Below are 72,089 nucleotides of genomic sequence, written 5' to 3' on the forward strand. Positions count from 1 at the left end.
CAGTTAGCTAGCCTATAGTTACTACTTCAACTAAAGATAAAGGTGAAGCTCTTAAACTGAAACCTGAGGCCCCAGCACAACTCTCCTCCCCCACCTTTGGCCATATAAAACCCGCTTTTATTGTTATTTTTTTTAAGATTTTATTTATTTATTTGACAGAGAGAGCACACGTAGGCAGAGCAGAGAGGAGAGGAGAGGAGAGGGATAGGGAGAAGCAGGCTCTCTGCTCCATTACAAAGCCCAATTACAAAGGCCGTACACGGACCTCCATCCTAGGACCCTGGGATCAAGACCTGAGCCAAAGGCAGACGCTTAAGGGACTGAGCCATCCAGGTGGCCCTAAAACGTGCTTTTAAAGTCTTCAGGGCCACTTGCAGAAAACATCAGGTACAGTTATGTTAAAACTAAGGAACTAAAAAGTAGCCGCCCTAAATAGAGGACCGCACCTCTCCTATCAATGTGCTAGAGTTTTAAAAGACATTGTTTTATCCTACGCAGAGACAGCAGCTCTCCTATGAATAGCTTTTTATATTCCTTATCCCTTCCTTGGATCTCCCATAGCTCTGGAGAGCACCCAACTCGATGACGTCATGAGGAAGCAAGTTCAGGCCATGCAAAGAGCATCCTATGTGGTAATCCGAAGTCCTCCTTTCTGTTCTTCTCCACTGTGTCCCTGTTCTGTTCAGTCAGCAAACCAGTCACCTCTCCCTGTCTTTTGGGGGGGATTCCCACACTGATCACTGGTATCTGCAATCTTTCTGTCTTCTCTCCATGAAACAAGCTAACCAAAAATACGTTGGGGTGTTGATATCACAGAAACTGTGACCTCTGTCTCCGTTAATCTGTAAATATTTTGAAAGATAATGCTTGACGGATTGCTGCTTAAGCAGAATCCCTTCCCCAGTCATACTCTGACTCTAAGAGAAGGCTTTTCTCAGAGCCTGGCAGCAAGGCAAACAATATGCTGATCTTAATAATTAAAGCACTTCCTGCCAGGATGCATTTTTGGTTGTAGACTGTAAGTGCTCCAGAAAATATAAATTGGTCTAGTCATTACCCTTCCCCCAGCCCCTGGATCAGTGACGAAGCCAGGAACATATTTTTTTGTAGGATAGCATCAAATATTTGATTTCTTGAGACTAATGATTAGATGCTTCTGGCAATAATGCACTGAAAAAAAAAATAAGAAGAAGGCAGTCGTGGGAGTTCTAGATCGAGAAGTACATGAAGAGTTAGACGGATGGTTGCAGGGAATTATTCACTGTGAGGATCTCATAATCACATTTAAACTTTTTTATTTTGTTGAAGATACAGTTGGAAAGCCTTATGAATAGCTCATCTTCAATTGTATTTTATCTCTTCTAAACATGCCAACACAAAACTTTTTTTTCTTTTCTTTTTTTTTTTTTTTGAGGAGGAGGAGGAGGTTTTCAGGAAAAATAAACAGGGCAAATGACCATAAATGGCTCCCTTTAGTATCTTCAGCTCTTCACCCCCTCAGTGACTGGCAGCTGCCCTCATGTGAATGCCACAGAGAAGCCAGAGGTAGTGAGAAGCACTCCAACAAGTCAGGGCCGGGTTCAAATTCTGACCCCAGCCATTACTAGCAGTGAGACCCAGAGTCCGTTACTGGACCACTTCGTGCCTCCATTGACTCCTAGAGCTTTCATGAGAATGAAAGGAAAGAAGATACCTGGTTTTCCTGAAATAGATTTGTAGTAGACCATGCTACCTCCATTCTTGTGTGAAGGTTCTAGAGGACATGAGGAGCTTCTTTGACAATCTCAGTGTAGTGTGAGGTCTTAAGGAGAGGACATAAGTACCGCCATGAAGAGGAGCCCTTGCCATGTCGTGGTGGGCCATATGGAGAACCTACCAGCCCCCACCTCTACTCATTCTCGGGTCCCTTCACCCCGCTGCCAACTGCCACCTACCTGAGTTACTGTCATTCGCCATCTCTTTGCTGTTCCTCCTCCCAGGTGGTCAAAAAGCAGGTGTGGTGGGTGCCACCATATACAGACAGACAAGAATCCTCAACCACGTAGGACAGATGCTAAAGACATTCAAATAATCATGAAGCGGTCTTTAAAAAGAGACTTCATCACCCTTACTTTTTTGACGATTTTTGAGGAGTATTATTACGTGGCACGAGCAAAGCTTTATGTATAGATCTAGTAAAATTTCGCATTTGCCTATTTGCATTTTGCCCTGTTGACCTTCAGGAGCAAGGACTCAGGCCGAACCTGTGGAGAGCCCACCCCGCCCACAGTCACAGCACTTCCTGACCCACCTGTCCCATAGAGTCTTGTCTAGTTGGTGCTCCTCTCCCAAGTTTGTCCTTCTGATGTCGGACCGTGAAGATCACTTAGGATAGTTATATTAGGTGGGAGGAGATATAAGCTCTTACTAGGCATTTCAGGTCCCCTCTCTCTATACCGAGGTCCTCTCTCGTGTTCTCTGAGATGCACTAGAATTAGGGTCTGGAGACTGGTCCTGTTAGGGCTCTGGTTTTTTCCTACCAGTTTATTCTCTTCTACCTTTTTCTCTGTTGTTTCTTTCTTGTTTCTGTTCATCATTTTTTCTTGTCTCCTTTCCCAACACTGGCATTATTTCTTGCCTTTCAACTCCTCATGTCTCAGCTTTTCCATAGAAGGAATAAGCTTCATCATTGCTGACCAAGTCTATTTTTTGTTCTCTGTGGGCTTACGCTGAAACTCCATTCAAAACTGCCCGCATACAATGAGTCCTGATAAAACTATAGAAAGTGGAGAACCTACCCCAAAAATAAATAGTCACTTCCTTCTTGGAAGGGCCTTCAGTAGTGCAACCAATATGTCTTTCACTGAAAGCTGTGGAAGGCAAGCAATTTCCATACCAAATGAGCTGCGTGAAACTAGCCTCCTGGGTGTAATTGACAAGTATTTCTTGAGCCTCAGGAGGGCCGGGCAGTAGGAGAGGTGAGGAGTCCCAGACACTAACTGTTTTGGTATCTGTCCTTGAGAAGGTGAGTAAGCAAAAAGGCCCAACAATGATATCCCTTCTCCCACCTGTCCCATGCCCTTTCCCCTGCATTATTTTTCTCCATATCACTTGTCATCCTCTGACATGTCCTATATTTTCCCATTGTACCATCAGTTTTCCCACAACTAGAAGGGAGCTCCATGACAGAAGGATTTTTGCCTCTTGATTCAGGGCTGAATCCCTAGCACCTGAGCACTGCCTGGCATCTGAAGGTCCCAAACATTGACGCTGAAACAAATGAAATGCAGGTAAGATTAGAAATGTGGATGCGGGTCTATGGAATTATAGGAATCTACCTGAAACTAAGAGTCATCATGTGTGTGTGTGTGTGTGTGTGTGTGTGTGTGTGTGTGTAAAAATGAGATTCAAAAGAGCCCCCCACATGGGCTCCCTACTCAGCAGGGAATCTGTTTCTCCCTCTCCCCCTCCCCCTACTGCTCATGCTCTCCCCACCCCACCCTCCAGCCCCCACTCTCACGCTCTCAAATAAATAAATAAAATATTTTCAAAAAATCAGATTCAAAGACAAATTTGATGCTTTTGGAGCAATGTAAGTAGAAAGTAGACTATCAAAGAGTTCAGAAGAGGCACAGTCATCTGGTGCCAGGTCAAGATCGGCACAGGAGGGGGAAATGTGACCTTTTCTACCCTTAAAGCTTATGAAAGTGTGTGTTCTTTCACTGAGTTGTGTTAGAAATGCCTACATTTTCATTTGGAAAGAGAGGAATGGGAGCATTCTCAGGGCTTCCTTAGAACACAAAAGGCAACCTAGGTCATGGCAGCCACAGACACAGGGAAGGGGCCTAAGAACTCAGCTGCGGGGAGTCCTGGTTTCTTTCCTGTCTCTGCTACATGACCTTGAGCATGTTACTTTTCCTCTCTGAGCCCTGATTCCTCAGCATAGAATAATATAGACCTTGTTGAGGTAGCCTAAGGATTACATGAGATAATGAATGTAGCTTTTAACCCAGCATCTGCCTTTAAGCCCACAATAATAGAAAAGGTAGCTATTCTTATAGTAATTACGGTCACAAGAGCAAAAAACAGAGCTCCTGTGCTTGTGGTGTCCATATCATTGAGGAATGGGGACACCACATTGCTAAGAGGATATATGTAGTTTCAATAAAATCTAAACCAATTTCCCTCCCCACCCCGCTCTTTATTCCTATACGAAGTGACGCTGAATGCAACATAAATATTAATATCCCCTCCCTCCCAAGCTTTCCCAAACCTAGTAAGAAACTGAGAAGAGAGAGATCACGCTCATCTCTTTTTTCCTCCTGCTACGGAGCAGCTAGGATGGTTTTCTTCCTCTCAGAATATGGTTACCTGGGTGACAACATCCTTATCCGGCTCCTCCCCTCACACTCACACCTTTTCCACCCTCCATTACTTCTGCTATAAAAGCTTTCAGCAGAAAAACTTTAACCCACAATTTTACAAGCTGCTATAGCCATCTATTTAAAACATCCTTGTTCTTTTCTGAATGCATGCGAAACATATTTGTAATATAGTGTAGAAAACTCCTCTTGCCTGTGGCGGAAGAAGAGAATTAAAAAAACACACAAGGGAAGAAAAAGAAGGTGCTAAAAAGCAGGAAAGCCAGAGGGTCCTCTGGACCTGGCTAACCTTCCTGGGGGTTGACTTTCTGGGATTGAATGGCTTTATAAATTTGTGTTTGATTTCTGAAAAAAAGGGGGAGTTCTCAGGTCAGGCTTGGCCTCTGAGTCTTCCTTTTCCTGCTTGGACTACTTGGGCACTAGATGAAATTTTGGCCTCATAAGGTAAAGCTCTCTTCTCTCCTGAAAGTTTTAGCCTGAAGTTGTTATCCTCACGCAGAGTTTGTCAGCCTTGGCACTGTTGTTATTTGGAACCAGATAATTTTTGAGGAGCTGTCCTGCTCATGGCTCTAAGATCATTGGCAGAATCCCTACTCTTCACCCATTAGACACCAGCAGCAACTCCCCCTCCAATGCAATTGTCACAACGAAAAATGCTTCCGGACATTACCAAATGTGCCCTGGGGTACAAAATTGCCCCCATTTAAGAAGCACTGCTCTAAAGTTATCATTGAAGAGAGATTAGAAGTAGGCGTAATATTTGCTGGGTTCGGAGATGGTACAAAATTGTATAATGTTTTGAAAATATTTGATTTACAAAAGTCTAATCAACACATATCTTATTTCTCCCCACCACCAAAAAAAGTGCTTAGTTAAGCAAAGTGCACCTATATAAAAACAATCCTTTCTTGGGGAGCCTGGCTGGCTGTCAGTAGAGTGTGACTATTAATCTCTGGGTCCTGAGTTTAAGTTCCACATTTGGTGTAGAGCTTGCTTAAAAAAACAAAACAACACCACAATCCTTTCTTAAAAATAAATGGCACAGGGCTGCCTGGGTGGCTCACTTGGTTCAGTGACAGACTCTTGATTTTGGCTCAGGTCATGATCTCAGGGTTGTGAGACTGAGCCCCACATTCTGGTCTCCACAGGCAGCAGGGAGTCCCCCGGTTGAGATTGTCTCTCTCTGCCCCTCCCCACAATTGTACTCTTGGACTCACTCTCGCTCTCATAAATAAGTACATCCTTTTGTTTTTAAGATGGCCCAATTAATACACACTGTTGCTAGGTTTGAAAAAAAGACACCACCACGACCAACTCAACTTCAACCTTCGGATTTAAATAAAATATTGAGAAGGTGATTTCTCCCATGAGCCTCCCTTTGGAACAGGAGCAGAAGTTAGTCTTACAGTAGAGCAGTCCAAGGAACAAGTCTCCTAGAATATGTCTTTGCGTTTCCTGTTCCCTCTGGCCAGTAGACATTTTCCAAAGAGCCATGTGTCTCGCTTGCTTACTTCGTTTAGGTATCTGTTTAAATATGGCCCTATCGGAAAGGCCTTCCAAGACCAGCCTTTGAAAATGGCACCTTCCCCGTCTGGCACTCCTTTTCTGGGAAGGCGCCTCTCACTAGCAGATAGACTGTCAATTTCATTTCTCCTTGTTGTCTGCCCTCTGCATCCCTAAAATGTCAGTACTAGGTGATCAGGGTTTTTGCTTTCTTCTCTGCTGTCTCCTTGCCCCTGCGAGTAGTGCCTAGCGCTAGAGAGTTCTTAGTAAATATTTGTAATGGAGGTAGTGAGTGGTGGGCAAGGAGATGCCTGTCAGATCCAAGGAAGTATCAAAAGTAGTCCCTGGGCTGGGGCAGGAGGGAGACTTTTCACTGAGTATTATAGGATGCCTTTTGAGTTTTGAATCCTGTAAAAACAGTAGCTACTTAGAACAATTGAAAAGCAAAAGAAAAACATGGTTCAGTTCTTCCTTTCACCAAAGGAGGCCAATCACTCCTGCCCCACCATCTCCACACTACTATGTAGGAGGGTGGTACATCAGAGGTTTTTCCGCCATGTCTCAAATACCCTTGGTGTAAAACTGGCTTGTGTTTATTGTTTGCATAACATAAAATGACAGATTGTGTTAGATCCTGGTTCCTCATTTTGAGAGCCTTTTGGCCTCTTTTAAGTCGTGCATCAGTGTTTCTTCAGTTTTTCAAGTATTTTCAGCCTTATAAAAGCAAAAAAAAAAAAGATAGCAAAACTATCACTATGTGTCATCTACAATGATGAAGAGCAATTATTTCAAGCTTAACTTGATAGCTGCTTTCTGAGAAAAGTGAAGTGCAAATTCAAATTTTGTAAATCAAAGAGTTTAAATGCATCATGGAGACATTCTAAGAGGATCCTGTGGTGAATATTTTTATTTTTCAAAATATGGAACAAAAATTCTTGTATGATGCAAGTAATTATTCCTGGGGTATTGTGATTTATAATATGAAATATATATTTGGTCTTTGTCCCAGGTTTCTACTGCAGAGCTCCTAAAACCCTTGGGATTTCCAAAAACGTGTGAGTGACACACGTGTCTTTTGTTATGTTAATAAAGTGACTTTTGGACCACACCTAGGGATGGGGGCTGGTTGCCAGGGGAACCAACCTAGTGATTAGAGGGTTGGAACTCTCAGTCCCATCCCCCTGACTTCCAGCGAAGGGAAGAGGGGCTGGAGTGGCCAATGATTTACTCAATCAGGCTTATGTCCATTCTGGAAAAATCTAAAAGGACAGGGTTCAGAGAGCACATGGTAAACACGTGGAGGTTTGGGGAGAGTGGCACCCTCCCAGAGGGTGTGGAAGCCCCTGGTCCCTTCCCCATACCCTACCCTACGCATTTCTGTCATCTGGCTGTTCCTGAGTTACCCGCCTTTTATAATTAACTGGTGATCTAGTAAGTAAAGATTTCTTTGAGTTCTGTGAGCCATTCCTGCAAGTTAATTGAAACCTAAGAAGGGTGTCGTGGAACCTCTGATCTACAAGCCATTGGTCAGAAGCACAGGTGATAACCTGGACTTGTGGCTGGAGCCTGAAGATGGGGGCGGGGAGGAGCAGTCTTGTAATAGGGAGCCCTTGACATGTGGAAGCTGATGCTATCTTCAGGTACGCAGTGTCAGAATTCAGTTGAATTGTAGGACACCCAGCTGGTGGCTGAGAACTGCTTGGTGGTGTGAGGGAGAAAGGCCCACAGACATTAGAAGTGGGTGTGGGGGGCGCCTGGGTGGCTCAGTGGATTAAGCCGCTGCCTTCGGCTCAGGTCATGATCTCAGGGTCCTGGGATCGAGCCCCGCGTCGGGCTCTCTGCTCCGCAGGGAGCCTGCTTCCTCCTCTCTCTCTGCCTGCCTCTCTGCCTACTTGTGATCTCTCTCTCTGTCAAATAAAAAAAAAAAAAAAAAAAATCTTTAAAAAAAAAATAATAAAAAAATAAAAAAAAAGAAGTGGGTGTGGAACTGTAATCCCTTATTCTATCCCGGCCCATCCTTATCAGGCCCAAGCTCACACAAACATCACATCTGGCTTCTTGAGGGGCAAGACTGAAAATACAAAGGGCAGGGTAGAATTACAAAGATCCTAAAACTCATCTGCCTGCTCAATGCATTTGAGCTCTGGTGGGCAGGGTACATGGAATGGTCAGGGTGGGGCTGTGCAAAAATGAATAAACATATAAATGAATGAGTGACAAACATAGTAGGACTGCTTTATGGCAAAGCAAAAGCAGAAGTTTATTGCACAAGTCATTGCATCTTTTTGGAACGCAGTGCAAGGGAGCAAAATAATGCGGAAAGTAATTTATGCAGAAAATAATCACTTTAGGCATCTTTTGGGTAGCCTGATAGTTTTTCTGGAGTGCCACAAGTGTGCAGAAGACAGACAAGCCTCACATTCAAAATTTAGAGAAGTGACAGCTCCTGCTGTGGCCAAAATAACCACGGGAGGTGACGAGGCAAGCTGGGTATGCTCAAGGCATACGAATTTGCCCAAACCGAGAACTAAGGGGTAGTACTGAGAACCTCAGGGCCAAGCCACCTTTTCACCTGCTTTTACAAAGAAGAAATAACCATCAGGACTGTCATTCTGAAATTCAAAAACAGACTCTTTAAGGAAGTAACATGCCCAGATCACCTGCGATGATACAAGGATATTGGGTGGCAAAGGATTTGTTGCTTCTTCGGAGCTTCTAAGTCCCTCTGCTCTCTGGGCAGCTCAGTGCAGCAGGAGAGAAGGAGGACAGTAGCTTAGTGTCCTTCAGGATACAGCCTAAGCACCTCCTTCAACTTCTCCTTGCACCCTTAATGTTTGAGCCTTCTAAAATGACAGTGTTGAATTAGTTTGTCCCCATTTAAAATGGACAGTTTCACATCAATAGTCTACATATGGCTGGCTTGGGCTGTGGACCCATCCCCTGGCCAGCCCCATCAGCTACAGCCGAAGAGCATGGTTAGTCACTCAACACAGAAGGCACAAGCCATGACAACTTAAGCAGAAAATGATTACGCTACTTTGAGTAAAAGGCAGCTGTGCTTACACTGGGAAGAGGTTATTTCCCAAGCAAACTGTGTCTATTGATGGTAGGGCTCTCCTAGCCATCAGGGTTATCTGCAACCTCTTGCCTGTATATCTGACCAATCGTCAAGACTTCTCAGGACTTCTCTGTCAGATTATTCCATTCTTCTCCTCTCAGAGCAGACAGATGTGCCTTGCTCAGAGCCCGGTGCAGGAAATGACTTGCTGTCCAGCTGTGGGGAGTATGACTGTCCAATAGCCTCCAGCAGTCGGCTGCTTCAGGCTCTGCCTCAGCTTTTCAGGTCAAAGTACACTCTTCTTGGGAGGCTCCCAAGACAGTAACTGAACAAAATGGTGATGCAAACACCTAGCCATTTCCCCTCAGCGCAAGATTCCTCTAGCAAGCTATTGCTGTGACAGGGCTCCTCATGGGGCTAGCCAACTTGGTCAAATCTGATTGCCTTCTGATTGTCCTGCCTGCTCAGTTCTACTTCCTCCCCTTCTCCTTGGTAGGTCTTTCCTCTCAGTAAACCTTTTGTAGGTGCGTCTCTTTCTCAGCCTCTACTTCCTGGAGAACCAAGGCTGGAACAGCGGCTCTCTTCCCTCAACCCTGAGGCTTTGTCAGATCCCACAGCAGGTTGTGGTGTCATTTGAAAAAGTCTCCCAAGATCCTGCACCCGTCCCAGTGATTCTCCTCTTTCCAGCGGGGAATGGGGGAAGTACTGCTGACTTTTTCCTTGAGAGGAGAGGTGTCAAAAAAAACACAACTGATGTGTTCAAAACTTGAATAATCATCATGTGAAAACAACGAAAACAGGGGTACAAATCACCAGATTTGGGTTCTATGTCAGAATTTTTTTCTTCTTTCTTTTCTTTCTTTCACTTTAAAAAAAATAGCAGAAATATTGAGCAGCAGTCAAACTAGTGGCTGCCTGAGATGGGAAACTCCTAGCACTGAGCTATTCAAAAGGCTGTATTTATTGAGTGAGCGATTGGGCCACATGAATTCTAAAGTCTAGGTTCTATGATTCTAATGAGAATTCAACTTTCTTCACCTGCTGCAGGTGACACAAAAAAGAAAACTGTCCTTGACTCTAATAGTTCACAATCTAATTAGCAGGACCCTGTCTCAAGCAGATCTCATCTAAAGTTACTCTATATAAATCGAACTGTTTACAATACAATCCATTCTATACCGAATCTGTGTACTCCACCAATATGCAAAGTCATAAAAACATACTTTAAAACTAGAATTGAGCCACATACAATCACACACACACATACACATATGAGAAGCAGAGACCCCTTGCTCCTGTAATTTCCTCCCTCTACTACAGGTTTGGAACTTTGACCTTCAGGTCGTGGAATAAGAACCATCTATTTCTTTGAGCTTTTGTCCAGGTAGGAGCCAGACTAAAATGGAAAAGGGGAACCACCAAGAGGTTGTGTTGCAGGGGATTTTAATTTTGAAATAAAATAAAATAATTTTGAAAAAAAAATTGTTCAAAATTAAAATTTTAAGAAGTGCAAAGGTGAAAAAGAAAAGAGTTAAGCAAAAGTTATAATACTCAAACTCGTTTGTTGATTTCAATATGTTAATTAAAAATTAATATTGGTAAATAGCAATATTCATCCTTTACACTAATCCTTGGGAAGTTTTTGATATTTTTTAGTTGAATGGAATATCAATTGGAAGAAATCAGCTTCTAGATCTTAGGCCTATAGGGGAGAAAACGTAGGTATGCTTACCAGATCACATATTGTTCAAGTTTATACATGTGAATTTCCAAAAAAAATGTATAGGATAATATATATGTTGATATCTGCAAACACAGTTGAGGGCAGGTTTAAGGCAAGGTGAGTTCTAGGATGTTCAAGCTTAGAAGTACAAATAAAGATGGGAGGCAGGACACCGTACTGCCTAAAATCCTAGTGCCTAAAAAACCAGTGTCAGAATCTGGCTTTGTTTGGATTCCTGCTCTGCCTCTTCCTAACTGAAGAATCTTGAGGGAGTTACTTTAATTTTGTGTGTCTCTGTTTTCTGTGAAATGAGAATAAAGAAACCTATTTCATTTTAGTTATAAAGCACTTAGCACACAGCTTGGCACATGGTAAGTGACCAATTAATGAAAATAACCTATAAAAAATGCAACATTAAAATAAAAACCTTATCACAATGATCACTTCTAATGTTTAAGTCGTTAACTTAAGCTATAGACTAGGAAGACTGAAATATGAAAATAATAGTTATTACTGATTGACCCTCTACTGTGAGCCAAGCATATTAGCAGATATTTTGTTTACAAAACACTAATTTTTATGTTATTCTGATATGATTATCTCCATTTTATAGATGAAAAAAACCAAGGATCAGAAGTTCAGAGAGGGGGCAAGGTCCTCTACACTCCAATCTCCCTACTATGCCAACTGCCTCTAAGAATTGTGATGCAATCAAATCAATCCATAAATAAAATTATGAAATTTTTAAAAAGATTTTTATTTATTTATTTGACAGACAGAGATCACAAGTAGGCAGGGAGGCAGGCAGAGAGAGAGGGGAAGCAGGCTCCATGCTGAGTGGAGAGCCCGATGCAGGGGTTGATCCCTGGACTCTGAGATCATGACCTGAGCCGAAGGCAGAGGCTTTAACCCACTGAGCCACCCAGGGACCCCAAAATTATGATATTTTAAACAATGTAACTAATTGCAGACTTCCACATCATTCCTGTCAGACGTCACACAACATTTGTGGGAATATTTCCAATGGTAGGAAGCTTACTGTCTTTGAGGTGGCACATTTCGCTACCAAAGGGCTTGATGCCTACAGAATTATCCTTTATTTTAGTGAAATATGCTGTAATGGTTGATTGATAGCGGTGAAAGTAAAGGAATTGACCTCTGCTATAGTCAGTATGTTAACACATTTTGCAGTGTGATTAACTTGTACTCCTGGGATGGCATCATAGATCTTGTAGTGCCTGGTGGACCCTGGTCTCAAGTCTACTGCCAGTTTTTAATCTACTAGATTGAAATGAAAAGCAAGATGGGAGATTCCACTGTCCTCCCTCCCTCTCTAGTGCCTTACCTTCTGGATTTCTGGCACTTATTGCCATTTCTAGAAGAGGCATGCCTCAAGACACATTTTTCGCAAAATAGAGAAGCTTTTCAAAGTTAGAAGAAGGAATGATTACCTTTGGGAGGGGTCGGAAAAATTACTAAGAAGAGTTATTCACTAAAATCCTAAAACACTGGCTTAAATAAGTTAATTCCTTCAACATGTAGTTAGCAGTTTGACCACCAAAATATCATGTTTATTTTAAGTCACCAAAGAATGAGCAGTAAGCACTATATGTTTTTCAGTTATTTGATTATATACCTTTCTTTAAACAACTTAGTACTGTACATGGAAATCCAAATATATATACCAGATAAATTACAATACTTTTCTCTCTCTCTCTCTCTCTTTTAATGAGGGGCAACTTTTTGTTTTCCGAAAGACCTAAGATCTTTTGAACCTGGGAAGAACTACTTCAAGATTCCTTTGAAGGTAAGCTTCCTCAAAACACTTACTTGGTGTTTTTTAGACACATAACCAGTAAGACCAAAAAAAAAAAAAAATTAAAATGAGAAAAAATAAGAAGTTACCCAAATGGCAAGTAAATACAGGAAAAAATGCCCAACATCATTTGTAATTAGGGAAATGCATTTTAAAACCACAAGGAGATAGCACTACACACCCAGTAGAGTATTATCACAGTAGGCTACTATCAGAGACCTATAGTATTAAGTGTTGACAGGATGTAGAACAATTGGAGCTCTTTTATTGCTTGCGGGGATATAAAATAGTACAGCCACTTTGGAAAATAGTATGGCAGTTTCTTTTCTTTTTTTTTTTTAAGGTTTTATTTATTCATTTGACAGACAGAGATCACAAGTAGGCAGAGAGGCGGGCAGAGAGAGAGGAAGGGAAGCAGGCTCCCTTCTGAGCAGAGAGCCTGATGCGGGGCTTGCTCCCAGGACCCTGAGATCATGACCTGAGCCAAAGGCAAAGGCTTTAACCCACTGAGCCACCCAGGCGCCCCAGTATGGTAGTTTCTTATAAGATCAAACATATACTTACCATACAATCCCTCAATTCCACTCCTAGATATTTATCCAAGAGAAAAATAAAAAGCATATGTCCATGTGTTCCCAGCAACTTTATTCATAATAGCCAAAAACAAAAGCAAAAACAAACAAACAAACAAACAAAAAAAAACAGCTGACTGTCCAATATCCGGTGAATGGATAAAGACCTTTAGTATGTCCATACATGGGATACTACTCAGTAATAAAAAGAATGAACTATATAGACCAGCGCTAATAATGCCCAACTGATTTTTGGCAAAATTGCTAAAGAAATTCAATGGAAGAAGGATAGACTTTCCAAAAAACGGTTCTAGATCAATGGGACGTCTATAGCCAAAAAAAGAAGACCTCAACCTTGAGTCATAGTATTCATGACAAGAATACAGAATAGATAACCATTTTAGGGTTATTTATACCATTATTGGTTAGGATTAGGTATGACTTAAATGATATAAACCCCAAATTAACAGGGACTTAATGACATAAGGGTCTAGTCATCAACAACTAAAATGTGGATTAGGGATAATACCCCAATTCCCAAAAGTTGTGAGACCCCCAAGCCACTTGTGCTTTGATGTTCACTTTCCTTAGAATTCCAGCTTGATCCAGGTTGGCTGCCTGAACCATCCCTGGGTTTACATTCTGACCATTAGGAAAGAGAAGGGACAAAGCAGTGGTCATCCTTTTCCTTTATGGACACTTGCCAAGAGTCTCATGTGAAATCTCTCTTACCACTTCTTGGCCATCAATTAATTTACAAGGCCCACCATGGTGAGTGGGCTGTGAGAAATATGATCTTTATTCCAGGTAACACTGCCCAGATGTATATTCGAAATTGCATTGCTATTACTAAGAAAAAAGGAGGAAGGTATATTGGAGAAAACTTTCAGACTCTCCCACAGACTACATTTACCTTTTCTTCTTTAAAGCTTCTCAAGCCTCTATCATCTTGAAAGCTCTGAACAAGGAATACACTTTTTTCTATAAAAATCTAAACCCAACACTTACTAAGTGAAATATCATTCATTCAATAAACAAAACATAGAAATAACACAGAAATACTTTCCTTTTTCAAGAAACTGCTAGTCCAGGACCAACAAAAACTAAGAATTTGTGATCACCCAATCAGCCCTACAAGAAATATTGAAAGGGGTCCTCTAAGCAAAGAGAGAGCCTAAAAGTAACATAGATCAGAAAGGAATGGAGACAATATACAGTAACAGTCACCTTACAGGCAATATAATGGCACTAAATTAATATCTTTCAATAGTTACCCCGAATGTAAATGGGCTAAATGCCCCAATCAAAAGGCAGAGGGTATCATATTGGATAAAAAAACAAGACCCATCCAAAATGAACATTTTGGACCCAAAGTGAGGGGGTGGAAAACTATTTACCATTTTAATGGACATCAAAAGAAAGCTGGGGTGGCAATCCTTATATCAGACCAATTAGATTATAAATAGCATTCTTTCTTGATTAAAACTCTTCACAGTGTAGGCATAAAGGGTACATACCTCAATATCATAAAAGCTATCTAAGAAAACACACAGCAAATATCATTCTCAATGGGGAAAAACCGAGAACTTTTCCCCTAAGGTCAGGAACATGGCAGGGATGTCCACTATCACCACTGCTATTCAACATAGTACTTAAGGTCCTAGCCTCAGCAATCAGACAACAAAAAGAAACAAAAGTCATCCAAATTGGCAAAGAAGTCAAATTCTCACTCTTTGCAGATGATATGATACTTTATGTGGAAAACCAAAAATAATCCACACCAAAACTTCTAGAACTCATATAAGAATTCAGTAAAGTGGCAGGATATAAAATCAATGCACAGAAATTGGTGCATTTCTATACACCAACAACAAGATAGAAGAAAGAGAAATTAAGGAGTCAATCCCATTTACAACTGCACCCAAAACCATAAGATACCTAGCAATAAATATAACCAAAGAGGCAAAAAAATCTGTACCCAGAACACTATAGACTGCTCATGAAAGAAATTGAGGAAGACAAAGAAATGGGAAAACGTTCCATGCTCATGGGTTGGAAGAACAAATACTGTGAAAATATCTATGCTACCTAGAGCAATCTATACATTTAATGCAATCCTTATCAAAATACCACCACCTTTTTTCAAAGAAATGGAACAAATAATCCTAAAATTTATATGGAACCAGAAAAGACCCTGAATAGCCTGAGGAATATTGAAAAACAAAGGTGGAGGCATCACAATTCCAGACTTCAAGCTCTATTACAAAGCTGTAATCATCAAGACAGTATGGTACTGGTATAAAAACAGACACATAGATCAATGGAACAGAAGAGAGCACCCCCCCCAAAAAAGAATAGAGAGCCCAGAAGTGGACCCTCAACTCTATGCTCAACTAGTCTTCAACAAAATAGGAAAGAATGTCCAATGGGAAAAGAATCTCTTCAACAAATGGTGCTGGGGAAAATTGGACAGCCACATGCAGAAGAATGAAACTGGATCATTTCCTTACACCACACACAAAAATAGATGCAAAATGGATGAAAGACCTCAATATGAGATAGGAATCCATCAAAATCCTTGAGGAGAACACAGGCAGCAACCTCTTTGACCTCAGCCGCAGCAACTTCTTCCTAGACACATCACCAAAGGCAAGGGAAGAATGGCAAAAATGAACTTTTGGGACTTCATCAAGATAAAAAGGTTTTGCACAGCAAAGGGAACAGTCCACAAAACCAAAAGACAATGACATAATGGGAGAAGATATTTGCAAACGACATATAAAATAAAGGGCTAGTATCCAAAATCTATAAAGAACTTATCAAACTCAACACCCAAAGAAAAAATAATCCAATCAAGAAATGGGCAGAGGACATGAACAGACATTTTCTGCAAAGAAGACATCCAAATGGCCAAACAGACACATGAAAAAGTGTTCAACATCACTCGGCATCAGGGAAATACAGATCAAAACTTCAATGAGAGGGGCGCCTGGGTGACTCAGCGGGTTAAAGCCTCTGCCTTCGGCTCAGGTCATGATCTCAGAGTTCTGGGATCGAGCCCCGCATCAGGCTCTCTGCTCAGCAGGGAGCCTGCTTCCTCCTCTCTCTCTGCCTGCCTCTCTGCCTACTTGTGATCTCTGTCTGTCAAATAAATAAATAAAATCTTTGAAAAAAAATTAAAAAAAAACAAAAACAAAAACAAAAAAACTTCCATGAGATACCACCTCACACCAGCCAGAATGGCTAAAATTAACAAGTCAGGAAATGACAAATGTTGGCGAGGATGTAGAGAAAGGAGAACCCTCCTACACTGTTGGTTGGAATCCAGACTGGTGCAGCCACTCTGGAAAACAGTATGGAGGTTCCCCATAAAGTTGAAAATAGAGCTACCCTACGACCCAGCAATTGCACTATTTACCCCAAAGATACAAATATAGTGATTGAAAGGGGCACATGCACCCCAATGTTTATAGCAGCAATGTCTACAATAGTCAATAGCCAATAGCCACAATAGCTACTGTGTTTAATCCCTACCCTCTTGTAGCCAAATTATGTAAAGAGCCTAGATGTCCATCAACAGATGTATGGAAAAAGAAGATGTGGTATATGTATACAGTGGAATATTATGCAGTCATCAAAAATGAAATCTTGCCATTTGCAATGATGTGGTTGGAACTAGAGGGTATTATGCTAAGCAAAATAAATCAATCAGAGAAAGATAATTATCATATAATTTCGCTGTTATATGGAATTTGAGAAACAAGGCAGAGGATCATAGGGGAAGAGAGAAAAAAATGAAACAAGATAAAACCAGAGAGGGAGACAAACCATAAGAGACTCTTAATCTCAGGAAACAAATTGAGGGTTGCTGGAGTGCAGGGGGGTGGAAGGGATGGGGTGTCTGGGTGATGGACATTGGGGAGGGTATGTGCTATGGTGAATGCTGTGAAATGTATAAGCCTGATGATTCACAGACCTGGGCCCCTGGGGCAAATAATACATTATGTGTTAATAAATTTTAAAAAAAGATCATTGCTTTGTGACAAAAACAAAACAAATCAAACAAACAAACAAAAAAAAAAAAAAACAATGGAAGAATAAAAAGAATAAATGTGGTCTTTCCAGAACCCAGATCCATTGATAGTGTTCTGTTTTCCCAAAGGTGATTAAAGTGAACAAGTGTACAAGTCATCTTGTACATTTCACTGATATTCCAGAATCCCCTGGTTCCAATAATATTTACTTGCCCTTCTAGAAAGTCCTTTGAGAATTTCAGCAAAGGAGAACAGTAAGGATATCATAATCAAGGCCTCATAATAGAACATGCTCTTCCTTCTGACTATGCAGAAGACATCAGGTGCTTTCCCTGCGTTTAACATTCCCTTTATTCTTGGTCAAGTGCAACACCCACTTCTCCCTGACCTCTGACTCTCAATTTACTCTAATAAAACAATCAAGCCTTGTTTTTTTTTTTGTTTTTTTTTTTTTGTCAGCAGCTCAGGGTTAATTGTTCTTTCTAAAGCTTGACCTTCGTACCGTTTTTAATCCCTATCCTCTTGTAGCCACAGATGCTGCCTAGTTGATATATTTATATATTTTAACTTATTTATGCTGCTCGTATGCATAAGCTCTTGCTACCTGTGCTGCTGTGATAGGAAAAGTCATCAAAGGAAGGTGACCTCTTATAAACTGCTTAGATAGATCTTTTAACAAATGGTGATTTAGAGAAATAGTTGTATGCCTGTGTCCTTTCCTTTCACTGATCTCTTACCAATTCAAATGTGCCTTTAGTTGTTATTTATTCTTTTTTTAATTGTCCAAGCCTGAAGCTTACAACTGTGTATTAGCCTGACTGAAAAAAATCAATGTTTAACAAATAAGTGAGGCATTAACTGTATGAAAGTTAGTCATGTCAAAAACACACATCTGACTCACCCAGAATAACCATCTTACGTCCTACATCAAACCTAGGGGTTTGATGTAAATTTCTTATCAAGTTGCTGAAATATTGAAATATTTCAGGGATTCCTGAGGATTTCATGGCCAAGAGAGTGTGTGAACTCCTAAAAATAATTTCAAGTTTAGAGCAATTGCCCAGAGGAAGACCAGGAAAACTAGAAAACAGAAATTCTGCTCTTAGGTCCAGGAAGAATTTTGTATCAGGGCCTGGGAAAACTGCCAGAAATTCAAATTGCCCTTGATTCCTTTTCCAGATGCCTGTTTTACTAGAGGGGGGATTTTTTTTTTTAAGTGCCTTCTGATATGTATGCATTCTTATTGTATTTTAAATCCTTAATGAATTCCAAATGTTCCCTTTGCCTATTCTTGGGTACTCCAAGACTGAAATACATGCCAGAAAGGAACAAATTCTTTTTCTGACCTCTTACTCCATGATTGCCACTGATCACTTCTGAATTATAAATTATACACTTTTGAAACTGTGTGCTCCCAGCAGCCTTTACCTTCCTCAAGCCATTGGCACCTGGTGACAAGCTCAACTGAACAAGCAGGTATGGTAGTACCTGTATTTTTTTCTTATTTTTTTTTTTTTTGTACATATGAGTACCTCTCATATGAAATGACTCCTGAATTTAGACAAAATTCCTGGTATGTATCATAAACCAGTACCTTCATCTCAGATTACCACTAATCTCAGTGGTGACTTCCAAAAGCTGTTCTAATACTTAACATCAAATTAAAGTCTTTACTTTTGCTTTTACAAAATATAAAACTATGATACCTTAAAAAATTTAACAGGTCAAGAGAATTAGAAGACAAGCCACATACAAGAGAAAATATTTACAAAAGACATATATGATAAAGGACTGTTATCCAAAAATATACAAAGAGCTCTTAAAACTCAACAATGAGAAAACAAAAAACCAGATTGAAAAGTGGACCAAAGACCTCACAGACACCTCACCAAAGAAGACCTACAGATGACAAATAAGCATATAAGATGTTCCATATCATATCTCTTCGGGGAAATGCAAATTCAAACGGTGAGAAAAATAATACCAATAACAACGAGGAGCTACCACTACATACCTATTAGAATGGCCAAAATCCAGAACCCTGACAACACCAAATGCTGACAAGGATGTGGAGCAACAGGAACTCTCATTCACTGCTGGTGGAAATGCAAGATAGCATAGTCTCTGTGGAGGACAGTTTGGCGGTTTCATATGAAACCAAAACATACTTTCATTGTATGATCCAGCAATGGTGTTCCTTAGTATCTCTCCAAAGCAGATGAGCTTTATTTACAATTGGCAAAACCTAGAAACAAATAGGTAAATAAACTGGTAATCCAGACAATGGAACATTATTCAGCACTAAAAAGAAATAAAAAGCTATGAAGGAAAGTTATGAAAAGACATGGAGGAATCTTAAATGCATATTACTAAGTGAAGAAGACAATGAGAAAAGGTTAGATACTCCATGACTGCAACTCTATGACATCCTGGGAAAGACAAAACTATGGAGACAATATAAAGATCAGTGGTTGACATGGATACAAAGGAGAGATAAACAGGTGGAACAGAAGATTTTTGTACGATACTATACGGTATGTGTGTATGTATGTATGAGATGATTTGCATGATACTATAATGGTGGATACATGTCATCATACCTTTGTCCAAACCCATAGAAAGTACAACGCCAAAAGTGAACCTTAATGTAAAATTTGGACTTCAGGTTCATAATGATTTGTGAATTTATTTTGACAAAATAAACCATTCAATTTTAACAAATCAATTCTAGGAATTTTAACAGATATACTACTCTGGTGCAAAATGAAAACAGGGGAGGCTGTGCGTGAGTTGGGCTATGGGTGAGTATATGGGAAATCTCTGTACCTTCCTCTCAATAGTGCTGTGAATGTAAAACTGCAATAAAAAATAAGTTCTACAAAATATATGTTTAAAAAACTATACATATGTTTAGAAACACAATTTAACTGAATAAATTTTAAAGATCCAATTGGCTTTATTCAATAATTCATGAATTGGGTAGCATCCTATCTGGCATATAGAAAGAACCCTACAAAATGAAAGACTTTTATAGGCAGAGGGAGCAGGACAAAACAAAAGGGGGTTAGAAGCAAAGAGTGGGTTGTTTCAAGCAAGGTCACCTTCTTTTTGGGGATGGCAGGGGTCTATCAGGTGGATTACCTCTGGAGTACTGACCAGGAAATTCCAGACTCACTGGTTAAGATTGCATTCCTGAGGGGCGCCTGGGTGGCTCAGTGGATTAAGCCGCTGCCTTCGGCTCAGGTCATGATCTCAGGGACCTGGGATCGAGCCCCGCATCGGGCTCTCTGCTCTGCAGGGAGCCTGCTTCCTCCTCTCTCTGCCTGCCTCTCTGCCTACTTGTGACCTCTCTCTCTGTCAAATAAATTAAAAAAAAAAAAAAAAGATTGCATTCCTGGGAAAAGCTGAAAATTCAATTACATTAGGGATTAAGTCTTGGTTTAGCGACGTGGGCTTAGTATAAGTGACTCCATTTGGGGCTTGTTGTCTCTTTTTAAAATATATATATGTATATATTAAAGTGTGTGTGTGTATACACGTGTATATAGAGCGCACGCACGTGTATACACACTATTGACTGGAGACTTGAGGGTTAAGATAGTAAAAATGGTGTCAAGCTAAATTCATCTTCCCATTAAAATACCATGAAGGAGTTTCTGAAAAATAAGAGTCAACTATTTATAAGAGGAGTTTCCACTTACAGTTTGGAGGAGGCTAAATCTAAAAACTTTATCATGGATAATTTATCCTTTGAAAAAGAAGAGTAAGGGTTCCTGGCTGATTCAGTAGGTAGAGCCTGGGGCGCTTCATCTCAGGGTTGTGAGTTCATGCTCCACATTGGGTGTGAAGCTTACTTAAATTCAAAAGAGTTTTTTGAAAAAAGGAAAGCAAAGTGGTTAGGTAGAAGTTAAGCCTTCAAACTGTTATTCTGTCGGAGTCTACAACCCCCCAAAGGTGGCGCCAAGAAAGGACAGAGGGCTAGGGAGGCGGGGGAGGCAGGTTACAGAATGTGATGTTGCAGTTTTTACATTTATCACAGCTGATTAAAAAAGAACCACATGGGGCGCCTGGGTGGCTCAGTGGATTAAGCCGCTGCCTTCGGCTCAGGTCATGATCTCAGGGTCCTGGGATCGAGCCCCGCATCGGGCTCTCTGCTCCGCAGGGAGCCTGCTTCCTCCTCTCTCTCTGCCTGCCTCTCTGCCCACTTGTGATCTCTCTGTCAAAAGGATAAATAAAGTCTTTAAAAAAAAAAAAAAAAAGAACCACAGAGAGCCTCTGATTCTTGACAATGCAAATGCTCATTGCGGGCAAATGGATGGTGAGTCAGGACAAGATCTTGTCACAGTGGCTGCTCAGCAGGGGTAAATGTAAACGCCTGCTGGATTCCAGAATTTGGCCAAGGGAGCATGTAATAGCACGCTCTTACAGCTTCAGACCCAACAGTTTTCAAGAGGATGGTAAAGAGAAGCAGAGGAAATTTCATCTATCTGTTGGCCAACTCAGACTGGAAGGAACTTCCCTCCTTGACATGTAATAGGAAAACAATCATCACCACAACATAAGAACGACCAAAAATTCTACAGTTCAAGGAAACAGAACGCTATCTGAAGATTCCAATGAAGGGCACATATTTGAAAATGACTTACTGTAGGTAAAGAATACTCTAGAAAATGTCTGTGTCCTTAATAGAATGCGAGGAGCCATGATATCTATCAAATAGTGACCCATCAATTAAGAATGCAAGGAAACTAAAAATTTCACTGGGGAATTAAAAATTTCATTGGAGGCCAGAAAGGAAAATAGACTCTGTTGATAATCAAGTCAGTAATTCATAGGAATTAGTGTGAGTTTTTTCAGGGAATCTTCCTCACCTTTCTATGGACAGTTAGTGCTTACAGCTCAGATTTCCCCACACACACATAGCTGTTACTTCACCGTCCTTCACGGTAATTGCATTTAGTGTCTGTGTCTGTCCAAGAGCTCTTTCAGGAAGGGACCATGGTCTACAAATTCTTATCCCCATTTAGCAACATAACCCCTAACCGGTGGGACCTCTTTAAGTGCTTAATGAATTTATGAAATGAGAGCTCACAGTTGGCTTGGTTTTGCTTACGTCTTTGATTTTTAAATCATTGTGCAAAAAACCCCATCTACGACCAAAGTATCATAGAACATAGGGCCAGAGTCTGGGCTGTGAGGCTAGAATTTAAAAGGTATGGGCTGAAAAAAATACAATTTTTTTTTTAAGAAAAACAAAGCTAAAGTAACAGACAAAGGAAATGAGGATGGCACCAAGAGTAAATTATTTGTTTTAAATTTTATTTTCATTCCAGTATAATTAACATGTGGTATTAAATTAGTTTCAGGTATACAATATAGTGATTGAGCAATTCTATATAGTACTAGTGCTCATTAAGATACTCTTGGGGCACCCAGATGGCTCAGTCAGTAGGGGCACACGACTCTTAATCTCGGGATCATGAGTTTGATTCCCACACTAGGCATAGAGATTACTAAAAAAATTTAATTGTAAAGGTAAAATAAGTGTTACCCCTCAATAAAGTCTAAAGTGATCTATATATTGATCATATATATTATATATATGTGTATATATATATAATATATATATGTTCCCACTCTCCTCTAAAGCCTTGCAATCCTCTCCATTCAGTTGGCAGAAAGAGGTCTATTCAGGGACTGAACAGAGGTTCAAATGGGAAGATTTTATGGGACAGGCTCACAAGTGCAGCGTGTCACTTTGGTCATATGCCATTAGTTAATGCTCACTCACATGGCCACACCAAACAGCAAGAGAGACCCAGGCAATGGAGTCCAGCTGTGGCTCTGAAAGAGCACAGTGGATTTGGTCAAGAGCTGATGAGTCTGTCTCTGGCACAAACTCCAGATTATTCCAACAATAGATAATCATAATCTAGAGCACTATGTGCAGCTCTCTCCTTACTTTCTTACTTAATGCTTGCAATAATCTGATGGAATTGAGTATTAGTATGTGCAGTTTAGTAGCCTAAGGTCACATAGCTCTGAAAGACAAACCAAGATTTGTACCCAATTCTGATTCCAAAGCCCACTGCACTATGCTCCATTTCTCCAACTAAATCATAATGTTAAAATGAGACTATAACCTGACGGGCGATTAAACTTAAAAGATCACCTAACTTTTGCTTCATCAGTAGAGTCCATCTTTTGCGGTTTTTCCAATTTGAATAATGCACCTGTGCAAATTCCCCTGAACTCTTATTTTAATATATAGCTTAGATATGAAGAGGTCATAAGAGTCCCTTGTACATGAGTGGAGCCTATTCACTGTCTCATCCCTTAATTCTCATTAGTGCTAACAAACTAACACAGATTTGTTTCCAGAGGGAACATCCTTATACCTCATTTTTTCTTTTTAAAGATTTTTATTTATTTGAGAGAGAGAGAAAACACAACCAGGAGGGGCAGAGGGAGAGGGAGAGAGAATCTCAAGCAGGCTGAGCAGAGGCCAATATGGGGCTCAGTCTCAGTGCCCTGAAATCACGACACGAGCCAAAACTAAGAATCAGGCGCTTAACTGACAGCACCACCCAAGTGTCCCTAATCTCACTTTTTAAAGACAACTTAAATATATCATTCATTTTATCTTCATAACCTTTTGAACAGTAAAGACATCAGATATGTCCACTTATTAATGAATAATAGTTCTATTACTTTGTGCAACGAATGATGCTAAGCAATATGATTATTACATATTTCTTATAATTATGAAAGACATATATAATAGTTATTATATAAGATAGTTACATCTTATATATATTATATATATATATATAAAACTTCATTTAATCCTCAATACCACTTAATAAGTGTTTTTATTACCAGTATTTTATTGATGTGGCAGTTAAGGCATAGAAAGTTGAATAAATTGACTCAGGCAACAAAGTTGAGCAGTGAAGAAACTAGAACAGGTCAGGCTACATGAAATTCTGCCAGTAATTTTTCCCAAGTTCAAGTTCATAGTTCTTTATTTTTTGTCATTATCCTTGCCATATATATACCTATTCCTCAAAATACTTAACCACTTTAGGCTTTCGTGACTCTCTCTATTCTTGCTTCCCTCCAACTGCATTACACCTTTATTCCATGAGCTCAAATTCCTTGAGTATGTAAACCTAATAATTCCTATTGTTTCACACACATATGCCTTTCTATTTAAAACATGAGGTGAACACCTAATTTAGCTGTTTCCTAAAGTAAATCCATAATTTATTGATGCAGAAAAATCCCTACACTTCCTCTAAAACGAAAGGGAATATATTCTATGTAGACACATAGTTGAGATTAGAGAAACACCGATTTCCATTTTAAGTAAGATTTAACTTATTATCTTTTTTATTTATTTAAGTAATCGGTACACCCCATGTGGGGCTTGAACTCATGACTCCGAGATCAAGAGCTATAGGCTCTTCCAACTGAGCCAGCCCTAACTTAGTATCTTCTGTCAAATTTCTGGTGCCATGCCTAGCACAAAGCCAAAGACAACTTAAAAGGGGGGTGGGGGGGGCGTTGAAGTATTATTTTAAATGAGTCACTTTCGAAAACACTTTACTTGGGAGTCAAAGAATGGTGACTTTAACATCTCAGAAATAAAACCCCAATCAATTAAGTCTAGTATGAATCTGTTCTGATGTGAAGTTGGGAAAAAAATAAAACACTCTGAAACTGAACTGGTCACTGGAAAACTCTCTTCCTGGTTTATACTTCACTATCTAAATGCCAGCTGCAACCTCAGGCAAAACGTAATTTGCAGAATGGTCTGGGGCAGAAATACTGTATCCAACAGAACAGAACATACAGAACAGACAAGGTGCTGGAAGAGTGAGGACGGATTTTAAGTGTCCGCTACTGAGAAATTCAGTCCTCTGCACAACTTGAGGCTGAACTCTACTTTAGTGAGGCTCCTTCCGCAGCTGTGCTTTAGGCAGGCCCCCTAGTAGGTGCTAAATAAAGGTATGTTGGGAGAAATAGACAAAACAAGAAACATACTCTTGACTACAGAGAACAATAAACTGATAGATACCATAGGGGAGGCAGATGGGGAAATGGGGAAATAGGGAATGGGCATTAAAGAGTACACTTACGGAGATAAGGGGAAAATGATTTTTAAAAAGGATTTGTTGGAAAACTCAGGCCAAAATGGCGTTTGCAAAGAGGTAGTAGGAACAGTTGAGTTTTCATTGCTAACTATATAAACTCTAGATGACTTTTGCAACTGATTTTCCAGGTCACTAATCTTTTCGTAGCTCTAACGTTCAAGGGGAGAAGAGGCAGAGGCATTTTACACTGTGCATGTATCTCTCTGAACTTCCTTAAGTTGACTGGGTGGAGGCTCTACCGTTTTAAGCCGGCCCGTTGGTAGGCACCTGCAATTTCCGCTCCTCTTTCCCCCTCTTCCTGGCTCCACTGCCAGCTGGGTCAACGGGGGCCCTGGGAAATACCACACCCCTCAAACCTTGCTTCAGGAGAAAACAGGTAATGATCTTTATGTTTTAAATCACTGCAACATGAACTCTTCCAGTGGATGCTTTATTTGGATAGAAAAATCTTCTACGAGAAACGAGTCGGTACGGTCCAACCTGTTCTTTGCTAAGGCCTCCACCATGCCCGGAGCCCTCCGTCTAAGAAGGCTGCCGTTTCCCCGCGGGAGCTGAAAGCGGCGGCCTCTCCTTCCAGGCCTGACCTCCCACCAGCTCCGCCCCAGCCGACCCACCTCACCCTCACTTCGCGCCCCCATTGTCCCCCTCGCAGCTGTCACTGCGCACGGATCCGGAGTCCCCGATTGGAAAACTTTCCCGTCACTCAGCCCATACTCCGGGGCCAGACTCCTCGTTCTCTATTCCGAGCCTTAAAAGGTCTAAGGCCGCCTTTCTCGAACCAGCAGGTAAAGCCGCCGCGGAAGGGAGGAAGGGAGGGGCCGCGCGCTCAGGTTGGCCCCGCCTGGTGACGGGGTGCGGCGGACTGGGGGTAGCGCGCCACACCACCCCTCCTCCACCGTCTGACCGCGCCCTCCCCCGCCACCCCCCAAATCCTGATCACAATGCCAGAGCGGCGGAGCCACTCGCGTAATGCAGCCCCGGGATGGCCCAGGAGGCAGTTACCACCGCGAAGCACGGAGGGCGGGGCGGGCCAGGGCGCGGGGAGGGGGGGGGGTGGGGGATGTGAAAGGTCCCGGATGTTGCTGAACCGGAGCCCCTTCTAGAGGGAGTGACTGGCGCAGGCGCAGGAGGGCCGCACAGAAAGCTAAGGTGGGGGTGGGGAGGAATTTCCTTGCTGGTTTAGAGGAAGAGTGAGCCTGTAGAGGTTGCGGGGGATTCGAGAAGGCGAGGTAGGAAGGCACTGGTAGGAAGGAGGGGGAAAAAAGGGGAAGGCGCTTCCTGCCCAGGCTCACTCTCCCAAGAGCAGAGAAGTTGGGAGCTGAGCGGGGTGGGGAGGAGCGTTGGTAGCGGGAGAAGTGGTACGCTCCTCCGCTCGCCCTCTAGCGCGGGCGGGCAGGACGCGCGCGCTAGGGAGCGGCGGTTGCACTGGGCCCCCAGAGCTGTGGGCACCAATCAACGGTTGCCATAGCAGCGTTTGACGTCATCGTGCGTGTGGTGCCCCTGCTGTCGGGGCTGGTGATTGGAGGAAACCCCGTGTCTGCGGAGCCGCTGTAGCCTGTGAGCAGCGAGATCTACGGACAGAGTCTCAGCCTCGCCGCTGCCGCCCAGAGACTGCTGAGCCCCCGTCCGTCCGCCGCCACCCACTCGGGACACAGGTAAGGGACCCGGCCGCCGCCGCCTAGTCCCACTCCTTCCTTTCCCAGACCAACCTTCCAAAAGCCTGAGGGCCCTCCCCGCTCCACAGCCCCTCAGCCCCGCTCGCCCGGCGGTAGCGGCGCTGGGCTGAGGCGGAGTCTTCCTCAGGCGGAGACGGGCGGCGGCTTTTCCGCTGGGTTCGGGCGGGCGGCTCGCGGCTGCCTAGGGCTACTTGCTTCCGGACCGATGTCTTGGCCCCGATAAGCGCCAGTTCCCGGTCCCCGTCCCCGGGCTGGAAAGGGTGCCCACACGCGAGATCCCCGGGGACCCGCCCGGTCGCCGGCTCCCGGGGGTGACCGAGGCTCCTCTGGGCGCCATCGGTTCCCACCCGCGCCCCTTCCTCGTCGCCGCCCCTCTCCCGCCCGAGATAATGACTTGGCGACTGCGGGCATTGCAGTGGCGCAGGTGAGGCCGCCCCCTTCCCTCGCGGCCCTCCCCTCCCCCTGCCTCTCCCGCTCGCTGCTCCGCGCAGCCTCCGCGCCCCGCGCTGCGGCGACGGCACCCAGCCCTCCCCCACCCGGGCGGCGGCGCGGCAGCAGGGCCGGGCCTGGGGACCGGGCCGCGAGCCGAGGCCGGCCCGGAGGCGACCGCCAGGTACTCTAAGGCGAGGCCTCGTTTCTGGCACGATGGGGAGCCGGCTCTGGGGTGGGGCTGGCCAGGGACCTGGGGCCGAATTTCCTGGGTTCCTTGGCGGGGTGGGGGATGGGGCTCGGGGTTTTTTTTCTTTCTTTTTTTTTTTTTTCCCCCCCCTCACCTTATGGTGAGTGGAGGGCTCCGACTCCTGGTGGGGAGAAGAGAAGAGAATGGGGGAAGGCGGTGGACCGGCGTCTGGCTCGCCTGCCCGGTGGGCTTGAACGGGAGGGTCGCCGTGCTGGCTTTTTAGACGGTGTCCCCCTCTCGGGGCGGGTGAGGCTGAGAGTAACAGCCGGCGGTGGCCCAGCTCGCCTGGGTGTGGCTCTTGCCCCCTCCCCCACCTGCTGCAGCTGTCGGGTCCTTACAGCCTAAATGAGCACCAGTGGTGTCCGGTGGCGGAGGAGACGCGGGTGGGAGAGTGGGGTGTGTCCGCCGCCCCGCGGGTCGTGGTTCCGCTTCTGCGGGCGGCGCTGGCGTCTCTGCCCCCGGGGCGGGCGAGCGGCTCCCCCCCCCCTTCCCCCGGCTCGGGCGGGGGCGCGCTGCTCCTCCCTCTTGCTCTGGTGGGGGGAATTAACACTCGGCAGTAGGTTGGGCTCCTTGACACAGATCCGCCATGACAAAGAGGGAGAATCGGGGACTTGGGCGGAGCCAAGGAGGGGTGGTTGCGGATAGCGCGCAGGCTAGGATTTGCACTTTAAAAGTCAAGGTCTGTTCGAGTTCGTTTCACCTCAGTCGACGTCTCTCGTCGGTTAAGGGTTAAAATGGGTGCGGCGAGTCCTCTCCGCAATACAGAGGCGAGGCCTTGGAGTACTAGTTACTCTGTGAGAAATGCACTTCCCCTTGTACCCGAAGGGTTGGGGAGAGAAACCTTTGTACTGGTGTTTGATAATTTTTCGTTAGAAGCAGCATTAACCTGAGAGCGTTTTGAGTTCCTAAGGGAAAAATCAGTCATTTCAGGGGTGTGTGGGGGGAAGGGTATGAGATCATAAATTTTAAATGGTTTTGCATTGACACGGTATACCTCACTAGCTAGCTGATTACTTCTTTACCCTGTTCGATTTGGCTTTTAAAAAAGGTGTTGTGGAATTTCCCTAGGAAGGTAGAGGATGTGATACTGGGGAGTCAATTCTTAGACAGTGGCAGTGGCTCTTCTGTTCACCTTTTATTAGAGCACTTCAGACTGTGTATTTACCTTTAAAATCACTTATTCTGTTGGATCAGTGTATGGCTTAGTATCTTTCTGTGCTGTTTTAGCACCATCCAAAAGGGTATCTTTAGGGAAAAGCATGACGTTTAAATTAGAAAGGTCTAGGAATATTAAAAATGAGAGAAAGGATTAGGTGAGAAGTTAACGGTAAAGGCAGCTTGAGTGATAATTAAATTTTGACTACTAGAAACAGTGTAATTCTATATTTAAACTGGAGCAATGACAGAAAACACTGATCACACTAGATGCACTTCATGTATTATACATTTTAGTGTTTATGATGGTAAGTTGTAGGACTCGGGTATGCATTTTTTAAGCATATATGCATATAACAAGATACAGGTAATGAGGCTTTGGGGTCTGTTAGCGATTGTGGGTGCTTGTTTTATATTCAGAATGCCCTAAATCAAGCTATTTGATCTATTCTCCCAGAAAATTGTCATGATCAGCTGGCAAGTGTTGCAGAGATTAGTGGGTTTGGGGTGGGGGTAATACCAATAAAATTTAAACTTAAACGCTTCTGACAAGAATAGCAGGTATTATTAAAGTAAAAATACATGAATCACATTAAACTGACCTGAATCATGATTCTGGAAGTGTAGTGGAGGTTGTAATGTTGTTCCCCGACAGTGCTTTCTCAGTAAAAAACAAAACAAAACAAACTGCTTAATTTTGGATCAACTTAATATCAAGTTATGATATTGGAATTGAGATTTTGGCCAAGTAAGGTAAGGGTTGGATTTTAAGGTAGCCTTGTTACCAAATGTGCCTTGGCTTTATTTGAAACTAGTAGGATCTTCTGAACAAAGATGGTGCAGTGCAATTTTAGTTTTGCTTCTCGTTTGTTTTATATTAATGTATTTAAATTTGTCCTCTGAATGCTGAGTATGCCCTCTCCCTCCCCCTTTTCCCCCCATTCTGGCCATCCTTTTGTGAGGCTGCAGTCAGTTCCTCACGCGAAGACGCTTCCATGGGCATTTAAGTTTGAGATGTTAATATAACTTTATTTACAAAAGGTATAATTTTGAGTCTATTTATTTCGATGGAAAAATCTAAATGCTGCTTTTTTTCCCTGCAGAACATCCAGTCATGGATAAAAATGAGCTGGTGCAGAAGGCCAAACTGGCCGAGCAGGCTGAGCGATATGATGACATGGCAGCCTGCATGAAGTCTGTAACTGAGCAAGGAGCTGAATTATCCAATGAGGAGAGGAATCTTCTCTCAGTTGCTTATAAAAATGTTGTAGGAGCCCGTAGGTCATCTTGGAGGGTCGTCTCGAGTATTGAGCAAAAGACGGAAGGTGCTGAGAAAAAACAGCAGATGGCTCGAGAATACAGAGAGAAAATTGAGACCGAGCTAAGAGATATCTGCAATGATGTACTGGTGAGAATCATTCAGACTAGCTTCATTATAAAATAGGGCTCCTATAATGAATATCAAGTGTTACTTTCAACTTCTTTGTTTTTTTTTTTTCCTTTAAAAAATTGAGTGTTCTAAATTTTGATGTCTTCAGGGTGTCATTACTAAAAGGTATTAAACAGTTCAGTTAAATTGGTGTAAAATAAATGCATTACTGATTATCAGTTCAGGTAGACTAAGAAAAACTGGTAGTGTATTTTGTACTAATTGAAAAACTATTACAGTTTCAGTTGTGGTTAAGGTATTTATAGTAGTTATAGAGCTCATTTTCTTAAGCGTACATTTGTGGATACAGGAATTTTAGGTACCTTGTTTTATGTAAGAAAGATGTAATAGGAGACTCATTATAGACACAATATCCTCCCTGGTTTAGCCACTTAGCTATGCAGAAGACTATGGCTTCAGAGTTCCTTTTTGCCTCTTCCTGCATTAAATGTTAGAAGTTAACTTTGAACACAGGCAAAGATTATGAACAACTCAAACTTGATTTTTCTAGGTTCAATCAGGAAGTATTTTAAGAAGTTAGTACCTACTGCATTGAAGCCCTGCTTCTCTAAAAAGCTTAAAAGAACAGAACATTGCATTTTAGCTAATTGTAATCAACCTTCTTTAAATGATAGCTTTCTTACTTGGAAAAGTTTAAATCTTAGGGTAAATTGGTAGGAGATCCAATCATTTAGCATATAACAGATATATTAATACTTTTCCTTTTTAATGATCCAGGAGTGATTTTACTAAATGATTACAGTAGGACTTCACGTTATACATTGGGTCTCAGTATGGCAGTATTGAGTATCCCATTTTCTCTGGACAGGTTACTGATTCTGGGCTTCGGAATGGAAATCCAGGTGCACACTTACTTGAAACTTGTTCATGGAAGGGCTACTCTAATGAGCAATATAGGTTTATTTCTGATGCAGTTTTAGGTTTAGGGCTTTTGTTTTAAGTTACACTGGTAATAAGATTCCTTTACACAAATTTTTAATTCTCATGGGATAGCTTTAAGTCCTGAATTATCCTTAAATGATATTTTCTTTAAGCTGTATTTTAAAGAAAAATATTTTTTATCTTTATATGGGCTTACAAAGTCTTCTCTTGTAGTGTCTGTCTTAGGTGGGGTCTGTTAGTGGTTTTTTGTTTTTTTTTTTAACATGAGTAGGAGTCATTTCTAAGGTGGGAAAGGATTTTCTATGTTTTTATTAAGGCTAAATAACAAATGTTTATCTTGTGATTTGCTAAGGTACTAAGAATATTTAAAATTCAAAAATATGTCTTTCTATAATAATAAAATGTGTTGGATTTTTCTCTCTTGCTCTCTTTACGGACTAATAACCTGTGTACATGTTACTGAATTTTGTTCACTCTGGTGTTTTTCCTCCAATTATTACACCTGATAGGTCAGATAATTTTTATTTTGGTTTCAAAGAGTTTGTTTTGAGTTACAATATAAGACAAAAGCCAACCTTAGGAATAAAAGGGGATGAGTAACATTTACTCTTTACTAACAAGCTTCTTTGCTATTCCAGGTAGGTATTTGCATGTTTTTCCTATACAAAATACAAAAACTGTAGCAGTTTTTACTTTGCTTCCATTTGATTTCCTTATCTCCCCCCCAAAAAAAATTGCTGCATAAAATGAGTGGATGGTAATAACTAGATAATCTCTAAATAGCTTCTTTGTTGATATGATTATTAATAAGGGGATTTGTTATTGGTGACTTCCCATGTTCTTCAGAATAGTACTGGCCTCTTGCTAAGTCTAAATTTCCACCTTGAGCATATAGATAAATGAAAGTTTAATTCCTTTGCCGTGCCAAAGCTAACCAGATTTTTGCTTCCAGCCTTGGTCTTTTAGTGACCTAAAAGCTGATCTTTTAGCTCTGCGCTGTTAGTGATCTTTGCGTAGTTCATGCTTCCTGACATAAAGTATCTACTCAAGTATTTGCTGAGTAAATGAACAGAAAGTCTTCTTTTGGAAAAGAGGATAGTAGAACTGGGCCAGCAGCACTGCTAATTTTCTAAGGCCTTTTCTGTTTCATCTTGGGAAAATTCGGTATTTACAGATATTGTGGTTCTTCAAGTAGACCTATCTTTTTGCAAACAGGTCATGTTGGCTCTGAAAAATGTCGCGTAAAATCCCTTTTCCCCCTTTGAGTAAAATGGAAGAATAAAATACAGCAGAACTGAAAATTCTCCTAGAGAAAAATCTTTTTGATGTACTTGATGATTAGTGAAAGTCTGCATTAATATTATTTAAAGGTCTTACATGATTAAAAAAAAGAAAGAATGAAAGAAAAATAAAATATTTAGTATAGTTTTTTCCTAAGCTTTGATATCCCCCCGCTGGCCATTTGAGAAAAATAAGCAGGTAGTCCCTTTTCGGAATTAAAGTTACTGATGAGTTGCATCAGTGATGAATCAGACTTATTCTGTTGCGTTTTTGAGCATCTGTATCATACTGGACAAGACCTCTTTCCATAAAAAGGAACTCAGTTTTTCTGAAGAGCTCTTTAGTCTTTTATTTAAGTGGTTACTGCCATTCTAGTTATAAGCATTTATCAAGTGTTTAATTAATATCGTTTACTAAACAGAGAAAGGGTAGTCATGTTCCTTTGTGTAAGAGTTGTAGAACTTGGGGCGCCTGGGTGGCTCAGTGGGTTAAGCCGCTGCCTTCAGCTCAGGTCATGATCTCAGGGTCCTGGGATCAAGCCCCGCGTGGGGCACTCTGCTCCACGGCGAGCCTGCTTCCCTCTCTCTCTCTCTGCCTGCCTCTGTCTACTTGTGGTCTCTCTCTGTCAAGTAAATTAAAAAAAAAAGACTTAAAAAAAAAAAGAGTTGTAGAACATTACTATGGGGAATGGTCATAGACATTCACAACATGGACTTCTCTTTTTGCAGGAGAACTTGGTTCTTCCTTATGTTGTTAATTTGAAGTTTGCCATATGTGAACCAAAAGCTCTCTTGGTAGTAGGGTAGGGATTAAACAGTAGTGATCTCTACTATTTTCTTTGCATAAATAAACAAGCAGTAGCCAAAAACTGGATAGTTTTGTCATAACATGAAATGACAAAATACATACTAGAAAACCCAATTGCAGCTCAAAGAAGAATGTAGTGGTGTAAAAACACCACTTCTGAGTCAGACCGTCTTTTACTATCTAATAATTGCAAGGCTTAAGGAAATCATTCAGTTCTTTGAGAAAACTGAGTTCAATTAAATGACAGTAACGTCTACCCCATAGGATTGTTAAGGAGAATGAAAATGAGTAGTCTCTTAACTCGAGTCCAGGAATGGGATTTAAAAGATCTAGGAAGCCTTGAAAACTATTTTTGTGGGGCAGAGGGTCCATACTGATCAGTGAATTTTCCAAAGTGTTGTTAAAAAACTTGAAAGCCAGTGGTATAAGGCAAAAAAACAGCTTACAAGAGGTGAAGCAGTAAAATCTTGTATCTAGCATCTAACAGTTGGCAGCAGTAGTTGAGTAATAATAGTAATACTTAGTTAACCTGAGTCCCATTTTATATGCTTCTCTACATTTTTATTTGCCCAAGGCAGTTTTAAGGTGTGGTTGCTGGGCACTCATTTTTATCTGTAACCTACAGAACTACTGTTAAGCAGGAACAAGCTAGGAAACCAGGTAGCTTTGGGGGCTTTGCTGGTCTGAATATATTACGTGCCTTGGGCTTTAAAAACCACTATATGGAATTGTAAGCTGACAGTCACTAGACAGTTCATTTATTGGAATAGGGCTTCTCAAAAGAATTCTACAGTGTTATACTCCTCTTTACTACTTAATATATTTACATGTTTTTGTCAAATGGATTTTGGTATGTATGCAAATACAAAGTCCTTTTGTTGCATAGTAGATACCTCCAGTCTTCCAGGGAGGAATACATTGGACAAAGTCTTTTTGATAATAAAATTATTTTTTGAAGAGTTGTCATGATAAGCAATAAATATTGCACCTGGTGAGCAATTTTATAGTTAGAAAGTCTGAGGTATTTGATGTGGAAATGAAATAAAGGAATGAAAATAGAAAGGTAGGTGTTTGCTCTTTGGTGGGAGGGGAAAGAATAACCAACAACTTAAGAGCAACAGGCTACCCTATCCCTTTTCAGTATAGCAGTACTTAACTAAGAATCCCTTTCTGCCATCTACAGATGATAGGAGATGTTTAGTTGTAGTGATGAGCTGTGATAGTGATGATGATGAAAATGGGGTTAATGTGTTAAAAGTGAACTAAGAGGAAAAGTTGAAAGGATTTGAAATTAGAATTAGAGTGAAAAAACTGAGTTAAAATCTCAAGAATAGGAAGTACAGACACACATAGAAAATAATGATTCAACTCCTAATTACCCAAGAAAAAGGAAGAAATTGTATGTGGCCCCCACAGCGGCATTTAGAATGAGAAAGGTGGAAAATAAGCTACCGTTGAATTACAGTAGCTCACCAAGAGTAATTTTGCTTTTCATTTTTTCATCTGAGAACACTCAACTTTACTAGTAAAGAAATCCTAGTGATAACACCTCAATAGTGGTATAATAGAAGCATCCTAATTGGCTAATTGAAAGGTAGTTTATATGATCATGCTTGTTTTAAATATTTGCTTTAAATTAAAAAAAATATTCGTGTATATGTTCATTTGCCCGTTTCTAATGTGAGGCCAAGCCTTTTCAGATAATTTGCTTAACCACCCTTATCAGTGTATCCTTTACAAAATATAGTTTGAGTCTGCGTTGTAGAGTGAGAACTTAAATGTATGGTAAGCATTTGCTTCAGAGTCCTTCTAGAAATGTGTAATTTTTTTCTTTCAGTGTTCAACCCAAGTTGTTTTTCTGTATGTAACTCCCTTTAAAAACTAGTTGCCCCCCCCCAAAACCTTAGTTCTTCCAAAGCACTCCATTTAGTTTTCATGGTGACATATCTTTTCACCCTTGTTTGTATATTCTAACATTTAACATAACACTTTAAGTAATTATAGCCAATATAGTGGCATGGTTTGGGAAATAAATATCGGACTCTTACTCGGGTATCTTAATAAGTAATCAGTAACTGCTCTTAGAAGCTAAGGGGGGGATTCCAGAGAGTAGCTGAAAAGTGTATCCTCAAGCATTTATAGTCTAAGTCCTGGGTATTGTTGGGTTTGCTTACCTAGAAGAGAAGAATGTAATGTAATCCAGGTTGTCAATTAAGTGAAATTTGGTTCATATTAAGGATTTTGTAGAAGAGTTGTTACATTCTAGATCATTCTGTTTGAACATTGGGGGGAGCATTGCTTCCTGTAAAAGGCTTTTTCTCAATAATTTTTGCAAGAGATGGGACTAGGAGAGCTGGGTACTGGCTAGATTATACTATACTGTTATACATACCTAGTATAATGGTATAAACTAAGGAGTGGTGGACTTCAGAGGCCATGGAAAAGCTTCAGGCCCTTGAAGGTTTTTGCCTCTTAGAAGGTGATTGGTAGACATGCAAAAATAGTTGTTTTTATAAGGAAAATCTGCTTTTAGAATTTTACAAATTTTTTAAAGATTTGATCTGGTTCTTTGGACTCATTTTCTTCTGCTAATATCAGAATAGATTCTCAGTGCCTGTATAATAGATATATATATTAATCATTGTTTATATACTAATCTTGTTTTTATACTTGGGGTTTAACCTATGAAAGACTTGGGTTTTTCCCCCCATGTCTATATAGTATCTTTTCATATCTGGTGAGTGGTTCTAGCATATAAAGGGAGCCCAGTATATGACATAGTTTTGCCATCATAATACTGAGTTAAATGTTATTGGGCTATTGAGATTCATTTAACTATACATTTTTGATCCTAAAGTAAGTGATCTTTGGCACATTCATAGTGAAGAATGCGTATGGATATGAGAAACTCTGTTCTAAAAGTTAAAATTATAGATGTTCTAATGTCAGCCACATTTTAAAAAAAACTTGTCTATTGAAATTATAATAGATATTAGAATTTTTTTCCCCCTAGAATTTCTAAGGTCCCTGTTGTGATTTCATCCTGGTTCTTGTACTTTCTTTAGTATGATAGTTTTACATTGAGAATAAACAGTGCACTTTAGAGGATTTAGAATTGCTGTAAGTTTCAGTATGTCAAAAGCCAGAGTTCATCTTTTGAAGTTACCTCTCCTTTCTGTCGACTTAATTTTGGCAGTTCTGTGCCGCATACAGCTCTTAATTATTTCTCTAAAGCACAGATTCCCTTGTCCTTCTGTTCAATCTTTGCCAGAATCCCATATATAGAGCCTTTTGCTGTAGTTTGGTCTTACCGCTGTCCCTGAAACAAGCAACTGCTAATTCCCCGTCTTTATGGCCTGAGGGTTTCTGCTTCATTACTGTGATTTAGAATTTACTTTAATCTTGTTCATTTTTTTTCCCCCCTCAGCTTCAGGGGAGTGACTCCATCCCTTCATCCTTCTTGAAAACAGAAGGGAACTTTGATGTTTGTAGTATTTCATTTGATATTAAGCATATTTGTATTTTTTAGGTAGCACAGATTTTAATTTGGCTTGGGAGGAAAGGGGTGTTCAACCACTGTATCACAGCAGTTTCCATGGTATTAGACACATTTCTGTGCAACAGGTCATTCTTAATTTGTTCTCTGAATCAAAAACGTGTATCTGCAAAAATGTAGTACCAGTTGTCATTTGTCATTGATTTAGTTTTGCATTTAATGTGACATAAGTAGTAACGTGTTACAGAATAGTCTTTTTTTTAATTATTTTATGTATTTGACAGAATACAAGGAAGGGGATCTGCAGACAGAGGGAGAGGGAGAAGCAGGCTCCCCGCTGAGCAGGGAGCCTGATGAGAGGGGCTCATTCCCAGGATCCTGGGTTCATGACCTGAGCCAGATGCAGTTGTTTAACCAATTGAACCACTCAGGCATTCTGTAGAATAGTCTTTTTTTTTTTAAGATTTTATTTATTTATTTCACAGGCAGAGATTACAAGTAGGCAGAGAGGCAGGCAGAGAGGGGGGGGGGGGGGGAAGTAGGCTCCCTGCCGAGCAGAGAGCCCAATGCTGGGCTCGATCCCAGGACTTCGGGATCATGACCTGAGCAGAAGGCAGAGGCTTTAACCCACTGAGCCACCCAGGCACCCCTCTATAGAATAGTCTTATATCTTATATCTTCACTTTTGTTTTCTGTTGGCTTATTTATTTATTGCTACAGTGTGGCTCCTGAGGCAACAAAGCATGGATATATAGCTGATTTGGTATCAGTATGATCCTGTGATATGGACGTGCACGTGCACATTTGTTCACACTCGAATAGATTATACTAAAAGGTTTCAGCATATAAACTTTTGTGACTTTCTTTTGATAGAATTCATTATGAGATTCTTCTTTCCTCCCCCAAATAAAAATACACTTACAGTGGTGTTAGCCACAGGTAGGATGGGAAGGTAAGACTGTAAGGACAGTTTGTCAGATGTTAATATGTAGAGTTAAGTAGACCAAAAATAAGACTTTGTTCAGTGGGTTGACCTGTATGCCTGTTCATTTCTTTTAAATGTAGGAAAGACCCTATTGCATTTAATTTGCAAGGAGTACTCAGTTTTGTTCTATTGGGAATCCATTTACTTGAATTGTTTAATAAGTAGTTAAAAATGTTTTTTTAGTGGAGGTTAATTCCTATCTTAGAAAACAAGTTTTGGGATCTAAGAGGATTTTGTTTGTTTTTTAAATTAGCAGTATTACCATGGAATCTAGTCTGAGTTCAGTGGGTCTCATCTTAATGGATTAATTACAAATGCTTTTCTGAGAAAAACCTACCTGTTGATCCAAGACTCATGAACTGTCTGCTTATAACTTTTTTGCTTTTTTAAACATAAAATAAACACCATTGCCCAGAGTTTAGGGAGGACATAGACATAAAATTGGACCACATCTTAACATTTAACCCAGGGATTTATTTGTAAAATGTGACTCTGTGAGATTGACAGTTGAGGGCAGTATTACATATAGGCAGGCTGTAGTATACTTAAAACAAATTCTCAATTCAGTAATTTGAGTACTTTACTACTGTGTTTGGAAAAATGTTCAGAAATAGTACTTCCTAAAGTGATCCTGTTCTTTGTTATGAGTAATGAATTTTCCCTCCAGTTTCCCCTTTGGTTGTTTTCATCTGATAGAGGGGCTTTTCATCAGACAAACTTATAAGATCACAGGGATAAGACCTAAAGAATAATCTTGTGTAATTTTTCTAAAAATAAAGGAAACTAAAGTGTGTGCTACCTTTAAAGGGATGATAGAATCTAAATCTAGCACAGGCTATGCAAACTTGGGGTTTGAAATTTTTATTCATTTTTATGACTTGGGGCAAGTTATTCCATCTCTGTGACTGTTTCCACATCTTCAAATTGGAGTGATGATAGTATCTACCTCAAGGATGTTTTTTGTTTTTGGGTTTTTTTTTTTTTTTTTTGAAGATTTAATTTATTTATTTGACAGAGATCACAGGCAGGCAGAGAGAGTGGGGGAGGCAGGCTCCCCGCTGAGCAGAGAGCCCGATGTGGGGCTCTATCCCAGGACTGCAAGATCATGACCCCAGCCACAGGTTAAGCAGAGGCTTAACCCACTGAGCCACCCAGGTGTCCCTACCTCAAGGATGTTTTGAGAATTATTGAGTTAACACACCCATGGTGATACTAAATAGCGAATATATGGCTTACCTTTTTTTGTACCTGATAATCGTTTCATTGTGGTTTGATTTATTAATTTTGAGGTTAAACAAGAATTTTAGTTAACTGCTTAAATTCCTTTTATTAATATTTATTTCATAAGCTCCCTGTGCTTTTGAGAAATAAATATAGATGATATGTAATATACATGTATAGAAATAAAGGAAATACATATTTAGTAAAATATTAAAAGCCCCTGCTCTTTAAAAAATCTTGATAACTTAGGGAAGTGGGCACATACACAAATAATGTAACAGAAAGACTTCATGTTTTGTTGACTATGAAAGAGCTGGTCTTCACCTTTTTTTTCAAAAAGCAACTGATAGGGGCATCTAGGTGGCTCAGTGGGTTAAGCCTCTGCCTTCGGCTCAGGTCGTGCGTGATCTCAGGGTCCTGGGATTGAGCCCCACATCAGGCTCTCTGCTCAGCGGGAAGCCTGCTTCCCCCTCCCTCTCTGCCTGCCTCTCTGCCTACTTGTGATCTCTGTCAAATAAATAAATAAATCTTAAAAAAAACTGATAAAATCTAGTCCCACTAGGAAGTTTATAATAATAGTGTGCATATGCAAATTAAAAAACACTAAAAATGATGTGTTTTAAACAAAAAGTGTTTGGTGGTAGAAATACTAAGAAATGGGGCCTTGGTTGGTGGTCAGCCCAGATCAAGGTTGATGCCAACTATAAAAAGGGTTCTCTGTGCCAGGGAAGGAGGAGGAAAGCCCCTGAGAATGGTAGAACAATTTTAACAGTTATATTTTGGTGCTCTATAAATTCTTTTTGGTACTTTCTACAATTTACCATTTTATCATTAGGAGCTACATTTTAGAATGTGAGGTAAAATATAGATTACTCTGGGATTATTTTGCCTAGTATTAAGGATCCAAAGGTAGACAGTTCTCTGAACCTGATTTAATTTAGCAATTTTTCATCCCACTTACTGGGAGTCCTTTCACCCAGTTTTTTTTTTAAAGACATACATACATACAGAATGTTTTAGAACAACAGGCTTTTTATCAGCTTTAAGTTTTCTGTAGATACCTTTTGATTCATTTTAGGGAAAATTTAAGGAGCAGCTACTCTAGCTTTCAACAGGAATTAGGATGAATATTTTAGGCTTGCTTTAACATTCCTTAACACCAGGGTTAATATATCTTGGTTTTCTCAAATTCGGTGTTGATTTTTTGTAGAGGCTAAATGGTGAAGATTGCCGTTTATTTATTAATGGAAACTGCATTCAGCTAAGTGGTTACACTCCTCTGTGATCCTGTCCTTGAAGTTAAGCGGCTCTGTCTTTTCATTCTCGATGACCGTATTCATAGGACACCTAAAATTTTACTCTTGTAAGCCAACATTGCATAGAAGGATGAGTTTAAGTCAAAATGTCTGCAAATTAATTTTTGGCAGTGGCCTGATTCATTAGCATTTCTGGTGGAGCATTTTTCTCATTGGTTGTTAGGAAACAACTAAGTGAAGTTGCAGTTGAAAGAGGCCATTCCAGCCACAAGGGGGAGCAAGAGACTAATTTCCAAGTTGGTGAGTCCCAAATGCAACAAAAAGCCTGCTTGCTTTTTAGAATTTTAGATGTAGGAATGATAAAGGGCTCAGTGGCTCTGCAGAATAAAGTGAAAATTCTGGTAAAATTCTCTGCACAAGGAAATTGTGCAAGACTAGAAATTTGAACTTACACGATTTGCTTAAAATTGAAATTAAAAATTTTTATTGAGGGTGTTATAAAAATGACTTTAGGATGTTATGAGTTTTGTAATTAATAAAATAAATTGGGAGTTGAGCTTTATAGAATCACTAAATTTTAGGCTTGCAGCTGCATCCATTCTAGATTTTTTATTTTCACAGGTAAGAAACTGAAGCTCAGAGGTTCAGTGACTTAACATTAGGTCATACCATAAACATAGTATTTTTGTCTTTTCCTGTATCACCTTAGTTGTAGATTGAGACATGATGTTTACTCTGAGTAAATACTAAGTTTTTAGGAGGGATTGAGGATTGTGCAAATAACTGGATAACATTAACAAGCTTCAATTTCATTAAAAACAGTGGCTTCAGTTTTAGGCTATATTTTAGGATTCTGTACTGAAATGAAAATAAGGAGACTCTCACTTGTGAAAGCCTTTGTGCCTCAGCTTCCTGCCCCCCTTTTCTCTTTTTTTTTTTTTTTTTTTTTTTTTTTTTTTTTTTCCCCTTTTCTCTTTTAACCACTGGCATTTTTCATGTATGATTTGTGTGAAGTAGAATATCTGTATCCTAACCTCTCTTTATTTGTTTTCATGGAAGGGGGCCATGGTAGTACAGTCTAAAACAGGAATGGGTTATGGAAGCTCGATCTTTCCCATTCATGTATTTGATGAGGTTAAGTCAAAGGAGACATACTCTAGGTGTATTTTCAAATTGCAGTCTGTAAATATCTCACTAGAGGTTCTTTTGCTTTGATATTCAGGGGCTATTTACTATTTGCTAAAGACATTTCATGTATATTAATCTTAATAGAAATTAAATTTAGCATTATTAGGGGAATACTCTTTAAGTGGGAGCCTGCTTTCTACCCCTCATGTTTTTGTTTACAAATGTATCAGCACTTGTTTTTGTGCTTTCTCTCTCCTAAATACAGATTTTACCAATCCAATAAGGAAATTTGAAAAACACGATTTAACAAAAAAGGATATAAAGGTGGAGAACAAACCCAATGGTATTGTCATGTTCTAGAAGTAGTCACTCTTAAAAAGAATATTTTTAAAAACTTATTTTTATATAATACTAAATAACCAAAAGGAAGAATAACTTTTTTATAACCTGTGGTAGTTAAATTTCTTTCTAACCAGTTACCCTATTTTGAACTTTCAATTTTGAAATAATTTCAAACTTAGGGGAAAAAAAATATACCGTTTACCTGATTCCCTAAGTATTAGTATGTCCTATATAACCACTGTATAATTGTCAAAATTAGCATTTTGTAAAATAACTGATGAAATAAACTCTGTAACCTTTACAATTTATTCACAGATAATACCACTTATAACCTCCTAATTCACAGTACTGGTCTTAATTTTATTGACTGTCCCTCAATTTGGGTTTCTCTGGTAAGTTCTTATAATTCAGATTGTGCATTTGAGGAAGAATCCCATTTCCTAGAAGTGATGTTGTGCCCTCTAGGAGACATATGATACTGTCCTGTTAGTTATGCAGTGTATTTAGATAGGATACTAATTTAAACCACTGAGGACTTGTAGAAATCAGTTGAGATTTTTAAAGATACATACCCTGTTGAATGATTGTTCTGTCAACGGTTATGAACTGAATGTATTTTGCCAAAGTACTTTCTGAATGGATTATGTCATTTTCTGGTGGATTCCTCTTTGAAGAGGAGAAGATATCTCTGTTCTATAACTTGTAATTTTACTTTGAAATACATAGCTCATTAGCTAGCTGGCTTCATTATTCTAATTGGCAAGCCCAGATCACAGCACATAGGCCAGAGATTTAATTAAAGTGCATAGTCACTGTTCTTTAGGGCTGAATAAATGTATAAATACTTGATAACAGGTGTTCGCTAATTTTTAGAGCTTAGTCTAAGGACCCTTTGTCTATAAATTCTGATTCTCATTTAGGAAAGAAAGGAAGAAAAAGTAAACTTGAATTCAAAGAAAAACTAAGGAATAGTGGTGGAATAGGAAGTGCATTAGAGAAGTTTCCCTGGAATAAAATAGGTTTTGAAATTAATGTTGGAGTGAAAAGCAGGAAGACTTTCTCTCTGGATTTTTGTCCTCCTTAGTGTCCTTCAGGGTTATTACATAGAACCTTGGAACTTATCCAGGGGTCCTGCAAGCATATTAGCATATATATGTACATAACCTGCCTCTTGGCTGCTGTTTCTGAATATAGTTGGCCCCTGAATGATGTGGGGGTTGAAGCGCAGACCACTCCCCATGCAGTTGAAAATTGTAACTATTGACTCCCTAAAAACTTAACAGCCTGCTGTTGATTGGAAGCTTTGCCAGTAACATAAACAGTCTTTTAACACATATTTAGTGTGCTGTATGTTTTGTATCCTTAAACTAGAGAAAATAATAGTGTTATTAAGAAAATCATAAAGAGAAACGTCATTTTTTTAAAAAGATTTTATTTATATGTTTGGCAGAGAGAGATGATAAGTAGGCAGAGCAGCAGGGTGGGGAGCAGGTTCCCTGCTGAGCAGAAAACCCAATGCAGGGCTCACTCCCAGGACCCTAAGATCATGACTTGTGCCGAAGGCAGGGGCTTAACCCACTGAGCCATCCAGTCGCCCCAGAAACGTCATTTTTGAGCAATGTCTTAAGTCTTTAGAGAAAATAATAGTTTTTTTCTTTTTTGCAGAGTAATCATTATCTAATGTATAATACCAACCTTAAGAATTGGTGTATTATACCAATGATAGACATATAAAATATGTCTATCATATTTTAACTAGAAGTTCAGTAAGATGATGAACTCTTGATAGTTTTCAGGTTCCTAAACTAAGTTTATTTCCTCCTTTACTCAAGGTTATTCTAGGTTTCTTCTGTTTTATCAGAATGAAGCTGTTTGAACTATGTGTATGTAATTCAGCCTGGGGATTTAATATTTAAGTGCCTAATATGTATAAAACTTGAGTCTTTAAAGAGCCTATAAGTAGGTTAAGAATAGATACATATGTGAGAAGTTGAAGGTATAAAATTAAATTTATTTTATTTTAAATTATAATTACTCCGGATAATAATTCAGGTGTTACAGAGCACATAGGATACGAAGTAAAAAAGTAAAGATTTTCTGATTTTTGTCCTACCTGCTCAGGGGTAATCTATATTAGTCCTAGTCCTATTTTTATACTTCTGGGAATTTATGGAAACAGTTGCAATCAATTCTATCCTTGAAGAAGACTCATGAGTTAGTATTATACACAAAGTATTCTGAGGGCACCTGGCTGACTCAGTGGAGTATGGGACTCTTGATTTTAGGGTTGTAAGCTCCAGCCCCACATTGGGTGTAGGGATTGCTTAAAAAGAGAATCTTTAAGAAACAAGCAAAACCAAGGAGCCCCCCCCCCCAAAAATAATTCTCTAAGTTGTGCATACACAGACTTGTACACATACATGCACTTTGATGTGTGTGTTATGCTTCATTCCATACTGACACACACCTCGGGTTTTTGTTTTTTTTTTTAATGTTTTATAGTGTTATATGTGGGTGTCATTATTTAACTAGTCCATTATTGACAGAAGTAGGATATTTCCTTTTTTTTCTTTAATTAAAAGCTCTTGGGGCACTTAGATGGCTCATTTGGTTAAGCATCAAACTCTGAATTTCAGCTCAGATCATGATCTTAGGGATGTGGGATTGAACCCCATATTGGGCTCCGCTCAGTGCAGTCTCTCCTTGTCCCTTTCCCTCTGCTTCAGTCTCTGCTTGTGCTCGCTCACTCATTTGCTTGCTTGCTCTATCTTTAAAATCTTTAAAACAAAAACAAAAAACTTCACTAAACACTAGAGGTATAGAAAACGTAGGCCTAAACTGGATAATTTTGAGAATTAGCTTCAGGGAGAACATTGAATTAGAGCTGGATATTGAAAGGTGGATGGTATTTTAACACAGATAACTTTAAATCAGTAGTTCTTAAGAGTGATGCGTAGGCTCCTTGTAGAGGGGGTCTGTGAGGTCACAATTACCTTCGTGATAATACGGAGTCACCATTGACTCCACTGTGTGGACATTAGGACTGATGGAAAAACTGCGGGTCCCAATACTAATAAAGATAGTGGCACCATACTGTATTAATAATTTATATGTCCCTCACCACCACCCATCTAGTGGGGGGGGTACATAGTGGCTTTACTTACTGTTCTTGAAGCTATAAAGCCATTACTAGCCCTTATGTAGATATCTTTTTAATATTCTGAGGCATAATGGGAAGTCTAGCAGTTACTTCCAGGAAAAGTTGGAGTTTTTTTGTTTTTGTTTTTTTTTTTTAAGATTTTATTTATTTATTTGACAGAGATACAAGTAGGCAGAGGGGTGGGGGAGGCAGGCTCCCCACTGAACAGAGAGCCCGATATGGGGCTTGACCCCAGGACCCCGGGATCATAACCTGAGCTGAAGGCAGAGGCCTCAACCCACCAAGCCACCCAGACACCCCAAGGAAAAGTTTCTGTGATTACTTGAATCATGAGCTAAACTAGCTGCTCCCTTATTTTCCCCCACAGAACAGTCTTCAAAGAATGACAGACAGGCAACCTATGGTTATTCATACTTGAGTATTTGGCAGACATCTTGAAAATGAAGGAGTGAGCTTGTCACTTTAATGAAAACAAATGGTATTTGTGACCAGTCATAAAAGTTAAGCTTTGAAGCATAAATAAGAATTTTGGAAAACTCCTATCCACTTCCATGACCTTGACAGCTTTCCAAATTTTTTTTAATGAGTATAAAGCAGTCCTAAAACCAAAAGTCTTTAAACCTTAAATTAGGGAGCATTTATTGTTATTACTTAGTTTTTTTCCTAGAACATGTATCTGTTTGTTTTTTAATTTTTTTAAAAGATTTTATTTATTTATTTGGAGAGAGAAAGCCCAAGCAGGGGAGCAGCAGGCAGAGGGAGAGGGAGGAGCAGGGAGCCCAAGGCGGAGCTCAGTCCCAGGAGCCTAGGATCATGACCAGAGCTGAAGGCAGATGCTTAACCGACTTGAGTTACCCAGGTACCCCGAAAGTGTAAGTTTAGAGAGCAATAGTAAGTACTGTGGTTGGGAGGAATAAGTTAGCATTTTTGAAACATAAGGAAATTAGAGCACATGAGAGGAGGGGAGTCTGGAACTAAGGTGGGTTTCTGGGATGTTGGTGGGTTGGCTGGTTAAGGTGTCATTTTAAAGTTAATTATCTATAGTCCAAGTATTTCCTTTGATTAACTTACACTTGATTAGTTTAGACAGTGCTTGAAAGAAAATGGTTGGAGAATGCTGGATCAGATTATACTCTTCTGTCCTCCAAAGGGTATCCCTTCTTGCTCTGTTCTAAATGCTTTCTATATATTAACTCATTTAATCCTCTCAACACCTTTGTATATTACATCTACTAACAGTTTTACAGTTGAGAAATCTGAGGCCCATGGAGATTTCAGAACTTTGTCAAGGTGATGCAGCTAGTAAGCAGTGAACTGGGATTTGACTTTAGGCAGTAGGCAGTCTGTCTCCATAGTTTACAAGTCTGCTGTAAAAAGAATAATTAAGGAAAATGACACCTTTCCTTTAAAAAAAAAAAAGATTTTATTTATTTATTTGATAGAGACCACAAGTAGGCAAAGAGGCAGGCAGAGACAGAGAGGGAAGCAGACTCCCTGCTGAGCAGAGAGCCTGATGCGGGGCTGGATCCCAGGACCCCAGGACCATGACCCGAGCCAAAGGCAGAGGCTTTAACCCATTGAGCCACCCAGGCGCCCCAATACCTTTCCTTTGCTATGACAGTACTACTTTAAAATGAAATGTTTTTGCATATTATTTCACCCCCTTAATAGTTACACAAATTTAGATTATTGAACTCAGAGTGTTAAAAATGAGATATTTGAGGGGCGCCTGGGTGGCTCAGTGGGTTAAAGCCTCTGCCTTTCGCTCAGGTCATGATCCCAGGGTCCTGGGATCGAGCCCCGCATCGGGCTCTCTGCTTGGCAGGGAGCCTGCTTCCTCCTCTCTCTCTCTCTGCCTGCCTCTCTCCCTACTTGTGATCTCTATCTGTCAAAAAATAAAATAAAAATCTTTAAAAAAAAAAAAAAAATGAGATATTTGAGATTGGTGCTTTTCTGTTTACACTGTCATTTAAACCTCATAGTAGCCTCTTGAAGTAGATTTTCATGTAGATCATTTTATATAAATTTTCATTTAGTTTTATAGATTAGCTCTGAGATATAAATTTGCCCAATATCTCAAAATTAATAATGAGCGAGGCATTCAGAATCTGTCTGATTTTAGAGTTTATGCTTTATTACACCAAGCTGATGCTCTAGGAAGTGCTTGGATACCCAGAGGTTAGGGTCTTGCACCAGGTCAGGTAGTAGTTTTGATGATCTGGGTGGCTTCTAGTCCAATTGTTGCCTGAAGTTTTGATGTTTTACTCTTCCTCTTAATTTCAGACTATTATCATAGTAAAGGACCAATGATAACGGTGTATCAGTAGAATAGAGATAGGTTTTTCAGTTTATAAACCTTTATTAGAAATATTTGACCCCAGTCAGGATTGAATGTTTAAGTTCTTGTTAATGAAGGCAGGTTGAACCTACCCCAGGAAGGGCAGTCATATTCCACAGTCAAAGCATTGATGGTATGTAGCTCATCCTTTGATCAAAGTATGTGTTAGAAACTTGCTAATAGGGGCGCCTGGGTGGCTCAGTGGTTTGGGCCACTGCCTTCGGCTCGGGTCATGATCTCGGGGTCCTGGGATCGAGTCCCGCATCGGGCTCTCTGCTCGGCGGGGAGCCTGCTTCCCTCTCTCTCTCTCTGCTTGCCTCTCTGCCTACTTGTGATCTCTCTCTGTCAAATAAATAAATAAAATCTTTAAAAAAAAAAAAAAAAGAAAGAAACTTGCTAATATATTCTGCTTTGGTAAATTGACAGGTTGGGGGGGGGGATCATTACTTGACCCCATATATCTTAAGTGTTTTTACAACCTAAGAGGTTAATTGTACCTGTAAAGAGAAAACTCTTATGTCTTAAGATCTCGAGGGTGACATAATTTATTCATTGATTAGATTAAATTTCAGTGCCTTCTCAAGAACATGTCATTTAGCATTGGATTATGAACCATTTACAGAAAGATGTTGGATATGGGCTTCTAGTAGCATCTTTCTGCTTCCTGTCCCACTTTACCTTATTAAGTTGACTACTACATAAAGTCAGAATATGTGTTAACTCTTAATTCTGCAAATTAATCATAGATATTTTTGCAGATGTTGGCCCTGGCATCTTTAAAATACAGTGGTTGTCATCAAAAGCAGATTTTTTACATTACCGAGGCAATACTGTGAATTTTTAAACCAAATTATATTTTAGTAAGATTCATACAGATTATGTAGCCTCAGTGTTTGAGTGTAAGATGTTCTTTAATTTTGTGTTTGACTTAAATATCCTTTTCCATTTTAATTACATTTGTATTAGAAAGTTAATGTACTGTGTTATATGAAGAATTTTGTAAGTGGAAGTACATCAATGGTCAGCTTACCCTTTCTTACATGGTTGGAAGTTGTAATGTCTCATCTACCACTTACATAATGCTGTGTTGCCTCAGAGTAATCATCACTTTCATTATACTAATTAATAGATGAATAAAACTTATTAGAAGGTTGCATTATGTATTTAGTAGGATATTCTCTTAAGCTTCTGCATGTTTTGAAAATAGCTACTACTGGTCCTGTCCTTCATTTGACTTTTAAGTTTGTTCACCTCCAGTTTTTTTCTTGTCACTGCTGCTTTCTGGTAAGTGCTGCTTCCTTTTTTCATTTTGTTCTTATTCTTTCCATCTTGGTCTTTTCCCTACATTCGGGTCTTTCCTATGGCTTCTAAATCTGGAAAAGGTAGTTTTTATTTCTCTTTGGGCAGTTTGACAAATTAACATACTTAATCACCTCTTTAGTACTAAAACTGACTTAATTGAATAAACTCTATCTCTTCCCATATCTTATTGTTAGAGTTGAATGAGATGAGTTGAATGAGATGTGAATCTCTATAAAATACCCCAAGTGATCACCTTATTTTTCCTTAAAATCTCTTAAGAATAGATGGAACTATTTGACTAGGTGGCTTATTCCAAGTTTGGACCACTCATACAAATCTCTTCTTCTTGAGCAGAAATCTGCCTCTTGCTAAACTTAACTAGTCTTGTCTAGAGCCATCCTTTAAATCATCATGACAAGTTTCTAGTTTCTCTACCATTCTTGGTTGCTTTCCTGGATCTTCTCCAGTTTGTGGATGCCTGTCTTGATACATTTTTTTGAAGAAGCAATATACTGTAGATTTGGTCTCATTAGTACATTATAGAACTGAACCATTTTCCTTAATTTTGATTCCTAATTGTATTAGTAATATCTTGGAATCATGTTACTCTTTTTAGTAGGCATAGCACCCTATTGGGGCAGAAAAATATGCTGCATAATTATAGTAGTACAGGTCAAGTTGCCTAGTTGGAGTTGTACCTTCACACATTAGTTGTGGTTTTGAGCACATTGCATAACATAGCTGGGCCCCATTTTCTTCTGTAGGGTAATTTAGTTTATCTCATGGGTGGGATTATGAAAGGATCAAATTAAATAATTTAAATATTGGAAGTGTCATCTTTATTATTGAAATAGCTTTGTAAACTTGTCTGTTGCTGCATGACCATTCAAAATATAGTAACTTAAAACAATGATTTATTCTTTCTTGTGATCCTTTGTTTTTGCCTCAACTGCAGCTCTACACATGGTATTGGCTGGAGTCACTCATTGCTGCATGTAGCTGGGGCTGAAATATCCAAATGGTGTTACCTGACACGTCACATTCCTGGGGCTAGCTTGGCCTTTCTCTCCAGCAGGGTAGTTTGACTTTTTATATGCTGGCCTAGAGTTCCAAAAGCAAAAGGGGAGGCTGCCCGTCCGCTTAAGGTTTAGGCTCAGAAATGGAACTCAGTCCCTTCCACTGCATTCTCTTGGTCAAAGCAAGTCATCAAAGTTAGCCCCAACTCAGGAGAAAGGAAGTAAATTCCATATCTTGACAGGAGGAGGAATGGCATATGTGGACAGGGATGGCAAGGGAATTAGTGGAACCTATCTTTGGAGACTTCTTCTTTCCTAGCCTATGGAACCAAGTGTTAGCCCTTTATTTAATCTTTAATATCTAGTTTGTCTTGTTGTGTTTAAGTTTTAATGGTTCTTAGTGGTATGTCATCAGAAGATGTGGTAGACAAAAGTATGCCATTTATCCTGTTCTCAGCTTTTTACTTGAACAGCTTTATTGAGGTATAACTAACATACTAAGAACTTCATGTACTTGTAGTGTTACAGTTTAATGAGCTTGCTTTCTCATCTTGTAGTCAGCATTCACTGGAAACATTTGTTGCAGTGTTGATACTTAATTCTTGGTCCTTTTGGTCTGTCGTTGGAGCAGTAAGCTGCTTGGTTACTGGTCTTGCCTTCCTATAACTTGTAGTTTCTGGTTAATATTTTTAAAGTTGTTTTTGTTATTGTTTTCGGTGTTACGGCTAACGCAGTGTTCCCTTTGGGGGATGAGGTGCTTAAATATTGTTTAAAAAATTTTCCTTGTGAGTTACTGTAGTGTAAAACAGTATTACTGGGGATACAGAATTAGTTCTCATAAAAGATGGGTTACTATAAAAAAAAAAAGATGGGTTACCAAGGAAGGGTTGTAACATTTCTTGTCACCTTGCCTTAAGTAACTTCTATAAGTTGATGTACTTTAAAGTTTTACATCTTAAGTGATTCACTCTTGACTGCATGTGTTTGTAGTCTTCCTCTCGACATAAAATGGGTTAAAGTCATTGAAAAGTGAAGGACGGGACTAGGCAATGTTATTCTCAGTCTCATTTTTCTTACTTGCTAGACCACTTACACACAAAGTTAGAGGCGATCTTATCTATTCTCAATGTCTAGCATAGGCATTTAAGTATTTAGAGAATTAAGTGAATGTGAAAAATCCATTGAAGTAGTAAAATATGAAATAGAAATGCATAGGTGAAAAATGACTTTCATGGTTGGGCTTAGTTAATGATTGTTTTATTTGAAGGTATTTTAGTATATAATCTTATATATGTGAATGAGCCAGAGACTTGTATATGGAGCGTTCTTTAAATTTATGTATTTTTCTCTTGCTGTTTGAAGTTATTTGTGAATTCTGGTTAATCACATTATATTTTTTTCTTTAGTTAGACTTTGTAGTCTAACCTTTAGCTTAGCTAGTCAGAAGTAGAATTTACCCTTTGACTTATGGAATGCCACCATTTAAACCTAGACTGACTCCAAGTCCATTAGGCTGTACCATTTTCCAAGTTGAATGAATAATGTATTTGTATTAGGATATAAAATTTGAAAAGGCCTAGTCATTTGTTTCTTAAGTGAAAAATTGATATTCACTTAAGTGAAAAATCCACTTATTATATTAAATAGAACTATGTTCTCTTTATTATTTTTTTAAGACTTTTAATTATTTATTTGACAGAGAGGCAGCAAGAGGGAACAAGAGCAGGGGGAGTGGGAGAGGGAGAAGCAGACTTCCTGCTGAGCAGGGAGCCCAATGTGGGGCTCGATCCCAGGATCCTGGGATCATGACCTGAGCTAAAAGCAGGAGCTTAACGATGGAGCCACCCAGGAGCCCCACTGAGTTTTGTTTTTGAGGCAGATCCCAAAAGAGCCGCCATAGTCAGTGTTCAAAGTCCTTATGTCCTACAGAGCGTGGTGTTCAAAGGACAAAACACTTGCAGCTGATAGGTCTTTGAATAAGAAGGTATGGGTGTGGTGTAATGTAAAGTTTTTGTTATCCTAACCAAAGTGTTCATCTGATTTTAGGCCACTAGTTTCAGATATTGGTTAGTAACCACAGGAAATATAGTACTTTGACTTCTTACCTTGAACCCCTTCCAGTAATGCAGTGCAGCTTGGCCTTACTGCCATGTTGGCCCCTACCCATTTCATGTGGTATCTGTAGCTTCAAGCTGTTTTGCATAAAAGTAGACTAAAACTGCTGCTTAACTGCCAGAAATATAGAAACCAAAAATTCGATAACTTCTCTTGTAAAAATGGACTAGTTTGGGACTAAGCCCAGTTGAAAACTGATTTTCACCTTAATTCCTGGGGTGTGTTTAGCTAGGAGGAAAATTTGGAGTGGTGAGAATGGTTTTGTTATTTGAGTATTTTTATTAACATTTGCCTAACTGTACTACTGGAATTCTTTTTCCCTCTTAAAAGAAAAAAAACCCACTAGTTGATTGTACCTTCTCCCCTTAATACAGTGATCTGATTTTTTTGCTTTAAATCAATTGTAGAATGTAATTATTATTAACTAGCATGTTAGGATTTAAATTAGTTTAAATTGTTAGTAGTTTCAAACAAAATTATACAGTATGAAATTTTAGCTGGTGTGATCTGTAAATATGCATTTTATTAGCTAAAAATCACTTTAAGGAAATTAAAGGTTCACTCTTCAGATCTCTAATTCTCATAAACCTATCTACCACTGTCCTCCCCCCCCCCCCGATTTATTTATTTGAGAGAGGGGGAGAGAGCAAGCAGGGATAGGGTGAGGGAGAGAATCTCCAGCAGGCCCCCTGCTGAGTGGGGAGCCTGGTGCAAGGCTGAATCTCACAACCCTGAGATCAGGACCTGAGCCAAAACCAGGAGTGCAGTGCACTCACCCAGGTGCCCCATACCACCGTCTTAGTTTAATTAGGAACAGTGAAACTTCAAACAACTTTTTACCTCATGAGGTTTTGCTTGAATTGTGTTCTTCTAAATAAAGTTAATTTTTTTCTGCTTTCTCAGTTTTGGACTCTGGTAGTGTCTCTTACATTATTGGTTTTTGCTTGAGGCATAATCCTCCAGAGTCCCAGAAGTTTCATCTCTTGTGTGCTTTCCATTCTAATGACTACCTTGAAAATGGAAAGTTTGTCATCTTGTTAGAAAAAGCTTGTTAGGAGCTCTCATTCTTTCACATTCACTGAAGCATGTGGTCGTTATCAGGATGTAGATAGATAGCACTGTGCAGGGTAGTCACATACTCAAAATGTGTCCTTAAGTAATGAACTCAACCCTAACTTCACTTTTTAAGTATTGCTATCCAGAACATTCTGCTTTTAAACCACAAATTGATGAGCCTACTGCAGTCAACTGTTGTAGTACTGGCAATAATTGGGTATTAGAATTTTATAACTTAGGCTATATTACAATATGCTGTTAAGAAATGAGGATTTTTTTTTTTTTTTCAGTCTTTTAAGTATTTTCTTCTTACTGTGACTGTTTCTTTTCTTCCCAAGTCTCTTTTGGAAAAGTTTTTGATCCCCAATGCTTCACAAGCAGAGAGCAAAGTCTTCTATTTGAAAATGAAAGGAGACTACTACCGTTACTTGGCGGAGGTTGCTGCTGGTGATGACAAGAAAGGTAAACTGTTTTTCAGCATGTTTGTTGAACTTCTGTAAAATAACATAGTATAGAAGTAGTCTCTCTGAAATGTAAACAGTTGTAGTTTTTTTTTTTTAATTGTTTAGAACACTAGTTCTAAGAAGAGCAGTAATTAACTTTTCTCTTTTTTAGAGAGGTAGGGGCAGAAGGCAAGGGAGAGAGAATCCTAAGCAGGCTCCACGCTGGGCTTGATCTTACAACTCAGATCATGACCTGAGCCGAAGTCACCCACATGCTCCAGTAATTAACTTTTTTTAAAGTCCTGCGAATGTATATCTACTGCCTAATACTGGTATTCTAAAATGCTTGCTTACTAAAAAACCAATTTTGTGCATAGGAATGTTTCCTCACAATTTTAAGAGATCATGATCACAGCATAACTGTAGAGCAGTGTGAACTAGTTATTAAAAATATAATAATTCTGAGATGATCGCAAGAGTTGTTTTTATATTGACATTGACTAATAGTGTGGTGTTCCTTTGAGAAGTTTTTTTATCTTTAAGAGCCTCATTCAGTCAAAGTTGCTACAGCTTAATATTTCAGAGCATATCATTGGTTATTAAAGGTCTGGCTTGAGTGAAGATGAAGTGCAGGCTGTCAGTACGTTTTGGCACATTTTATTTTCCAGGGATTGTAGATCAGTCACAACAAGCATACCAAGAAGCTTTTGAAATCAGCAAAAAGGAAATGCAACCAACACATCCTATCAGATTGGGTCTGGCCCTTAACTTCTCTGTGTTCTATTACGAAATTCTGAACTCCCCGGAGAAAGCTTGCTCTCTTGCAAAGACAGTACGTATTTTACCTGTTTTCTGGAAATTTAATAATCCTTATTATTTGAGCACTGACATGTCCTTTTTTGTATCATAGGCTTTTGATGAAGCCATTGCTGAACTTGATACATTAAGTGAAGAGTCATACAAAGACAGCACGCTAATAATGCAATTACTGAGAGACAACTTGACAGTAAGTACATAACAGCATCATGAGTGGCCAGTGTGGTTGAAATTATTTTCTTTTATAGATTATTACTAAGAATATTTCTGGATTCTGTGTTGAATATGAAATCGTATTTGCTATTAAAACTATGAAGAAAAACCACCTTATAGAAACTGAAATATTAGATCAAAGACCAAAAATGTGTACTTTAATTAGTTACATATCTATTGTTAGAGTTTTAGTTCTTAAAATAATTTTGTAAGCTATGGTTTTGGACTTCCAGTCACATAGGCTGTTTCATTTTCCATTTCAATTTGGTTATTTCCATTTTAGTCACAGAATAGATTTTATTGTATGCAAGTTCTCTTCATGTTTAATTTCCATTAAAAATGGTTTTCTTGGGGCACGTGAGTGGCTCAGTCAGTTAAGCATCTGCCTTTGGCTCACTCAGGTCGTGATCCTGGGGTCAAGTCCCATGTCATGTTCCTTCTCAGCAGATAGCCTGCTACTTCTCCCTCTCCTCCCAGCTCATGCTCTCTGTCTCTTGCTTATTTTCTGTCTCAAATAAATAAAACGTTTTTTTAAAAAGTGGTTTTCTTGATTATAAAGTTGCTTCCATATTTAGACAGCTGTAGTACTCCCATCAGTAACTTCAGTTACAAAATTTCAGATACTCTATGGAATTGAAATGGAAATGTTTTGCCTAGCTAGCCTCTTAGTAAAAAAAGGCTTGTTATGGAATCTCATGCTCATCCTTAACATTCTCCAGACTGAGAATAAGACCCACAATGCCATTAACACATTGAAAAAATTGACAGTAATTCTTAATAATGTTTAATATCTAAATAGTACTCAAACCCCAGGTTTTTAAAAAAAATTTTTTTTTTTTTTAAGTTTTTTTTATTTGGGGCACCTGGGTGGGGCTCAGTGGGTTAAAGCCTCTGCCTTCGGCTCAGGTCATGATCCCAGAGTCCTGGGATCGAGCTCTGCATCAGGCTCTTTACTCAGCGGGGAGCCTGCTTCCCCTTCTCTCTGTCTCTGCCTGCCTCTCTGCCTACTTGTGATCTTCCTCTCTCTGTCAAATAAAATCTTTTAAAAAAGTTTAAAAAAAAAGGTTTTTTTTACATGAATTGGGATCCAAATAAAGTCTACACCTTGCAAAGTAGTGGTTGTGTCTCTTTAGTCCCATAGGTTTTCCCATTCTCCTTCAGATAAATAATTGAAGTTTTGAGTCTTAGGTGTAAAAATTATCAAGTGCCTGCTATGCCAGATAATGAGCTAGGAGTGAAGACTTGCAGTGTAGAGCTTGAGAACTGTAAATCATTTTGTACATTTCGCTTCCAGCTTTATTCTAATTCACTGGCAATTCTCTGAACCAGGTCTGTATTCTAGTGTTGAGTTATCATAGTTTTTTGAACCACATTGTGTACTTGGTTATTATTAAACACCTAAAATTATTTTAGGAAGTGTCATTGGAGTCTACTTACAACCTTGGGGGATTTTTATTTTAGTCAAGAGAATAACCTGTAGTTTTTTTGTTTTGTTTTTGTTTTTTTTGTTTTTAAGATTCATTTATTTATTAGGCAGGCAGAGAGAGAGGAGGAAGCAGGCCTCCTGCCGAGCAGAGAGTCCGACGTGGGGCTCGATCCCAGGACCCCGGGATCATGACCCGAGCCGAAGGCAGAGGTTTTAACCCTGAGCCACCCAGGCGCCCCAAACTGTAGTTTCTTAAAGAATGAATTTTTATATCGAATGAAAGAAGCACTTTACTTTGTTAGCTGTTTTTAATGTTAAGAATTTTCATATTTTCTGGTTTGAAGTGATGAGATAGTTGTCATTCCTAAAAGGTAGAAATTGAGGCCTGCTTGCTGTTAACATTGTCATCACTTTTTGAGAGGGCCTGACCCAAAATAAATACTTACAGCTGAATTTGGTTAGTATAGCATGAAAAAGCATACTCCCAACAACTGAGTGAAAAGAAAACCAAGGATTGCATTCTGATTCTATCACTAGTTACTATGTGTTTCCTCTAAGCCTTGGTAATATCACCTGTTAGCATTATAGGTGGATTGGATCATTTATCTGTTAGGTTTTTTTTAAAAGATTTTATTTATTTATTTGACAGACAGATCACAAGTAAGCAGAGAGGCAGGCAGAGAGAGAAGGAGAAGCAGGCTCCCTGCTGAGCAGAGAGCCCGATGTGGGGCTCAATCCCAGAACCCTGAGACCGTGACCTGAGCCGAAGGCAGAGGCTTAAACCCACTGAGCCACTCAGGTGCTCCGAATCATTTATCTGTTGAGAAATTTTGCCATAACTACCTAGTATTTGAGATTGAATCTGGTTGACTAATATTGCCAACATACAATTCTAGTAGAAAAATGTGTAAGGTATTTTCAGATATTTATGGAAAATTTAAGAATCCTTGAAGGTTAAAACTCGGAAGAGATGTTAAAAGACAGTTCCATCTTACAAAACCCTTGTTTAACAGGAACACACAGACTTGCAGAGGTCATTTAGCTTAAATGTATGACCTTGGATGAAGTCTCACTTCCAGGACAGAGATCTCTTTGATTAATAAATAAATCTAATGGGTGATTTGGGAGTTAGAAAAATATTACTGTGTTTTTTTCCCCCCCTTCATTTTTCATTATGTAAGCAGTAGTCCTTTTATAATTACATCTGAACGTCATTAATGGACTGTGTTAAAAGACTTGTAAAAAATCATAATTTTTGAAGAAGCTGAAATAATTTTGAGGGGGGTTTTTTGGTTTTTTTGTTTTTGTTTTTGTTTTACTGCCAATAAATCAACATTAGTGAAAAAAATTAATAGAATCCGTAGTCTTAGCACTGTTGGACAGGACAATTCAGTTTTTACGTCTTAAAAGATTGGGTTCTGACCATACTGTCTTCTGTTCATCTGTCCTACAGATTCACAAAGGTATGTTTTCCTAAGCTAAAAACATTAGAAAAGCTAAATTTGTAATATAATTCAGAATTGATATCCTCACTCTTGAATTTCATGGAGTGTGAGATTGTCTTTGGAGTGGGTGTCTTAATGTTTTATGAAAGGAAAGTAGTCATCTTTTTTTTTTTTTTTTCAGCGTAACAGTATTCATTGTTTTTGCACCACACCCAGTGCTCCATGCAATACGTGCCCTCCCTATTACCCACCACCTGGTTCCCCAACCTCCCACCCCCTGCCCCTTCAAAACCCTCAGGTTGTTTTTCAGAGGCCATAGTCTCTCATGGTTCATTTCCCCTTCCAATTTCCCTCAACTCCCTTCTCTCCATCTCCCCATGTCCTCCATGTTCTTTGTTATGCTCCACAAATAAGTGAAACCATATGATACTTGACTCTGTCTGCTTGACTTACTTCGCACAGCATAATCGCTTCCAGTCCCGTCCATGTTGCTACAAAAGTTGGGTATTCATCCTTTCTAATGGAGGCATAATACTCCATTGTGTACATGTACCACATCTTCCTTATTCATTTGTCTGTTGAAGGGCATCTTGGTTCTTTCCACAGTTTGGCGACTGTGGCCATTGCTCTTATAAACATTGGGGTACAGATGGCTCTTCTTTTCACTACATCTGTATCTTTGGGGTAAATACCCAGTAGTGCAATTGCAGGGTCATAGGGAAGCTCTATTTTTAATTTCTTTAGGAATCTCCACACTGTTCTCCAAAGTGGCTGCACCAGAAAGTAGTCATCTTGAGCTTGAACTTGGGTTGAATTAAGATGATTCTAGTTCAGGTACACTAAACTTACACATCAATCTCTCGTGTTGGGGCTATTCAGAGCAGTTTGATATTCCCATAGCTTATTAATACTTAATATTTTGTACCACTTGGTATTTTTTATTTTGCTTTCTTTTCTATGGTAACCAAGTTTCTTGTATCCGACTTGGTTGAAAACAATTTACTTTGTGCTTAACAGTGTTTACCACACAAAGGTTAGGGAGAAAATGAGGGTGTTTTGTATCTTGAAGCTGTTTCCATTGCTATAATCTTTTAAAGAAAGCTTTCAGCAAAAGCAGTGGTTACATTCTGGTACCATGACAAATTTATTAAGATTTTTTCAAACTGAAACATGCTGAAAAATCTTTCCTTCTTTTACCAGTTGTGGACATCGGACACCCAAGGAGACGAAGCTGAAGCAGGAGAAGGAGGGGAAAATTAACCGGCCTTCCAACTTTTGTCTGCCTCATTCTAAAATTTACACAGTAGACCATTTGTCATCCATGCTGTCCCACAAATAGTTTTTTGTTTACGATTTATGACAGGTTTATGTTACTTCTATTTGAATTTCTATATTTCCCATGTGGTTTTTATGTTGAATATTAGGGGAGTAGAGCCAGTTAACATTTAGGGAATTACCTGTTTTCATCTTGAGGTGGCCAATATGGGGATGTGGAATTTTTATACTAGTTATAAATGTTTGGCATAGTACTTTTGGTACATTGTGGCTTCACAAGGGCCAGTGTTAAAACTGCTTCCATGTCTAAGCAAAGAAAACTGCCTACATATTGGTTTGTCCTGGTGGAGAATAAAAGGGATACTTGGTTCCAGATACAGGTGTAGTTTTTGTGGGTACTTTAAGGTTTGGATCACTTACGAGGCTGTAGTAGAAATGGGTATTCTGTAGATACCGTGAATGGAACCATGAGAATCTGTGGAATACTCAACTCTCAGTGTGCACACCTTTGATTACAGTTGCAGAAGTGTTCCTTTAGTTGTGACCCAATTTACTCTGGATAAGGGCAGAAACGGTTCACATTCCATTATTTGTAAAGTTACCTGCTGTTTGCTTTCATTATTTTTGCTACACTCCTTTTATTTGTATTTAAATGTTTTAGGCAACCTAAGAACAAATGTACAAGTAAAGATGCAGTAAAAATGAATTGCTTGATATCCATTACTTTATGTGTATCAAGCACAGCAGCAAAATAAAAATCCCATGTATTTAACTTTTCTTTTTCTTTCTTTCTTTTTTTCTTTTTTTTTTTTTTTTTTAGGGTTTTATGGTTTGGTTTGGGGTTTTTTTGGTTTGGGTGGTTTGTTGTTTTTTTTTGTTTTGGAGTGTTTTGTTTTTGTTTTGCTTTTGTGGGTTTTTGTTTTTTGGTTTTTTTTTTTGATACTTGCCTAATAACATGCATGTGCTGTAAAAAATAGTTAACAGGGAAATAACTTCAGATGATGGCTAGCTTTGTTTAATGTCTTACAAAATTTTCATGAACAATCCAAGCATAATTGTTAAGAACACGTGTATTAAGTTCATGTAAGTGGAATAAAAGTTTTATGAATGGACTTTTCAACTACTTTCTCTACAGCTTTTCATGTAAATTAGTCTTTTGGTTCTGAAACTTCTCTAAAGGAAATTGTACATTTTTGGAAATTTATTCCTTATTCCCTCTTGGCAGCTAATGGGCTTTTACCAAGTTTAAATACAAAATTTATGGTAACAAAATACTACTAATATAACTACTACTGTTCCCAACCATGTCCCATATTCTTCCTCTCCTCTAAAAAAAAAAAAATAGTTTTGTTTTGTTTTTGTCTTTTGTTTTTTGTTTGTGTTTTTCAGAGACGGGATTGATTGGAAAAAAGTAATATGTTCCATTAAAGTTTTGGTATATGGCATTTTCTAACTTAGGAAGCCACAATGTCCTTGACCCATCATGATATTGGGTAGCATTAACTAAGTTTTGTGCTTCCAAATCACTTATGTTTTTAAGAATTTCTTGATATTGTTATAGCCTGCCTTCAATTTTGATCCTTTATTCTCTTTGTCAAGTGCACAGGATTACCTTCTTTAGCCTTCTGTCTTGTCACCAACCATTCCTACTTGGTGGCCGTGTGTACTTGGAAAAAAGGCCGCATGATCTTTCTGGCTCCACTCAATGTCTAAGGATACCTTGCTTCCTTTGCTTGCATCCCACAAACTATTTCCCTCATCCTATTTACTGCAGCAAATCTCTCCTTAGTTGATGAGATTGTGTTTATCTCCTTGTAAACCCTACCTACCTGAATGGTCTGTCATTGTCTGCCTTTAAAATCCTTCCTCTTCCTCTCTTTAGATAATGATGGGGCTAAGTTATACCCAAAGCTCACCCCAGACTATTTCCTCAGTACCTTGCAGAAAACACCAAACAAAAATACCATTTTAAAAGAGGTGTATTTTTTTTTCTTTTAGAATGTAAGCTCCTCAAGAGCAGGGACAATGTTTTCTGTATGTTCTATTGTGCCTAGTACACTGTAAATGCTCAATAAATATTGATGATGGGAGGCAGTGAGTCTTGATGATAAGGGTGAGAAACGGAAATCCCAAATAATTGTTTTGTTGCTTGTTTTATTATGACCTCAGATTAAATTGGGAAATATCAGGCCTTTGGCACAGTTGTCCCCCAGATACTACATTCAAATAAAAGTGCAATGGAGGCCTTGGGGTCTTTCTTTCAAGGAGAAAAAATATCTCTTAATGCATTAGGGTAGAATAATCCTTTTCATGGCTCTTTTTTTACTCATTTCTCCTGACTCCCAGGCCAAGGACATGAAGTAATCATTTATAGCTAAGGCGCATTAAGCTAAACTTGAAGAGATGGATCTCATTCAAGTATAAATTATAAATAAAATCTAAAGCTTGTCATATTTGCCTATTTATGTGCATTAGTCTTCTAGTTTGATTCTGGAATAAATTGTGATAATAGTTCATTAATATTAGCTGTTAATGTTTCTACGTACTAGTGCCCAATAGATTGAAGGAAGATTCTTGCCTTGGGTTTTAATAATAAATTTTTATAACATGTCTTTAATTATCCCAAATCCAGGCTTCATGTCTGTTTTGTCAATATAACGATATTTCCAGGAATTTGGAGAATATAATGTATTTTCTGTGTGTGGAGTATTGGAATTGTTAAAAAAAAAAAAAAAAAAAAAATGTCCGCTTCAGAGTTGGCCTTTGAGAGAGGAGCCACCGTTGAGGTCAGTTGAAAGTATGGACTTGGCTGCAGCTCTGACTTAAGGTCCTAGCTTTTCCATTTAATTGTTTTGCTACTACTTCATGCCATAAAGATCATAGATATGGGTGGGGGTGATGGCGGAGTATAAGAGAATTAAAAAGAATGTCAAGTAGTTTAACTTAGAGGGCCTCAATTTTTTTTCCTTCCTGTCTTCCTACAAAATAGTCACTAATCCTGCTATGGCCCAAAACACATTTGGAACTAGTAATGGCCTATTTGGAATCTGCAGTCTTGGATTATTTGTGGTTAAACCTCAGTTTGAGAGTGAAACCTTGATTGGGTAATTGAGGAACTCTAGCAACAGTGAAAAGCCACAGGGTGCAAATCCAAGAATTTTGGAGACTTACAGCGGTGGCAGTGTCATTGAAACAGTTTCAGGTCTACATTAGGGGAGAATGGCACTTCATTTGGATGCAAGTACATCATCATCACTGCACGAGAGCCTACAGTGTGTTAGGAACTTGCTAACTGGTGCTGTGTGCTCAGAGTCTTAGCCATTCCTGCAGAGAAAAATCAAGGAACCACAAATGGCTTTATTTTCTTGTATGTGGGAAAATAAGCAGTAGAATTGAAACATCTATAGTTTTAAGGTGGTCACTGAAACAGCACTTGAAAGATGGCTAGACTTGGGTCTTTTTCTGAATGTGAAATTAATGTCAATAAATTGCTCTTCCATTCCCTGTAGTGTGGCTTAACAGCAGTCACAGTCTTACTGGTTAATTCTAGCTCTCCTTTTAGACTAAAGGCCTAAAAACAAAGATACTGCTGGGTCTGTGTAGGTACTTTTAAGAAACTTCACAACAGGCCTCTAGGAAAACAGTACTCTTGACAAAATGGTATTCAAGATCTCACCACAATAGATTGACTTTGAAAACTTGAAAAATAAAAATGTTGCTGAGTACATCAAACTCTAATCATGCTACTCAACCTGGATTCTTTTAAGTCTATTTTATGTATGATTGTCAACCCCCAAGTGTTTCAGAACTTGAAAGTCATTGAAATAGCAAGACTTGATACACTAACTTTCTGGAAGACATCTGTACTTGCTCTGTATCATTACCATAATTACTCAGTTTATAAGGATGTCTGTCATCCTGGACAAGCAAGCATATGTGTCTTTTGGATATAGAAACCAAATTGAAAGTGGATATATTTAGGCACAGCTATTAACCAACCCTAGGTAATGCCAGAGACTCGGTTGATAATACTTTTTCTCCGTATTTGAGCTCATTCTATGAAATTTCTGAAAGCCCAAGCTTATCCTGTCAAATGTTCTTAAAAGACTTAAGTATGAATTTCCAATTCCAGACCTTAGAACCCATCAGTATTTTAAGTAGGTGCTTGACATTTTTTGTCAATGAATGCTGGTTTGGGCCAGCCACTTTCCTGAATGTTAAGAAGGGCTTCTCGAGGGCGCCTGGGTGGCTCAGTGGGATAGGCCTCTGCCTTTCAGGTCATGGTCCCGGGGTCCTGGGATCAGGCCCCCCATCGGGCTCTCTGCTCAGCAGGGAGCCTGCTTCCTCCCTCTCTCTGCCTGCCTCTGCCTACTTGTGATCTCTCTGTCAAGTAAATGGGTAAAACCTTTAAAAAAGGGGGGGGGAGGCTTTTCGGATTTATGTTTGAGTCAAGACTGAATGGGATCCAGATAGAGGTTCCAGCATGTGCAAAGGCATCAAGTTATGAGAACTTGACAACTTCCATGCACTTGCAAGTGAGGGACTCTGTAGAAAGAAGAAATGGGCTCCCATGTGCTGTGAGATTGAGTGTCCTTGCTGCCAAAGTCTATGGGGCAGGGGGGACAATATTTGGCAAAATGAAGTAGTGTAACATTACATTTTGAGTCAAAAAATGCTATTTCTAAACAACTATTGGTCTGCAAGATAAGTTTGTGGTTCTGCTCAGCAGATGATTCCCAAAGCAAGGAAATTAAGGATAAGGTTTACCTGTCCTAACAGGTTCTTTGTGTTAATGACTGATTTAGTTTGGAAGCAGGTACCATATTAGAACTTCAACTTTGTTAAGAGGAGAAAATAACAAGTTTTTGTGTGCTTTAAGAAAATGCTATTTGCTCTTCTAAATCATGCCATGCACAAAAATCAAATCCAGAGAATGAGAGTTAAAACTTCAGAATGTTCAGAAGATGTAGGTGATAGGAAGTTTGTGAGAAAACATCTCTCAAAATGGACACAGCCTAACTAGGAAAATTTTATGTAAACTCAGACTCCATATATGAACCTCAATATAAATTCAACTTCATAAACATTTTGATAGCTGGAAGTGAAAAGTAACAGACACATAACTTAAAAAATTGGTATACACACGTAAACAAAAAATAGGAAAGTGGGCAAAGATTTTGAATAGGCATTTTTGGGGAGGAGGAAATACATGGCCAGTAGATAGGTGAAGAGAGGTTTAACCAGGGAAATGCAAACCAGGACCACAGTTAGATACCACAATTTTACCCCCACATAATACAGTCTGAAAGTCTGGTCTTACCCAAATGTTGGGAGATGATGTGGTTTGAGACCTCCCAGTACTGATGGGAGTCTAATTACTACATCCTTTTGGAAGATAATTTGGCATTATCTCATAAAGTTGGCATTCACATCACTATAGTTGAGCAATTCTCTCCTGGATGTATCTCCTGGAACACTTGCCACCGTACACCACGAAATTTACAGCTGTTCTATTTAAATAAGCAAAAAATACAACAATCCAAATGTCCATTGAAAGAACAGTTACTTTACCCAATGACATAATCTTCATTAGTGAAAATGAATCAATACTTAGTGAAAAAACAATACAGTGTGATATCCTTATTAGGTTAAAAAATGATCAAGAAGCTTAGGCATACATATACATGATAAAACTTTCTCTTTCCCATGGATATTCCTGAGAAAATTTATTAGAGTTTACCTGTGGAGAAGCAGGGAGACAGGCTAGGGCAGGATGACATCAGTAAATGTAGTTACTAGGTAATGTGACCATCGTGGGAACGGGATGGTGAGTTCACAAATACTTGTTGGAAAGCAATCCTTTCAAGCACAGGGATAATACAAGGATTATGTTTAATCCAGCTCTGGGCACTAGAGGTCACAAAGAAAGGAAAAGAACTAAAGGGGAACAGTACAGTGGGCCAATAAATTCAGTAGTCAAAGGCTTGCTTGATGGTAATAAGATCAGGAGAGAAAATACGAAAAGTAGTCACCAAGTTTGGTAAAACGCACACAAGATGGTTAATTGCTGTCCTATTCATTACACCCTAAAATTGTCCTACTGTCCCTTCCATTTGACTCTGGAGAAGCAGGGAGCAAGAACTGGAGATTTGGTCAGAGGAGGACAGCAAGGAAGGCTTTATCAGGAAACACTGAAACAAGTGAAAAAAGTACAGGTCTCCAAAGTGAAGGAGCAGGGCGTCTGTAAGAACTTCAGGTAGTACATAGCCTACCTTTGTAGGGCCTAAAGGATTTTATGTCCAGCAGCCAAAACACGTCAGCGAATTCAGACTGAAGATTCCGTGCTTCTCAACCTGTAGAGGAAAACCTTTAGAGGAAATGCACTGCATTCAGTCCTGAATCGCTGAGGTAACTATCCCACCTCCTGAATAACCAAGTCAAGATTCTCACTATTTTTTCTCCCATTCCTCTGGGATTCTTCAAGAGTTTAACAGGTTTCTGTAGGAAAAGTCTACTGAAAGTGAGTTGAAAGTACAGAATCTATTTATAATCCTTAAATAGTACTAGATAAAATATAAATATGGTTGTTGGTTATTTTTTTTTCTTTCCCAGGATTTGCAAGGGAGCTGTTCAAAAAGTCATTTTTTAGAGACCTTAGTCCATTCTTAGAGAACTTTATAAGGGGTCAAAGTTGAGCCCAAAAATTTAGAAATGGAAGAATTTGGAGAAAAGTTTGGAGTGCTGGGCATTCCTCTGCACCATCACCTGACGGCTCAGTGAAGGAGGGGATGGTTTTCCAATGGGGACACTTCACAGACTATTCCAGAATCTAACCCATGTGGCACAGAGTGACACTAGTTAGGCTCCTTGGACATTCTCCAGTCAAAAGCTGTTGTCTAGCCTGCCCTCTCAAGGTTGGTGGAGGCAAAGAATGTAGACATGTGTCTAGCCGGCAAGGGGCAAGACCAGAAACTTGGCTTCAAAGGGCTGCCTGGACACTGGAGTCTATGGGGCAGTCCAGCAGCAGCTGGCAGACAGAGAATTGGTGACTGGCCTCCAAGGATCGGTGAGTGACTAAGAAAGTTGGTTTTAACATGGCCAGTTCCCTTCCAGTCAAGTTAGACCTTTCCAGCCCCCACAGAATGCAACTTGGGTGGAGCCATGCCTTCAGCCACTGAAGGAGGTGAGGCAGTGGAGAAGGAGGCTGACCACAGGCACCCAGCCCCTGCACCAGGGAGAGGAGAGGTTGTCACAGGAAGCCCTGCCCACTTGTCAACAATCTCAGCTCCCAGTAGAAAGTGACCACAGCCAGTGTGCACGCAATAAACCGAAGGAGTAACACTGGGAACTAGAGTGAAAGAGCCTCCTGAGAGAAACCGTAACACAGAGACGTCTGATAGGATGAAGAGCCTGAAAGAGAGAATGGAAGCCAAAATGAAAAAAATAAGACACTGAAAAACAAAAACAAGGTGACACTAGGTAATTGAATAATCTGGCAGGTAATCCAATTTAGAACTGAAACCCAGTTCTGTAAACTAAGAAAACATGTTCCTACTCCCTACGTGTTGGTTGGTTTTTCTTTCAAGGTGCTCTACGGCAAAGCCCTAACCATGCAGAAGGCTACCTGTCCCAGGGACATGATACAAAACGGTTTATCCTGAGAATACAGGCTCGTCATTCTCTAATTAAGAAATAAAAATTCATATTTTAAGATCTAATATAATCTCTGTGTCTTATTTTAAATAACTTGATTGGATCATATAGCAAATACTTGAGAGCGGCTTCTCTTCAAAAGAAGGCTGTTCAACGTTGTGGAATTTCAGGTGATTTGCAGTTAAAGGCCTTCTTTGGTTGCATATTCTAAACTATGGTAGCAAACAGTAAGCTTTTTTATTTTAAAAAATTTTAGGCCTACAGAAAAGTTGCAGAAATAGTACAAAGAATTATATATACCATTTTACCCAGATTTTCCAAATTTATTCAGATATCCAAATCTGGATAAATTTCCAAATTTATCCAGATTTCCCAATACATACACACCCTATTACCGTTTATATACAAGTATCTTTTCCAGAATCGTTTGAGAGTAAATTGCAGCTATGAGTCCTCTTTACCTGTGTGTATTTTGGTGTTTCTTAAAAAGATAGTTTCATATAAAACTATATAATTATCAAAACCAGAAAATTTATGCTGATGCGATTCTAGTATCTAATCTACAGACCTTATTCAACCCAGAGATTGTCCTACTAGTGCCATTTGTGGCAGAAGAAAGAAAACTTCCCCTGGGTCTAAGGTCTAGTCCGGGATCTTCGGTTGCCTGTAGTTGCAATGTCTCCTCAGTCTCCATTAATCTGGAACAATTTCTCAGTTTTGACTTTAATTTGTAGACTCTGTAGAATGTCCCTCTGTTTTGTTTTGCTTTGTTTTATCCTGATGTCTTCCCATTAGTTTTGGATTGTGCCCTTCTTCCAGGAATCCTCCTGAAGTGACGTCACGTCCTTAGGCCCTTGCAAAAGGAGGCACATGACATCTCTTTGTCCCGTAACTAATGCTACTAAAAAAAATAGCTTCTCAAGAAAATGGAGGACATTGGGGCGCCTGGGTGGCTCAGTTGGTTGAGCAACTGCTTTCGGCTCACGTCATGATCCTGGAGTCCTGGGATCCAGTCCCACATTAGCCTCCCTGCTCGGTGGGGAGTCTGCTTCTCCCTCTGACCTCTCCCTTCTCTTTCTCTCTCTCTCTCTCTCTGTCTCTCTCTCAAATAAATAAATATTTTTTTAAAAAATGGACATATTATGCAACATTTTCATTGGTTTAAAATTATACAAGTAACACACACTGCTAAACCACCACACTCCCCTTGCTAACAGACCTCTTCCGCCAGCAGCAACTATCCTGATCTCCAGCAGGAACTCCTGATGGCAAAAACCGTCCTCAGCTGGAACCTGCACGCACAAGAGGACACGGGGATGAAGTACGCTGTGCCTGCTGCGGGGAGGCATTCTGGAGACCCTCCAGCCAAATCCTAGACGTACTTCAGACTGCCGTCAAAGCTTCTAGAGAGCAGCCACTGTGCCTTGCTGACCATTCTGCTCTCAGCTCTCCGCATACAACCTGGCCCAGAACAGATAATCTAGCAAACGTGTGTGCATAAGCCCTGACTCCCTTCTAACACCTGTGCTAACAAAGATTTCCCTTTCTGAATTTGTAAATAGCTAACGTAGTGACGTACTCAGAATAGGTGCTAAAAAAAAATGCTGGGTTAGAGAGAAGGAATCTCATATGTGGTCATCTGTTCCCAAGACCTCATTTCTAGAATCAAGTTTGCTTTGTATTTTAACAGCTACTTGATTTTTAATATTTAAAAATTGTCATAAGGATATCAATAATGGTAGCATCCCTTTGAGTGATTGGTTAATTTGGAGAGGACTTCAGAAATAAATGCACTCGGCTTCTAGTCCAAGGTCGGTTTTACTGTACATGTCCGTCCTCGGGATTGGTGGGGGCTGCTCTTGTTCACATGGAGGCATGGAACTGTGGCCTCTTCTGCTCCCTGACCTCCACCAGCATGTTTTGCTCTCTTTAACCTACAACCAGTGTGTTATATCTACCTTCACGTGCTCGCAGTAGTTCTGACGCTCATTTGTGGTCACAGGATTCTGTTGGGACTTAGTCCTCTTTGAGAGTGTAGAGCTCATCTCTAGGTATGACTGGGTCAGGCTGGGACCAGAGCCACGTTTACCTGGTGACACGAAGAAATACAAATGAAACTTCTAGGGCCCGTGCATGTGTGTGTGTGTGTGAGACAGAGACAGGCAGAGGGAAGGAGATGCTAGACCCAGCAGAAGTTTGCCAGCTCTGATTTGGAAAAAGCAGTTTCATGTGTGGAGAGAAGCAATATCCAACTGTTCCCACACTGGCAATGAGTCTTAGAGTCTTTTTTTTTTTTAATAATTTTTATTTATTTTATTTGACAGAGGTCACAAGTAGGCAGAGAGGCACGCAGAGAGAGAGGGAGAAACAGGCTCCCCACTGAGCAGAGAGCCCGAGGCAGGGCTCGATCCCAGGACCCTGAGATCATGACCTGAGCCGAAGGCAGAGGCTTAAACCACTGAGCCACCCAGGCGCCTCAAGTCTTAGAGTCTTAAGGAATAAACACTCTAGAACAGTGGTTCCTAAACTTAGCTGCCGATTAGAATCACCCCAGGAGCGCCCAAGACCTACTACTTATCAGTATCTGGGGTAGGACCTAGGTATCATTCTTTTAAGCTCCCATGTCTATAAATCATACATGAATCAAACAGCCTTTGGAAAGAATCTACTATCTGGTGTTGAACATTCGTCCTGGGCCACTGGGGAGATCAGGCCTCAGCCCACCTCCCACTGCTTGCTTGTGCGTTTGCACGAGTGACCACTTTCTCGCTTCTGAGCTCAGTCTCCTCATCTGTTAAAATCCCAGATGAGGAAGGGGATTTGTAAGAAGCTGGGATCCCACAGACAAGGCTGGGGGGGCTCAGACAGCTGATGGCCTCCGGTATCGCTGTTTGGAGCCTCTGTTGTCCTCCAGGTGTAGGAGCTGAAGACATAAATAAAAAGAGGGGAAAAAAGTCATTGCTTATTCATGTCATCTCTCTAGAACTGCAGAGTGTGATGTTTTCCACATCAAAGACTCTTAGGCTGGAAGAAAGAGAAAAACAACCCACTGTGGATTTATCCTCCAGAGTCCAGAGGAACTAGTATTAGATTTTCATGATAAAAATGGAACAGGGAAAAAGTACCAAAGGCCCTTCACACCTTCTTACATTTAATACACCTGCCTTGTGAGAAAGCGACCAGATGCCTCTTGCACCAGCACAGAATTAGCAATCCCACAAATCAAATTCCTTCTAAGGCCTCACAACAGACTTTAAAACTTCAGGATTACTGGATGTGCCTGTGTTTGCTGGTCCTTTAACATCAGTATTACCGTAATCCTTTACCCTTGCGCGAGGCTTTGAAATCTGAAACCATTTTGACAGTCGGAAACTTCTCACTACCACCTGATGAGCCTAAGGGGGCTGATAATAGTTTCCCCATCTTGACACTGAAAAAAACTGTTTAGGTAATTCACTGGCTTGTTCCAAACCAGATATCCCCGCTGGCTGAGCAGAGCCGGAGCCTGCATTTGAAGGGGGAGAGCAGGTGAAGGGGAGCGGATGACAGGACAGTCAGGGAGGAGAATGTGGGAGGCATATCTGGAGAAACCAGGGTTCCTGCATGGAAGCCGAAGGCAGGCAATCGGCATGGAGAGACAGGCTGGGACCTCAGAAGATGTGTAGGGCACTGAACTTTCCAACGGGGAGTCACAAATATCCCTTAAGCTCCAGGGAGCATTTTCTGGAACTTTCAGGGCAGAAAGACAGCTGTTTATTTCAGGCGTCGTGAGCTGCTTCCACTGCCCTCTGCCTCCACGCACAAGCTGAGAAGCCCAAGGGGGCCCGTGCCCCCAGATTTTTATCTGTGATAGAGAACTCCTAAAATGAGATTCTCTTTCCAGACACAAAGGGGTTCTGAATGCACCCCCCAATGGTGGGATCTCAGGCAGTGGTGGAGGAGAAATATTGTGACTCCCCCAGCAGCTCACAGGTCATGCCACTCACTTTGTACTTCTCTTGCTGTTGTGAGGGGTCCTGGAGAGGACGCGACCTCTGATTGACCTGTGAGGGGGACCCCCACCATCAGAGGCTCCTCACCCCCTCCCATGCCCTTGCAGTGTGGGTTCCTCCTGCCTGTCCGGCTCCCAGAGACTGCTGCACGGACATGGCTTTAAGATAGCACTGTGATGGTGAGAACACCCACAGATACCCCTGACTGAACCCAGATCAGTCCTCTAGAACGATGTTGAAGATCTGCAGAGGTTTACTCATCCGCCCCCACCCAAGACAAGCCCAAGGTAAGTTCCGTCTGCGGAGGCCGGCCTCGTCTCCTGCACCTCTCTACCATCCGTGCGTCTGTGTGTGGGGCCAGGCTCCCAGTACCCCCGGGAAGCTCTCTCCGTTATTTCATTGTGGAGTCCCCACGGGACACACATTTTGTTAGGCTAGGGAAGGCATATCCAGTGTGGTTTCCCCTCGGTGATTTACTTAAAAGGAACATCTGCAGACTAATCCACTGTCTTACTCTAAGGCTCCAGTGACTTTCACCTACACAAGTCAAGACTTAGTTACAGCTCCTTAAGGGAGCAATCACTATGCAGTTTCTCTTTCTTCTTTGTTACACACTCGCTTCTGATTTCCTGCACACTCTCTTGGGGATCCTCAGAAGAGAATTAACTTCCTTTATCCCCTATTGCTTAAGATTAACTGTAGAACTCCACGAAGCAAGAGATCCCCCACCCCCTGCCCCACAAAATACACTTTGAGGCCACAGAGGAAGATCACCAGCAGCCTGCAGACCTCCGGCCCTGCACGTGGTAACTCTGATCTCCCCACCTGCCCAAAGGGAGCAGCCCCTTCTTGGTTGAGCAGGCAGCCCCGGATCCAGTTTCCAGCCTCTCAACACCGTATATTGTAGAGATCGTGGAACGCAAACCCAGGACCAGGAACAAGACTCAAAAGCACCTGAAAACTTCCAAGAGCTTCCCTCCCCAGAATGTGCTACCCAAGCACTTTCAGAGAATATTCACGAGGATGCCAGAAGGGACCTCGGGGATCTTCAAGTTCAACCCCTTCATTTTACAAATGAAGAAACAGAACCAGAGAATGGAGGTGACGTGCTCAAGGTCATGCAGCCAGGGGCCCAAGCAGAGGCAAGAACCCAAAAGTGAGATAAGGATTTCCTGAGGACGGGAATATAGTTCCAGGTACATTCCCACTCCCAGTGGACTTACGTTGTCTGCGCAGAGAGAGCTGCTTCCCGCTCACACACGAACTGAATGGGACTGAATGTCCAGAGCTGCCTTCATTGGTTGGCCATATTCTTTTACTTCTAAGGAGAGTCATAACCTGCCCTGTTGAGTACGACGGCAGCCACTCACCATGTGTGACTATTAAGAACTTGAAATGTGGGTATTAAGGAGAGGACATAATGCATGGAGCATTGGGTGTTGTACATAAACAATGAATCTTGGAACACTGCATCAAAAACTAATGATGTATTTTATGGTGTCTAGCAAAACACAATAAAAATTAAAAAAAAAAAAAAGAGAGAGAGAAGGAGAGAACTTGAAATGTAGCTGGTCCGAACTGAGACATGCTAGATTTTTGAAGGATGGAAAAGGAATATAAAATATTTCATTGATAATGTTTTGATCTTGATTACAGATAGAAATGATCATCTTTGGGCCATATCGAGTTAGATAACATACACTTTTAAGATTAGTTTTACTTTTTAATGTGACTGCTAGGAAATTCTAAATTTACGTGTGTAGCTTGCATTCTCTTTCTATTGGTGCTGTTCTAAAAGATAAAAAAAAATCACAAATCTCAGAAAATATAAAATGAACATGTATCAAACATTTTTGAAGGCTCATTAATGAAGGAACCAATAAGATACTATGACCAGCACAAAGGACGTATGAAAAGCTAAGCTCTTTATCGGCAAATTAACAATAGAATCTTAGGATACATTTGCTTGGTTAGACATAACACTGGTGAATGTCCAACAGGCTATACATCTTAGGTAGGCGTTTTCTGTTCTAGTCAATAAAAATTACCTGCATGTCTCCTGGACAAAAATATGTAAATTAGCAGGTGACCGCACTCTAAGTCTGGGGCTTCTGATCAAAAGGAAACATTGAGCAGGACTGTGCTGCACTGCACCAATGTTTCCAAAAGAGATACAACACAAACCACATTTAACTCTAAATTTTCTAGTAGCCACGGTTCAAAAAAAGAAACAAAAAAGAAACAGATGAAACAAATTG

General features: G+C 40.0%; 2 protein-coding genes across 3 annotated transcripts; one reads left to right on the top strand and one right to left on the bottom strand.

The window, feature by feature from the left end:
* Positions 1-19,211: 19,211 nt before the first annotated feature.
* Positions 19,212-29,730, bottom strand: LOC123943021 (translation initiation factor IF-2-like). The gene is made up of 3 exons (XM_046006964.1): positions 29,715-29,730; positions 26,933-27,911; positions 19,212-19,312 (listed from the first exon to the last, which is right to left on the bottom strand). The coding sequence occupies exons 1-3, from the start codon at positions 29,728-29,730 to the stop codon at positions 19,297-19,299; spliced, it is 1,011 nt and encodes a 336-aa protein (XP_045862920.1). The 3' UTR covers positions 19,212-19,296.
* On the top strand, positions 25,895-60,276 carry YWHAZ (tyrosine 3-monooxygenase/tryptophan 5-monooxygenase activation protein zeta). 2 transcript variants are annotated; one of them, XM_046005479.1, is made up of 7 exons: positions 25,895-26,008; positions 26,695-26,878; positions 29,837-30,141; positions 52,907-53,030; positions 53,680-53,843; positions 53,922-54,017; positions 58,112-60,276. In XM_046005479.1, exons 3-7 carry the CDS (start codon positions 29,848-29,850, stop codon positions 58,169-58,171), a joined length of 738 nt encoding a protein of 245 aa, XP_045861435.1. In that variant the 5' UTR covers positions 25,895-26,008; positions 26,695-26,878; positions 29,837-29,847; the 3' UTR covers positions 58,172-60,276. The 2 variants fall into 2 exon arrangements, with proteins under 2 accessions (XP_045861435.1, XP_045861424.1); XM_046005468.1 differs by lacking the exon at positions 25,895-26,008 and having other exon boundaries at positions 26,507-26,878.
* The last annotated feature ends 11,813 nt before the right edge of the window (positions 60,277-72,089 follow it).

This window comes from Meles meles, chromosome 1 (genome assembly GCF_922984935.1).
Source record: "Meles meles chromosome 1, mMelMel3.1 paternal haplotype, whole genome shotgun sequence".
NCBI classification, from domain to species: domain Eukaryota; kingdom Metazoa; phylum Chordata; class Mammalia; order Carnivora; family Mustelidae; genus Meles; species Meles meles.

Coding starts and splice junctions, on each gene's coding strand:
- YWHAZ (XM_046005479.1), top strand. CDS start 29,848: ATGGATAAAAATGAGCTGGTGCAGAAGGCCAAACTGGCCGAGCAGGCT. Junction 53,031..53,679: donor TGCTGGTGATGACAAGAAAG/GTAAACTGTTTT, acceptor TTTATTTTCCAG/GGATTGTAGATCAGTCACAA. Junction 53,844..53,921: donor CTTGCTCTCTTGCAAAGACA/GTACGTATTTTA, acceptor TTTGTATCATAG/GCTTTTGATGAAGCCATTGC.